This window comes from Crotalus tigris, unplaced genomic scaffold (assembly GCF_016545835.1).
Source record: "Crotalus tigris isolate CLP2741 ecotype Arizona unplaced genomic scaffold, ASM1654583v1 scf7180000017691.523996, whole genome shotgun sequence".
In the NCBI taxonomy this organism is placed as follows: Eukaryota; Metazoa; Chordata; class Lepidosauria; order Squamata; family Viperidae; genus Crotalus; species Crotalus tigris.
In genome coordinates, this window is record NW_024096570.1 from 404,137 (window position 1) to 476,225 (window position 72,089).

The 72,089-nt window shown below is 40.7% G+C and overlaps 1 protein-coding gene across 6 annotated transcripts; it reads left to right on the forward strand.

Moving 5' to 3' along the window:
* The first annotated feature begins 5,681 nt into the window (after positions 1-5,681).
* On the forward strand, positions 5,682-50,420 carry SLC36A4 (solute carrier family 36 member 4). 6 transcript variants are annotated; one of them, XM_039338134.1, is made up of 12 exons: positions 5,682-5,780; positions 15,405-15,548; positions 20,030-20,144; positions 20,410-20,500; positions 20,910-20,998; positions 23,271-23,366; positions 26,385-26,469; positions 35,112-35,339; positions 36,957-37,055; positions 40,946-41,115; positions 41,320-41,489; positions 48,382-50,420. In XM_039338134.1, exons 3-12 carry the CDS (start codon positions 20,041-20,043, stop codon positions 48,687-48,689), a joined length of 1,440 nt encoding a protein of 479 aa, XP_039194068.1. In that variant the 5' UTR covers positions 5,682-5,780; positions 15,405-15,548; positions 20,030-20,040; the 3' UTR covers positions 48,690-50,420. The 6 variants fall into 6 exon arrangements, with proteins under 6 accessions (XP_039194068.1, XP_039194067.1, XP_039194069.1 ...); XM_039338135.1 differs by having other exon boundaries at positions 5,729-5,780; positions 15,462-15,548; XM_039338133.1 differs by lacking the exon at positions 15,405-15,548 and having other exon boundaries at positions 5,689-5,780.
* Positions 50,421-72,089: the final 21,669 nt, after the last annotated feature.

Consider the following 72,089-nt stretch of genomic DNA (forward strand, 5'->3'; position numbering starts at 1 on the left):
CTAGAAGACCTCTGAGGTCCCTTCCAACTCTGTTATTCTGTTACTCTCTAAGACAGTGGTTCTCAACCTTTTTAATGCCGCGACCCCCAACCGGTCGTAAGTCGAGGACTACTCAACCGGTCGTAAGTCGAGGACTACTCAACTGGTGCAGCACCGTTTGCAGAATGGGACTTTTGGCGGGCTCAGCAGGGCAGAGACAGCCTGGACAATTCCTATTGGCTTTTGAAAGCCAATAGAATTAGACTCTATTCAAGAGAGTCTATTCTATTGGCTTTCAAAAGCCAATAGAATAAAAGGGAGTAGCACAGCTAAGGAAAAGGGAGGGAAAATGGCGGACTGCATTGTTTAGCAACCCCCGTGAAATGGTCGTTCGACCCCAAATGGGGTCCCGACCCACAGGTTGAGAACCGCTGATCTAAGATATATGTAACTTGTGTTTGCTATATACACCATCTTTGTCCACCCAATTGTTTCTTTAATGGTGTAGAACAGAGTTCTCTGGTATCTGCTTTCTGTTTCTGTTCTGCTGCTATAGATAAGTACAAATCAGGGGTAGGCAACCTTGGCTCTTTTATGACTCATGGACTTCAACTCCCAGAATTCCTGAGCCAGCATGGCACAGCTTGGAAACCTCTCCCTTTCCCCTCAGCATGGCTGGCTCAGGAATTCTGGGAGTTGAAGTCCACAAGTCATAAAAGAGCCAAGGTTGCCTACCCTGGTACAAATAGTTCTCAACTTACAACAGTTCATTTAGTGACTGTTCAAATTTACAACGGCACTGAAAAAAGTGACTTAGGACCATTTTTCACACTTACAATGGTTGCAGCGTCCCCAGGGTCATGTGATCAAAATTCAAATGCTTGGCAACTGACTCATAATTACGACAGCTACAGTGTCCAGAGGTCATGTGATCACCTTTTGCGAACTTCTGACCAGCAAAGTCAATGGGGGAAGCCAGATCCACTTAACAACCATGTCACTAACTTAACAACTGGAGTAATTCACTTAACAACTGCTGCAAGAAAGGTTGTAAAATGGGGCAAAGCTCCCTTAACAAATCAAATAGATAAGATGTGTATCCTGAACATTAGATCTTGTGATGTATTGTGATAAAGGGAACTGGGGTTATTTAAAACTTGGAAATTATAAATATTAAATGTTAAATTTAAATATTAACGGGAAACTAAAAATTGGGAAAAACTAATTAGGACATTGATTGTCTATAAAGATTGAATGTTAAAGTAACTAGGATATGTATAAACTAAAAATTATTGATAAATGTAAGTTTGTTATTTTTAGTTAATCGACATAATAAGAATGGAATTAATTTAAATATCAGACAGTAAATACTAAGGGGAAAAGAGAGAAAATATTTAACGTAATAGTTTGAGATCTGTACCAAAGATACTTGTATGTTATTGAATTATCGATTAACTCAGCTGCCACGTTGCTTTTTAAATATTTAAATGCAAAACTAGAAAATCAATAAAAATTTTTTTTTAAAAAATAAGAAAGGTTGTAAAATGGGGCAAAGCTCCCTTAACAAATGTCTCACTTTAGCAACAGAAATTTTGGGCTCCGTTGTAGTTGTAAGTTCGAGGTTTACCTGTATTGGCATCTCCCCATTATGTGCGAAAAGAATGTCAAAGCAGCTTGAGTCTTTCCTGGAGCTGATACGGGATTCTTACCATCAATTTTCAAAAACGGTTAATGAAACTTAAAAGCAAGCCGTTGTATTATTACCTGCCACAGATGTTGATGCGAATAGAAGGGCAAAGGCTGATATTTGAGAAAACCAATTTGTTTGCTTTGAGAACACAAGGAACTCTGTGTGTGTATATAGACTATGGCAGGATTTAATGGACAGGAAGTGCAAATAATGACATTGCCTCTGGCTTTGAAGATTAGCTCCTGCCTTAGAAACGTCACTTATTTAACGTTACACTCACTTTTCTTTCTTTAATTCCCTGCCTTTTCTCACCTTGTCTTCATCCACTTTTGTTCATTTATTTTTAGATCCACCCGAATGAGAGTGAAAAGGGATACTGAAAACTCTTAATGTCTGAAGTTTTGCAGTCTATTTCTTTGGTTGTTTTTTTTAACTTCTTTTCCTAATTCTAACCTAGATATCTCTATGTCACTATAGGTTCCTCTTGTTTTAGAAAGAGAGGGGAGCAGGGACATCTGTGGGAAGGTCAAAAATAGTCAGGATGGCAGCTGCAACCACAATGTTGAAGCCTCACCTCTTTTTATGTCCATTCAATGTACTTTTAAAAAGGGGTGGAGCTTCGGTACAGGTAGTCCTTGACTTACGACCACAATTGAGCCCAAAATTCTGTTGCTAAGTGAGATGTTTGCTAAGTGACTTTTGCCCCAATTTACGACCTTTCTTGTCACCATTGATAAATGATTCCCTGCAGTGGTTAAGTTAGGGAACGGTTGTTAAGTGAACCTTGCTTCCCCGTTGACTTTGCTTGTCAAATGGTTGTAAAAGGTGATGACACGACCCTGGGACTCTGCAACCATCATAAAGATGAGTCAGTTGTCAAGCATCTGAATTCTGAACACATGACCAAATGCCGCAATGATTGTAAGTGTGAAAAACGGCCATAAATCACTTTTTTTCAGTGATTTCAGTGATTTTCAGTGATTCATTTTAGTTGCACATGACCCTGAACCTCTTGAAGATAAGAGGCTTTCTCCACCCATCTTTTACTCTCAAACACTCTATGTGGGAAGGCAGTCATGGAAACAGCCCACGGCTATCCAGGATGAAGTTCTTGGTTGACAATATTTAAGTATTATGCTGAACCACCTTCTAACTAAGCCAACTATGTTTCAGTCTAGCAGTCTGCAAACACTCAGTCCATATAATTAAGTTATTTGTTGTTGTTAGTTGAGAAGTCATGTCCAACCCATCGCGACCCCATGGACAACGTTCCTCCAGGTCTTCCTATCCTCTACCATCTTCCGGAGTCCATTTAAGCTCACGCCTACTGCTTCAGTGACTCCATCCAGCCACCTCATTCTCTATCGTCCCCTTCTTCTATTGCCCTCAATCTTTCCCAGCATTAGGCTCTTCTCCAGTGAGTCCTTCCTTCTCATTAGGTGGCCAAAAATTAAGTTATAGTTCAATATATAATGGGAATCTAGGAAATAAGGTAGTGCTTGACTTACAACTATTCTTTTAGGGGGTTTTCGAAGTTACAATGGCACTGAAAAAAGTGTTTTCACACTTAGAACCATTGCAGCATCCCCATGTCATGTGATCAAAATTCAGACCCTTGGCAACTGACACATATTTTTGACCTTTATACTGTCCCAGGGTCATGTGGTCACCTTTTGTGAACTTCTGACAAGCAAAGTCAATTGGGAAGCCAGATCCACTCAACAACTGTGTTACTAACTTAACAACTGCAGTGATTCACTTAACCAACCATGGTAATAAAATTGCAAAATGGGGCAAAACTCACTTAACGGCTGTCTCGCTTAGCAATGGAAATTTTTGGCTCAATTGTGGTCTTAATTAGAGGATTACCTATAGAGTTGGATAAACCGCAGTTCACCTCTGCCCACAATTCGGTGCCTTCTATAAATACAAGTTTTGAAATTTAGCCTCAGCTAGAATAGCTGTAGACTTAACCGTTCTACTGGCTTTTCTTATTCTTGTTTGACTGGTAACACAGCATTGTGTACACATTTAACTGTAATCCTTTCATTAACTTTGTAAGGAACATAGAACATAGAAGAATAGGGCTGGAAGGGGCCTTGGAGGTCATAGAATAACAGAGTTGGAAGGGACCTTGGAGGTCATCTAGTCCAACCCACTGCTGAAGCAGGAGACCCTATATTATTTCAGACAAATAGTTGTCCAATCTTTTCTTGAAAACCTCCAATGATGAAGCACCCACAACATCTGGAGGCAAGCAGTTTCACTGGCTAATTGTTCTCACTGTCAGGAAATTCCTCCTTATTTTGAGTATGGATCTCAGAATATAGTATAACAGGGTTGGAAGGGACCTTGGAGGTCTTCTAGTCCATCCCCCCTCTTCTAGTCCAACCTCCTGCCCTTAGCAGGCGATCCTAAACCATCCTGTAATCTTGGCCCCAGATTACAGGAGTGAGGAATAAGTGTGAGAAATATGGCTTTCTAAAATCCATGGCCAGGATCCTTCTTAGATGTGCTCCATTCCCATAATTCCTACTTAACACGGGCATTATGGAAGTTGGAATCTGGAGGTCATTAGCTAGAGAAATCTGGTGTATTCATATTTGAGGAGATAATTGGTGTTTTGCTAATCTACAATTTGGTTTTTTCCTTTGGTAGGCTAAGGAATTTCAGAGTTAAATGCTAAATAAAGTAATACTCCAGTGATAAGATCCTTCCCTGACACTCTAGTCTTCTGCATATAAGAATGTTAATAGTAGTAGTAGTAGTAGTAGTAGTAGTAGTAGTAGTAGTAGTAGTAGTAAGAAGGGACCTTGGAGGTCATCTAGTCCAACCCCCTGCTCAGGCAGGAAACCCTACACCATTGCGGACAAATGGCTTCTTAAAAACTTCCAGTGTTGGAGCATACACCGCTTCTGGAGGCAGGTTGTTCCACTGTTTAATTGTTCTAACTGTCAGGAAGTTTCTCCTGAGTTTTAGGTTGCTTCTCTCCTTGATTAATTTCCATCCGTTGCTTCTTGTCCTGCCTTCAGGCGCTTTGGAGAATAGCTTCACTCCCTCTTCTTTGTGGCAGCAACTGAGATATTAGAACACTATCATGTCCCCCCTCGTTCTCCTCTTCCAGCAACCGTTCCTTATATGTTTTAGCCTTAATATGGGTTTTACCTTGGCACAATCAATATTTTAATTATCTTGTCTGTTGTTTGGATGGACAGTGTATAAAGAATTTGTAGGCCAGTATTTAAGCCATTCAACATAGCTTATAAATTGACAAGAATTGAGCTAGACTATGAGTTTTTTTCTTCTTCTTGTATTGTGAAGAAGGGAAGGTATATAATTCTCTGTGCGCCTCTCTGCTGACTTAGTTTGTAGGCAGGAAAGGGGAAACATGTTTTGACATTTGAAAGGATTTTGGAGGAGACATTAGGATGTGAGTTTAAATTATATGGGAGAACAACATTGGTAGAAATGGGTATCTGGGTGTGTGGTCTTCCAATCCACTTGAGTTTTAGATTTTTCCTCAAAGAGAAAACTCAGAAGTTGGTTATCATTTTGTACTAAACCAGTATTCACTGAACTGTAGTTTACTAAAGAATAAATTTGCACAGAATGGAAAACCGTAACAAACTAAGGTGGCTAAGTTTGCACATCCTACTATTCCCCAGCCAATTACATTATAATTTGTTTGAATCTGTCTTAAAAAATGTAATTTTTTGTCTTTATGAAGAATACAATTGTCTTTATGTACGATACAAATTTCCCAATCTCTCTGCTGTCCTCTAGCGGTGGACTCGATTTAGCAGTCTCCCCCAAAGAAGACATTCCTCAGCATGGGGCTCCCAGATCTGCTGGAAGTCCCATGATCCTCCCCCATTTGAAAGGCTCCAGATGGGATGATAGCCACCTCCTCTGCCCTTCTAGCACTTAGCATATCTATGATATCGTAGGCGTGTGCTACTGTACAGTACTGTTCAACTAGCAGCAAGTGTCGGGCAGCCTTGAATCGCGCAGGCGCGGTTGTTCGTTTGGCGCTCGGGTTCCACATTGGCGGAAGGGAGAGGAAGGTACCATAGAGACGGCGAGATGGGGACGCCGGCCAGAGAAGAATTAGGTATCGTACTTGGCAAACGGATTCTCGCGAGTTGGGGGAGGCTGGGGGTGGAGGTGGGGCTGGGGCGGTGGGTCCTGAAGAAAAACGAGGAGGGCTTTATTTTTTTTATTTCATTTTTAGTCCCGTGTCGAGGTTTTGGGGTTCACCATCGAGATTATTGCAGCCCAGGGTTTTGCAAAAAGCATCGTGGGGACGAATCAGGCTTGCAAAGACGATTTGCATAACCGTCTTTGCAAAGCGCGCCCGGTGCAAAGCGAGGATCGCTTTCAGACGAGGCGCAGGTCATCGTGCAGTCATTTGAATGATGCAGTCTTGGTTCTTTGACCGACTGCGTCGATCCTCCTCTATCTTTTATGCGCCGGGAGGCAATCCCAGAGGAGAATGAAAGCGATGGCTATCATTTCTCCCTTTCCTTAGTTTTTCGTCTTCTTCTAGCTGAGCCTAAACTAAGGATATTTCGTGGGCAAAACATCTCCTGAAAACTAGGGAGAATGTCCCAATAGAGGTTTTTTGTTGGGAGGGTGGACGGACAAAAGATCGTGTGAACAGTGTCGTTAGAAACAGTTTGTGGTACTCTTCTGCCCCTCCCTCAACAGTGGATTTTGTTTCGGTTATTTATTTTTTTATTTTATTGGTTCATGAAGGACTCGGTGGAAAAATACAGGCATTAATGGAAAGATGTCATCTCCCAGAGGTTTGGAAAATTTTGTAAAAGAGGCAGCTGAAAAGTAAATCCTTTCCTTAGTGGCCCATCCTCAAAGTCCAGCTGTGTTGTGTTTTTTGATAGTACTAAAACCTCCTTTCTTCAATAACAGTTGTCTGGGTAGATGCTTGAAAAGGCAAAGTTTACTCAGCTGAGTTGAGCAGGACTCCTTGCGGCTTCATGGGCTTCATGAACTAATAGTTTTTGGGGTTTTTTGGCATCAAGGCAGATACTGTTTGCTATTGCTTCCTAACTATTCAGCCTGTGCCTCCTTTATTTTTCCATTTCAAAGCATTTATGTCCTTGCTTGCAACAGAGAATAGGGCTGCTCCCTCTTCAAGTTGCCAAGATAGGGAAACTCTGACCTAGATGCTTATCAGTTGCTTATCAGATGTGTGAGTTATACCAGACTGGAGAATTTGGCTTTCACTTTAGAGGTCAAAATTCAGATTAACTTCACATTGGATCTATATCTAACAGGATGAAATTCAGGGATGACAGTGTGACAGTTCCTATACCCGAATCAATAGAATCAAACACATTAGTACTTGTTTGAGAGTGTTGGGATGGTGCATGTGAGAAGAATCTGGAAACACTAGTAATCCACCAACTGGATCACTACTGCAGAATCCTGTGATCAAGCATTGGCAAAAGTAACAGAAACACAATGCATAATACTGTAATTGTTCCATTGTTCTCTGTGCTGATTGGTCCATTTTCACAGAGTACAGGTAGTCCTTGATATACGACCACAATTGAGCCCAACATTTTGATTACTAAGTGAGACAGTTTTAAGTGAGTTTTGCCCCATTTTATGACCTTGTTACATGAATGGCTGCAGTGGTTAGTAACATGGTTGTTAAGTGAATCTGGCTTCCCCATTGACGTTGCTTGTCAGAAGGTTGCAACAGGTGATTACATGACCCTGGAACCCTCATAAATAGGAATCAGTTGCCAAGCGTCTGAATTTTGGTCATGTGACCATGGAAGGGCTGCAGCTGTTGTAAGTGTGAAAAACAGTTGTAAGTCACTTTTTCAGTGCCTTTGTAACTTTGAATGGTCACTAAATGAACTATGGTAAGTCAAGAACTACCAGTATTGGGTTCTTTAAATGAAATATGGAGAAGCTGGGATGACAATTGGAAAGAACCCGGAATACAGATCCTACATTGTTCAATGAGGTGAACATTTTTCACTTGCAAAAGAGAAGCCTTAGGGCACGGGTGTCAAACTCGATTGCATCACATGACATATTGTGACATATCAGGTTTTTTGCCTTTGTGGAGTTGGGGTGGGCGTGGCCTGTGTGTGCTGCACCGCCCCCCCCCAGTTTGACACCTCTGCCTTAGGGGCAAAATGGCAGCAGATTACCAATATCTCCAAAACTGGCAGGGGAATTCTGGGAATTGAAGTCCACATGTCTTAAAGTTGTCAAGGTCGAGAAACCTTGCTCTAGGTCAGTGGTTCTCAACCTATGGGTCGGGACCCCATTTGGGGTCGAACGACTATTTCATGGGGGTCGCCAAACAAGGCTGTCCGCCATTTTTTTCCCCCTTTTCTTTGGCCACGCCCCTGGCACCCAGTGATGTATAAGTGGTTGGGGGTCACCACAACATGGGGAACTGTATTATGGGGTCGCAGCATTAGAAAGGTTGAGAACCACTGCTCTAGGTCATTTATTAAGATGTGAAATAGCATTGGATTGAGGTGGAATCAGGATAAATCCGTGGTTCCCTCCAGATTAATGCAGAACCATTTATAAGCTCCATTTGGCTGTAGTTCAGCCAGTTCAAATCCAGCAGGCTTTAACATCTTCAAGTCCATATTTATCTGTCTTGTCCACTGTCGTATCATAGAAGGCCTTGTTAAATACATTAATGAGATCAAATTACACTTACATCTACAAAATTCCCTTGGTCTACTAAAATAGGCATTCTGTCGTGGAAAGATAAGTTAGTCTGACATGATTTATTTTTGGCAGATCCAATCTACTTCCTTGTATTGGCTTGTTTCTAAACAATTACATGGCTGAATTTTAATTACTAACAAGTTAAGCATAAATTATTTACTTGAAAAGCACTGTAATTACAAGCATCACTGCAATTTAAAGAAGAAAAATCTGCAGCTGGAAATTTCTTGTCACTTTTTCAACAAATATAAATATGCAGTTAGTAAAATTCATCTATTATAGGCTATCAAGTCAGCATCAACCCTTAAAATCCACATAGATGAAATTAGTAAATCAACAATTGTTAATTCTTCCCAAACATGCCAAGATCATAAACCAGTTTTAAAGTAAGGGTTATTAACATACAGATCCTGATTTATGATCACAAGTTCAGATGCTTTATGAAAATGTCTATTCTTAATTTGCTGCCTGCTAATGTGAGCAAAGGAGCAGAATAGGAATAAGTTGGATATGCATACTGATTGCTAGTTCACATTGACCAACAGTGTTTCATATTATTTTGGTTTGCACGTCATTTTGTTCGTTTTCATCCACTTCATTATATAATTTAGGCAACATTTGACAATCCTGATTGCTTCTTTGGAGCTGGATGCTTACAAAAAGCAGAAGAGCAGTAGATACTCAACCACAACGATAGCATCTCACTCAAAGCCTCCGAATGAAAGTCCCCAATCATTTCATGTAGCTGCTGAACAGCATGGGGAATAGTATGGCACAGGTAGTCCTTGATTTATGAACACAGTTGGGACCAGAATTTCCATTTCTGAGCAAGGAGCTTATTTCCCCTACTGGTTGTTAAGTGAGTCACACCCAATTTTACTACCTGTTTTGCCATGTTAAGCAAATCATCACAGTTGTTAATCAAATAACGGGGTATTTGAGTGATTTCACCTTCCCCAATTGACTTTGCTTGTCAGAAGCTGGCTGGGAAGGTACCAAGTGGGGATTGCATCACCCCAGGACACTACAATTTTTGTAAATACAAGGTAGTTGCCAAGTGCCCACATTTTTTTCAGCTGAGTGTGAGGAGTCTGCAACGCTCCTTAAGTGCAAGGACCAAGTTATAATATAAGTCATCTTTTTCAATGCCTTTATAACTTTGAACTGTCACCTAATGAATATCTATCTATGCAGTGGAAGTCAATAGCCTTTAGTTACCACCAACAATAATAGCAAACTTCGTGTGAAGTGCAGAACTGGAAATCATCTATTTCAGGGGTCTCCAACCCCCAGTCCGTGGACCAGTCCTGGGCCGCGGCATGCTAGCAACTGGTCCACACAAACAAAGCCCCATCCGCGGGATGCAGGCAATACACAAAACCACGAATCTTCCGGTCTGCAGAAAAACCTCTCTCCATGGAACCGGTCCCTGGTGCCCAAAAGGTTGGGGACCTCTGATCTATTTGATCAAGTAGTCACTGTTGATTTCTGCAATTATCAGATGCTTCTTTCCAGAATCTGTCTCTAGAAGCAGTGTTCAATTTCTGTTAGGTATGTAAAGTTAAACTCACATGTTTCGATGACTAAGGATCAGCACCTTATCACTGGTTTAGTAACTGCATTTACTTGTTGAACTGGTTGGGGAATTTCTATAAATTACACAGCCAAATATATGTAATCTTCCATCCTTCAAGATTTTTCCACTGCTATCTCTGTGGTCATCCTTCTCTACTGGAAATTTTATCTGTTTTGGTTTTTCATGCCTTTGTGTGATTGCTAACAATATACACTCCTAATTATATTTTCTCAACAGTGTTATTTCCTCAGCTGCTCACACCAAGCCCCGCAGCAACTCTTTGTTTTTTTTCTTAAGCACAGCTTTTTCCCATCCCATAGGAGTGAACCAACATGGGAGACCTCTTTCATAAGAAGACGTACGTCCCCCTTTTATGAAAGAAATAAAAATAGCAAACCAGTCTTTTCAGAGGTGGTCCAAGGATTTGTTTTTATTTTTTGAACAAAATAACCCAGAATGGGAAGTTGTTTGTGGAATTTTAGTGGTGGATAAATCACTTCCGATTTATTTCTGGAAAAGCTTTGGGCCATTCATTGAACAGTGAAAATTGTCTTGATCCATAACCCCACCCCCCACCCTGAAACTTAATTTTGAATTTGGACCTGGATCTATATGGAAGGAGACTATTTTGGTTTTAGCTCAGATAAAATATTTTTAGTGTTTTCTCGAAGATATATTTAGAAAAGAGGTTACTCGCCCACCCTCAGAAAAAAATATAATTAAACTATTGGTTTTACTTATTTGCAGAATAAGAATCTTAATGGTTGAAACCACTATGATGCAGAAAGTTTGGCTTGTTTCCCCTGCTAAAAATTTATACAATTTTCTTTTCTGCTTTCCTGATTCCCCTCCGTTTGAAATGAAAAGTTGTTCCTAAAACTTTATTGAGTAAAATCTAATGAATACACTTGGTCAATTAAGTTTTGCAACTATTATTTGAAATCTATATTTGCATTGATTTTACATTTTGGAATGTTTTATCTTTCAATAATACGAGTGTGCCTTTTTTGGGTTGAGTAGGTATAAAAAAATACTAGAGGAAAATACATTTCTGTGCTAGGGAAAGAACATGTTGCATATCTGCTTTGGGGAAAGACAGGTGCTTGAAAAGGAAAAAAAATAGAAGTAAAATGGATCTGAAGAAAATCTATCTGGGTGTCTAAAAGATAGGATTAAAAATTCAAGATGGCAATCACAACTGTGATTGAAGCTATGCTTGTTCTTTTGCACAAAACGCTTGAGTTTATTTTAATTATAATCTGCAGAGACTCCTTTCATGTACATAGTAAATACTCAGACAATATCAGGCTCCAAAAACCAAGAAAGTCACATAGTGATTCCCCCAAGCAGAATTCTTTATTGTTCCCTCACTTACAGATAGATCCTTGCCTAATTAAAGCAGACTATCACCCTCATAAAACATATGCTGTGGAAACTATTAGGGAGGAGTTGTCTTCACCCTCTTTCTCTCACACAAACTATCTGAGCTGAGTTGTTTCTTGCTTCTCTGGAATGCACTGCCTCCATCCTGGGAGTCGAGATTGCATTCAATCACAGACAAATAGATAGGTAAGTTTTCAGTTTTATATAGAAGAACCACGTGACTCTAATCAAGATGAATAGAAGCATATTTTTCATATTGGTAACAGCAAAATCATGAAATGTGTTTGCTCATACCTTACCCTGCTCTTGGCCTATTGCAGGGGTGTCAAACTCAATTTCATTGAGGGCATTGCGGTTGCCCTCGGGGGGGCTGGGTAGGGTGGCCAGCGTGGGTACGGCCTACTGGGTGGGTGTGGATGGAGTGGGTGTGGCCTACTAGGTGGGCGTGGCCAGCTCTACATCATTCGTGTCAAGGGTCCCTGTGGAGGTCTGGGCAGGAGTGGGACAGATCTGAAGGTCTTTGGCAGAAGGGGGTGGAATCGAGGCAAGCGCCAAGGCATAGTCCATTTCTTCATTCCTCACAAAGGGTGACACCTCCCCAGCATGCACCCAGGGGGTGGGGCCAATGTGGCAGGGTCTGGTTCCTCACTGTTTCTAGATGGCCTTGTGGAGCTAAGACTGAATGCGTTTCAGCATAGATGGCCACTACAAAATTGTACAGTGGCTCCCAGTCGGCCTGGGCCAGGGCCAAGGCAGCAGGGGCCATTCCCTCACTGTTTCCAGAATGGCTTCACGGGCCACATGAAACCACTTCACGGGCCGCATCCGGCCCCCAGGCCTTGTGTTTGACATGTCTGGCCTATTGTGTTAAACCATAGTTTGCTTTATAGCAATGGTCCCCAACCTTTTGGGTTTGGTAGACCGGGGAGTGGGGGGAGGAAAGAGGAAATATTCTTTGTGAGTGGCAGGCTGCTTGCACAAATGGAGCTTTGCATGCAAGCGCCTGCTGCTTGCTCAAGTGAAGCTGCATATGCCTGTTCTCACCCAACATTTTTGCAGCCCGGTTCTGAATTGGTCATGCCCTGTAGTGGGCTACGGCCCAGGCGTTGGGATCCCTTTGTGCTTTATGCATGGTTTAAATAGGTCACGGGGGTTGGGTTGGGAGAGCATTAAATTGTTACTGTGCATAATCACTGGTTTCACACTGCTAAGCAAAAATTTTAAAAAGCATGCCACCAGAGATTAACCGATTGGATGGATTTTGTAGCAATTCTCGAAGCCTTTCATGAAGTAGTTTTCTTGACTCTTGAAATTTAAGTAAACAATGTGACCACAACAGACTGAAAAAAAGGGTTCTTTTGGAAGTTGAAGGAATCTCATCCAATATAGATAATTGTATATAGTTAAGCAGATAGACATTTGATGTCTCAGCTTGGCTTGTCCTACTTTGCTTGAGTTTTTAACAGTGGGACGGCTATGAGCATGCTAAGCATTTAAATCACATTGCCAGATTTGAACAGTGAGATTTGTTTGTTTTCAAGTTAAAAAAAAAACTTAAATAGATGATTTGTTAAAGATCTCCTGGGTTTAAAAAATAAAGTTTTCTTCAAGCCAAGGTTGATTCTTGGTGATTTCTTGGCATTTCCAGGCAGCATTCTTGACAACAGTGTCCAAGTGTTTAATGACTGTGGTCTTGACAACACATTTCCTGACATTAGTGTGGAAGTGGTTTCCATTTGCACTCTTTCAGGATGCTTTTTCAACTTTTGTGTCTGAAATTCTGGGTGTCCTTAGTATCTCATCCAAGTTCAATCTTTCTTAGCTTTTTGAGATCAGCCAAGGTCAGATAGATGCTATCTGTATTATGTCCTCAAGATTAATGCGTCTATTTTACCTTAAATCTCCTCCCTCATGAGTGTCCAGGGAGAGGAAGACAAATAAAGCTTGGACTGATGTTATGAGCCAAGTGACATGATTTCTACATTTGCACTAGACATCAAAAAGTAAATACGCAGTCATGGAATTTTCTTAATGGTGTCACCACAGTGCATGTTGACATTTGACTGCCTTAGTTGAATTCTTCTCCTGCTTCCCAGCACGAAGAAAATCAAGACAGTTCAAGTTAAACTTGAAAGGTGGGATATAAATCCATGAAGGAATCATCATTTTACAACTCCTACCTGGAAAACAATGTGTTCACCTATCATTTATAATAATAAAGTATATAGATTTATATAACAGATATTATAATTCACACCACAGCTAAAAGTGTTCATCAGAAAGCAGGCAGTTCCTCATCTATTTTTATATGCTCTTTCATCTAATATAAAGCTGTCAGATGAAAGGAGCTGAAAAAGTGAACCAGTTTAAGTTAATCGGAACCCTTTTATTAAAGATTGCTTTGATAAGTTAGTAATTTAAGATAAAGATCACTTGGAAGACTGGTGATGTTTCTAAATAGAAGTACTGTATTATATTGGTTTGTGCAATTCCACTGTGTCTGCGAATAGTTAAAATATGTTCAATTGATGGGCCTGAATCAATTTACATACAGTGTTGCGGAGGTTGGTTTTAGCCACTGTATTAAAATAGGGATCACATGGCTGTGGCTGTTGAATTTTTTGACACCCTTTGTGGAGATATCTGGTCCAGCTGTGCAGCTAGAGAGATGAGAAGGTTTTTTTTTCTTTTTAATGACTCAGTTTTAGAGATTACCAGTTTTCAGTACTGGCCTGTCTTCAGAATTTACAATTAAATTATTACTCTCACAAGTGACTTTCTGCTCTGACACCCAGGCTATGTATTTTTGTTTTTATGTCCCTTTTTTAGGTTTTAAGTTGGATGGCACTGTCTTATTATGTTGCCACAAGAACAACAAGAAATTGGTCAAATTTAAGTTTTCAGAGACCCCCCCCCCACAGAAACACATTGCCATGAGACTTTTTTAATCTTTTAAAGAAGTTCAGGTAACTTTCCACATAACATGAGTAAACTAAGGATTCATTTGAGCAGGGATCTTCAAATTTGGCCCTTTTATGATTTGTGGACTTCAACTCCCAGAATTCCTCACACTGGCTGAGGAATTCTGGGAGTTGAACTCCACAAGTCATAAAAGGGCCAAGTTTGAGGACCCCTGCTTTTGAGTTTCTGAATCTCAGCAGCTTGTAATTGTGTTGAGCAGAGTAGTCAAATATTCTCCCAAATTGTTAGTTTTCTTAAATGTGATTTATTAAACCACAATTAGATGCCTTTGCACAATACATTGAGTCACAAATCATGGTTTATATTCAGGGTCCCACATAATTGTCTAAGCCAGTGTTTTAAGATTTGATAGAATTCCAGGGAATTCCGAGAGTTGAAATGCTGAAGGTTGAAAAACACTGGTTTAAGCCATCCCAAAGGGGCTTTTTCCAAAAGGCAACGGGAGTTTCTTAGTTTTTTTTCTTTGAAAATGTTTTGCTTCTCATCCAAGATACTTCTTCAGAACTGAAGAAACTTCTTGGGTGAGAAGCGAAACATTTTCAAAAGAAAAAAAATAAGAAAGTCCAGTTGCCTTTTGGAAAAAGCATCTTTGGGACAATCATGACCTGGCTCAGGGGTTCCCAACCCCCAGGCTGCGGCCCTTTCAGAACCGGGCTGCAGAAGTGGCGGGTGATTGCATGCACAACTTGACTTGTGCACACAGCGCACGGGTGAGTGTGCCCGCCATTTGTGCAAATGGAGCTACACGCACATCCACACTCGCTTGCTGTTCACGTGGAACTATTTCCTCGCTCCTCCCCCCACTGCTGGTCCACAAAGCTGGACAGGTTAGAGCCTGCTGACCTGGATGAATGAGAATAGAGTAGGCAACCTTGGCCCTTTTATGACTCGTGGACTTCAACTCCCAGAATTCCAAGGTTGCCTACCCCTTCCATAGTGGTTTTAGCCAAACACACAGAAATTCTACATTGTGGCTTAGCTTATGGAATGAATCCAGGGATGGGATGAATCACCCCACTATATCTTGCTGTACGCCACCACTTGAGTATATCCGTTTTTTGTATTTTACAGGCTTGGTCTTCTGGAGCAGAGCAGCTCAGTTGCCAACCAATAAAACTCTCCTTTCAGGATTGTGGCCAGTAACCTGAAGATTCCATCAAGCTCCACCCCCTTGTCTGCCATGTTCCATCAAGCCCCGCCCCCTGTCTAGAGTGGGTGAGGACTTTTTGCATTCAGAGCTGGTAACCATAGAAGCAGGCCCTGTATGACCAGTTCCTATTGTAGGGCTCTGGGTTCTCCTTATGGCGAGGAGACCTTATGTCCACGCTCTCCTTATGTCCACGTGACCTTCAGAGGTGCTGAACAGAAATACTCAACCCAGCCTTTGTGATAAGTGTAGATAGGTAGCCATGAAATTAACTCATCCAAGGATGGTGTGGGGCGAGGAAAACAGGGAGGTCAACTTCTGTATGCTATATTAATTTAAATTTTGGGGAGTTAATCTGGGAAAATAGAGATCTGAAGGAGACATTGGCACCAGCATCCATAGGGGGTTTAAAAGAGAGGGTCACGTGATCAAAATTCAGACCCTTGGCAACTGGCTCATATGACAGTTGCAGTGTCCTAAGGTCATGTGATCCCCTTTTGTGACCTTACAAATTCATTGGGGAAGCCAGGTTCTTTTAGCAGCTGGTGTTACTAACTGAACAATTAAAGCGGTTCACTTAACAACTGAGGCAAGAAAGGTCATAAAATGGGGCAAAACTCACTTAATAAATGTCTCTCTTAACAATGGAAATTTTGGGCTCAATTGTAGATGTAAGTCGAGGACTTTCTATAGTGTGAAACTCTGCTTTGGATGGAAACGGTGTTTTGAACATAGAGGTTTCATTCTTGAAACCTCTTTCCTACTCAAGTGGTTTACATTCTCAAAGTGAGATGTTTCAGATTCCACTCATAATCTTTTGCACATTGCTAATTAGGAGCGTCTACCAATCTTTTCATTTAGGATGATTTTCTTTCTTAATTCTAAACCAGTGGTTCTCAACCTTTCTAATGCCGCGACCCCATAATACAGTTCCCCATGTTGTGGTGACCCCCAACCACTTATACATCACTGGGTGCCAGGGGCGTGGCCAAAGAAAAGGGGGAAAAAATGGTGGACAGCCTTGTTTGGCGACCCCCGTGAAATGGTCGTTCGACCCCAAATGGGGTCCCGACCCACAGGTTGAGAACCACTGTTCTAAACAATCAAATATCTGAAAGAAATACAAAATAAGGTTCTTATATAAAGGCCCCAGGTTCCTCAAGGTTATAGTCATTACTTTGTGAGGTTAAGAAGTTGGGCAACAACTCAAGCTTTTTAAAATAAGTTTTTTAATCAAGATTTTTTGCAGAGTGAAAGAAAAAGAACTAAAAGCTAATAGTAAAAATAATGAATTAAAAGAGAAACAAACAAGGCAAAACAAAAAGCTTTTTTTTAACAAAAAAGCTAGATGCTAACTGGGATATAGATGCACAAATATGAACATTTTATACATCACTTTTCAATATTTCTGTCCAAGATTACAAAGCTAATGGGGATTTTTTAAAAATAAAATTACATGGAAATGTCCATAAGCTATTAAGAATTGAATCTCACTTGAGGGAGACTTTACTTTTTTAAATGGGCATTATCTCCAAAGAAGTTAATATATATAAAAGTATATACTAAATCTCTCCCCAACAGATTCTAAAAATGTGACAAGCGACCATTTTATTTTAGTGAACTGTTTTGCTTATAGATTGTCCTTGAGGTAAATTGTTGATAATTACTGAAACAGATTCAGAGCAGATATCCTGCCATAAAGCAGTCTAACCAGATCCATCAGTAGATTCCTATTCTTTAAAAATTGTGAAGAATATGGGAAAATATTTATATTTTTTTAAACCTGCAACTATATAGGTCACGATTATTTATGTTGAAGCCCTGAATACAGGTAGTCCTCATCTTACGATCACAATTGAGCCCAAAATGTCTGCTGCTGAGGCAGTTGTTAAGTGAATTTTGCCCCATTTTACGACCTTTCTTGTCACAGTTGTTAAGTGAATCAGTGTAGCTGTGAAGTTAGTGACATGGTTGCTAAGTGAATCAAGATTCCCCACTGATTTTGCTTGTCAGGATGTAGCAGAGGGGGACATTGCAACTGTCAGAAACATGAGTCAGTTGCGAAGTGTTTGATTTTTAATCATGTGACCATGGGGACGCTGCAATGGTTGTAAGTGTGAAAAACAGTCGTATGTCACTTTTTTCAGTGCCATTGTAACTTCGAACGGTCACTAAACGAACCGTTGTAAGTCAAGGACTACATGTCGTTGCAGGCAGATAGTGAGGCTATCATTCCATTCATCTAATATGAATTAATATTTAGAATGCCACGTTTGCATGGTCAGGAGATCCACAGAATGATGGAGTATTGTCTTGCCACAGTGCAAACTCTGGCCCTGGGACATGTATGTGTTGTGGCAAAGCACATACTAGGAAAGGGGTGGGGCTTGCAACATATGGACATGCTACTTTTGTTACTTTGACCCTCCTTCTCCCTTAGATGATGCTGTTTCTGGAGTTTTTTTATCCCCTAAGAATACAGCTAGTCCTCGCTTAATGGCTGCTCTGCTTAGCAACCATTTGAAATTATGACAGTGCCGGAAAGATGAAAGTTGTGCTCATTCCTTGCACTTAACATGTCACATGATCAACTTTTGGGCGCTTTGCATCTGGTGGGGTTTCATGAAGATCTTGGCTTCCCACGTTCCCACCATTTTTGCACTTCACAGCTGGCTTCCCACAAGCAAACGGAGAAACTGGCAGTAAAATCACAAGTTGCAGTCACGCGATGTCTTTCTTAATGACTGCAGGTGACTTGCTTAATAACCGCAGCAGACATGAGGTCTTAAGTCCAACATCATTATGTGATATCTCACTTTTTGACTATGTTTAGTGATGCAATTGCCGGTCCCAGTTGTAGTCACTAAGCAAGGACTACCTGTATGAATTAAAAGCATATATAATATTTTTGTTTGGGGGGAAAAAGTTTTGCTTTTAATTGCTTCTGATGTGATTATATTGCTTGGAATGCTTGTATTTCTCTTGCATTAATAAATTATCTTCTGTATCTGGTTTTGGAGGGAATCTTTGATTTTAAAAAATACACATATATAATCCATGGATGTTTCTCCCTCTTTCCTATACCATAAGTGAAGATGCCTAAAGAGGTGGAGACAGGCTCATATAATTGATTTCCCACCCCTTTCCCGCTACTTGGATCTTTGTAAAGAATTACCATCTGCAAAATAAGTTTAAAAGTAAAGTGATTCTGCATTTTCATCAGTTACATGCTTCTTTTTGAATGGCAGCAGCTATGTTATGGAATAAGCTTGCTGGAAATGAGAAAAGGAGCTAATTTGGAGGGTTCGGGTGGATGATGGCATCCTCAGGATTGATTGTGATTATTGATTTTTTGGTATTATTGATTGTGCTATTTTTTAGTTGCGGCTGCTTCAATTCATATGCTTTGTTTTGTGTTGCTGTTCTATAAACTGCTGAGAATCTGTTTTGATTATACTGGGTGTAAAATAATTAATACAGATAGTCCTTGATTTATGCCCATTATGGTCCTAAGTCATGAAGCGGGTCACCCACGTGAATGACCCAATTTTGCTACCTTTTTTGCAGTGGTTATTAAGTGAACACCACAGTTGTTAAATGAACCCATTGTTCACTTTTTGCTGAAAACCGGAAGTAAATGGTAGTTTTCAGCCAAAATGCTGTAAATTGTAATCATGTGACAAATGATCTGTAAATGTCTGTAAATGTGGATGGATTGCCCAGTGCCTAAATGTGGTCATGTGACCAGGAGGAGGGATTGGCCATCAGAACTCCAGAACCAGGTTATAAATACCCCTGGGAAAGTCCGTCATAACTTTGAACAGTTGTTAAGCAGCCAGTTGTAAGTCAAGGACTCTCTGTATTTCCCGGATGTGCAAATCCTGACAAATAATTCTGGCTAAATCTTTCCTTATGGCTAATTTGGTATAATGGGTAAGGGCACCAGGCTAAAACTGGGACACTGTGAGTTCTAGTTCTGCCTTAGGCACAAAGCCAGTTAGGTGATCTTCAACCAGTCAGTCTGTCTCAGCCCTAGGAATCAGGCAATGGCAAACCATTTCTGAAAATATTGCCAAGAAAACTGTGGGAGTCATTTTCCCACAGTTCCCTGGAATCAAGGCTGATTCAAAGGATAAACAACCCATCCCCAAGCCTAAACTGTATTCCTCCATAAGGAATTATATTACTATTCCTTAAACTACCTTTTAACATTTAGGGAATCTCAATCACTTGGATTCTGGTTGTAAATCCTGCAAATGCTAGAAATTTCCCACTTCATCTGTTCCTCTATGAACCGAAATCAACTGCTTCGTTGGCTTTAGGGGAACATAAAGAGGAAACTCTGCAGCACTCCTACAAAAGGAATTAAACTTGATTAGGAAACAGCACTTCAAAGCAGAGTTAACCAGGGAAGTGCGTGGACTTTATAACATTAGAATGATTTTATAATGATGACTTATATTAATGTTCTAATAAGAAAACCTATGGAGATCTGAAGATATTCTTAGGTACCATATTCAGTAATTCTGAATGTTGTGTTTCAAAGTAGACCTGGAAGTAATGAAGCCTTTAATAGAAGATCAAAGTTCAGACGATGAATATGAGAATGAAACAGATTTACTGCCAGCAGAGAAGAAATATCAGCTTGATCAGGAGGGCATTACGTATGTACTCTATTCCCACATATTTACAATAACCTCTCAGCCCTTTCCAGACTTTAATAAGACTAGACTAGTGTTTCCCAACCTTGACAATTTTAAGGCATGTGAACTTCAACTCCCAGAATTCCACAGCCAGCAATGCTGGCTGTGGAATTCTGGGAGTTGAAGTCCACATGCCTTAAAGTTGTCAAGTTTGGGAAACACTGGACTAGACGATTCACATACACACACCCCTGCACTGATATTTTGTTTTTCTTTCCATTTTCAGATTTGTTCAGACGCTCACTCACATCCTTAAAGGAAACATTGGCACGGGTCTTCTGGGCCTCCCTCTTGCAATAAAAAATGCAGGCATTCTGGTAAGTGTTAGGCAGGTCCTAGCTATGGAGGAGAATAAGCTGTTGAGAGTTGGCTGCTGAGGCCTGCCACAAAATGGCTGGGTTCGCACAACCCATGAGGCTACTTGAGAAATGAATGAGTGGGAGATTCAGCATACTGTGAGAACCCAACCAGGATCTCTCTATATTCTGTGAACCAGGCTATTATGTGAAATCAGAATACCAGTTTATTTGTTTCACGGAGGGTAGACCATTATGTGTTTTTAGGAGTCTAGCAGAGATGACAAAAGCATTGAGAGTCGGATATTCTTCCTGATACTCCGCAAATTTTTCAGGAGACCGTGATCTGTTTTCTGCTCATCCCTGCAGAAAGGGGAGGCATATTACTCTTTGTAAATTGGTTACTATCTTTGTTCCTTCTTCCATGCAGCTTGGACCAATCAGTCTTCTCTTCATTGGAATTGTGTCAATCCACTGCATGCACATTTTGGTACGATGCAGCCATTATCTATCTGTCAGGTTAGTATGTAGCTTTTTGTTGATGTCACTTCTGCCCTGGAAATCAGCCTGCCAAATATTATCAGCCTGTATTTCTATGCAGGACATCAAGGTTTAGGGCAGGGGTAGGCAACCTTGGTTCTTTTATGACCCGTGGACTTCAACTCCCAGAATTCCTGAGTTAGCATGGATCAGCTTGAAAACCTCTCCCTTTCCCCTCAGCATGGCTGGCTCAGGAATTCTGGGAGTTGAAGTCCACGAGTCATAAAAGAGCCAAGGTTGCCTACCCCTGGTTAGGAATAGACTCTTTCTTTGCATCCACTATGGAAAAAAAAATAAGCTATTAGCAGGTTAGATTTCTGGGTTTGTTTTGTTTTATATTGTTTTGCTCTCTTCTGTACTATGTGGATTAATGGAGTCGAGGTGCCCGCCATATTTCTGTGCTGGCTGTAGGAGAGGAAACATTTGTCCCTCTGGGATTTGCTCATACAGAAGCCAAGCAGGTTGGCAGAAGGAGTTCAGATGTCCCCTTCCCTCCAGTCTGTTCACTTACTTGCATGGAATTCCTGATCACCACGTGTTTGATTGCCTTGGTAAATATGAATATTATACCCTTTACATTTTTCTGGATTTGTTTTTTCTTTTTCTATCAAACTGTGTCTACTCTCAGAAAGACACTTGCATTTTTTTAACACTTTAATAATGACTTAACTTTACCCAGCTTCCACCTCTCTCTTTCTGCTAATGATACCTGTTTATATAACTCCATCCATTGCATGGAGATCTGGATGGGGAGAAACAGACTTAGACTGAATTCTACCAGGTAATTATGGATGCAGAAGCTAGTTGAGTTCATAGTCTCAATTCCTGGCAAATAGATGGGGAGGAAATGGAGGTAGTGACAGATTTTATCTTCCTGGGCTCCAAGATCACCACAGATGGGGACTGCAGCCAAGAAATTAAAAGACGCTTGCTCCTGGGGAGGAAAGCTATGGCAAATCTAGACAGCATACTAAAAAACAGAGACATCACCCTGCCAACAAAAGTACATATAGTCAAGGCCATGGTTTTCCCAGTTGCAATGTATGGCTGTGAAAGTTGGACCATAAGAAAGGCTGAGCGCCAAAGAATTGAGGCCTTTGAACTATGGTGCTGGAGAAGACTCCTGCGAGTCCCCTGGACTGCAAGGCGATCAAATCGGTTAGTCCTGGAGGAGATCAACCCCGACTGCTCTTTAGAAGGCCAGATCTTGAAGTGAAACTCAAGTACTTTGGCCATCTAATGAGAAGGAAGGACTCAGTGGAGAAGAGCCTAATGCTGGGAAAGATTGAGGGCAATAGAAGAAGGGGACGACAGAGAATGAGGTGGCTGGATGGAGTCCCTGAAGCAGCAGGCGTGAGCTTAAATGGACTCCAGAAGATGGTAGAGGACAAGAAGGCCTGGAGGAACGTTGTCCATGGGGTCACGATGGGTCGGACATGACTTCGCAACTAACAACAACAACATAGATAGATAGATAGATAGACAGACAGACAGACAGACAGACAGATCTATCTATCTGTCTATCTGTCATCTAAACACATTTTTGAATTGTCCATCTCCCTCAAAGAGGGAGCAATTATTCTGGAGGGCATAGTTCTTCCCCAAGTAGAGCTGACCTACAACCTAGGGCAGTGTTTCTCAACCTTGACAATTTTAAGGCATGTGGACTTCAACTCCCAGAATTCCACAGCCAGCAATGCTGGCTGTGGAATTCTGGGAGTTGAAGTCCACATGCCTTAAAATTGTCAAGATTGAGAAATACTGACCTAGGGGTCCTTCTGCCCTTAAGGCTCTTACAAAACAGCAATTGGAAGCCACAGCCAAGAGACCCTTTGTGTAATTTCATCTTGTGTGCCAGTACCAGGCATCCTTGGATCAAGAAGGTAGCTCATACCTTCTAACGTTGCATCTGGATTACTGAAACTTGGTAAACAAGGGGCAGCCCTTGAAGACTATCTGCAACCTATTTCTGGGACTATCTGTTCTGCCTTGATTAAGGTCTGGGAGGGGTCTTGCTGGGGAATGCTCTGTTCAGAGACTTTCTCAGGGATGCCCCCTTACCTCTCTTGATATCGTTATTCCTGAGTAGCCAGACTTCTCCCACTTAACTACATTTTTGTTCTTAACCTTTTTATATTAATCCTGTGAGCTGCTCAGAGTCTCTGAAAAATTGCAGCAGCGGACAAACAGCTCAATCTTTTCTTTTTTTTTCAGTTGGAGGAGAAATAATTACTTTTTTTGTTCTTGATAGATTAAAAATACCTTTCTTAGGGTATAGTGACACCGTTAGCCGTGCCATGGAAACGTGTCCCTTTCACTTACTACAGAAAAGATCATCTTGGGGAAGGTAAGAACTGTTTTTGCATGGTCTCAATTATTTTTTAATGCAGAGAATGATGCAGCCTTCTGGTTCCACAATAACAGAGCACAGATTTTTTTAGGTATAACGTTAGAAAAATGTGATAAGGAAAATATATATTTAATGTTGCACATATTAACAGTACTAAGTATTGTGTTTGATCAGTGCTGGATTTCAAAATATGGGATGTAGTTTATCGATGGCCAGAAAAACAGGGTAGAGATCAGGAGTTTAATGTGTATTATTAAGTAAGGCAAATGGACTCAGATGACATGTTGTTTACTAAGCACTTATGGTTTGTAAAAATGGAAAACTAATAAAACATTTTTTAAAAAAATAACAGAGCAGAGTGGGTGGGTCTGACCAGAAAATCCCCCAGGTCTCATTCTGAAAAGGAAAATCATGGCTATATTGCCATGATCAGGATGATCTATTATGCCCTCTCAAGAGTCCTGAGGGCTGCAGTTCTTACACAACTGGACAATCTCATGTTGGGAATTTAGACCATATATATTCTCCTTTCCCCATCCCTGTTCTGCAGCTTTTCTCTGTTACCACGTAACCTCTCTGCAGCCCTTGAGGCTAGACAGGCGGTATAAAAAAAAATGTCATCTGAAAACAGTTGCTGTGTTCTTTTTTTATGTACATTTTTTTTATTTTCAATTTTTCATTACATTCATAAAGAGTACTTCAGATAAAGAATAGAATAAGTTTATACACACAACTTTCGGTATTGCTTACCCATTTCCCCCCAAACCGCATCCACCCTCTTACTTCTTCTCTCACTTCCCTCTTTCCCTCTTCTTCAACCAGCTGTGTTCTGATTGTGTAGTTTATTCAGCCAAGTGTGACCTATTGCTGTATATAAACTCAATCAGTAAGTTATAGATTCAAACTGATTCAGAACCAGCAGAAATGATGTGCCCCTTAGCAGCATTGCTAGCCAGATATATTTAATCTGCCTTAATCATCAAATGATGTATTTTGGGAACGTGAGGGAAAGGAAAGACCAGACATTATTTGGCTTTAGAATAGAATAGAGCTGGAAGGGACCTTGCAGTTCTTCTAGTCCAGCCCCCTGCTCAAGCAGGAGGACCTATACCATCTCAGACAGATGATTGTCCAGTCTCTTCTTAAAAACCTCCAGTGATGGAGTGTCCACAATTTCTGAAAGCTAGCTGTTCCACTGGTTAATTGTCCCCATGGTTAGGAACTTTCTCCTTAATTCTAGGTTGCTTCTCTCTTTGGTCACTTTCCAACCATTGTTTCTTGTCCTGCCCTCTGGTGCTTCGGTGAATAAGGTGACCCCCCTCTTCTTTGTGGCAGCCTCTCAAATACTGGAATACTGCTATCATGTCACCCCTATTTCTTCTTTTCTTTACACTAGCCAAACCCAAGTCCTGCAGCCATTCTTCATATGTTTTAGTCTCCAGGCTTTGGATGATTTTAGTTACTTTACTCTGAACTTTTTCCAAGGGTTCAACATCTTTTTTGTAGTATGGTGACCAAAATTGGTTGCAGTATTTCAGGTGTGGCCTCACTAGGGTTTTATAAAGTGGTACTAATACTTTGTGTGATCTTGATTCTATGCCTCTGTTTATACAACCCAGGATTGTATTAGCTTTTTTGTCTGCTGCTGCTCATTGCTGGCTCATAGTCACTAGGACTCCAAGGTCCCTCGCACAGTTGCTGTTTTTGAGCCAGGTCTTGCCTAATCTGTACTTATATCTTTGATTCTTCCTGCCTAAATGTAAAACTTTGCTTTTCTGCTTGTAGTTTAAGTTTGTTGATTAAGAAAACATGAATCTTGACACTTCTGTACTCATAGTTCACAAATCAAAAATTGCATATCATGGCGAGCCAAAATTAAGTAGATTATATGCATGGTGGCTTAGCATAGAGTGGGCAATTGGCAATCCATGTTCAGCATCCCAGTGCTCCATTGCCTCTCCTGAGAATTTTGCCAAGGATGAAGAATAGTTAAATCATTTCAACCCTGCAGAATTTTGGCTCTGTCCACCCTAGTGAAATTATGATGCCATCTCTCAATCCCATCCTCCATTCAACAGCTCTTGAGTAAGGTTTTTTTTTTTTTAAGTGTAATCCTCAGTTGCAAGAAAGTGCTATTCTGGTTTAGGCAAGATGTGAACAAATAATTCTAGTTCTGATACCCTGTTGAATGTCTAAGTTCAAGATGGCTTATAACCTGTTTACCAAAAAAAAGAGATACAGGTAGTCCTTGCCTTACAGCCAATCACAGGACTATTCAAAGTTAAGATGGACTTATTTGGAGGTTATTTAATGACCTGGATTTGAAGTTCAGGTGACTGATACATTTTATGACCATGATAGGCAGGATCTGTTATAGTTGTAAGTGGAGGACTACCAGTATATCCCTATCTGGAAAAAAAATGTTCGGAAGATCACTGCTAATAATTTTGAGAGAGGGTTAATCATAACTAGCAGGTTATACTGAACATTCAACAAATCCTGGTTATTTGCTTGTCAAGATTCCAAAAGTCCATGTGTATCTTAAAGAGAATATAATTGAAAAAGACCATTATATACAGTACCTCCATATTCCTCTTTTTTTTCATCTAGTAGGATATATCTAAAATCTGAGAAAAAAGCAATTGCATTTTTTCTACATAAAGGAATAAATAAGTTAAAAATGTTCTGAAAACAGCCCAATGTGATTAGCAGCAGAAAATCAAAATGCCAATTAAAATACTACCATTTCAATTTGGTTAGAATAGCTTGCACGAGTCTGCTAATCCAATTCAGGGTGAAACAAGGCCATCTAAACAAGAGTATTAACTGATCCACTGGAGATATAAACCTGCAGATGCCATTAAAACAAATTAGTAAGCAGTTGTCCCACCGAATTATCTTTTCAGTGCACCCCTTCTTCTGATGCATTTGATGTATTTTCATGATCATAGCTTTACTGCATTGCAAGCCACAACTAACTTAAAAACTTATTTTTCCTCTCATTATGTTTCGTAGATATGTCGTTGACTTCTTCCTTGTGGTTACCCAGTTGGGCTTTTGTAGTGTTTATTTTGTATTCTTAGCTGAAAATATGAAACAAGTAAGTACAATAAATATTGTTTGGATGTGTGTTACGTTATTGTCTCCTTTACTCTTTTGCTATGACAGACATGTTTTCTCTGTTTAAATCAGTGGTTCTCAACCTTTTTAATGCCGTGACCCCCCAACCGGTCATAAGTCAAGGACTACTCAACCGGTCGTAAGTCGAGGACTACTCAACTGGTGCAGCACCATTTGCAGAATGGGACTGTTGGCGGGCTCAGCAGGGCAGAGGCAGCCTGGACAATTCCTATTGGCTTTTGAAAGCCAATAGAATTAGACTCTATTCAAGAGAGTCTATTCTATTGGCTTTCAAAAGCCAATAGAATAAAAGGGAGTAGAACAGCTAAGGAAAAGGGGAAAAAAATGGCGGACTGCGTTGTTTGGCGACCCCCGTGAAATGGTCGTTCGACCCCAAATGGGGTCCCGACCCACAGGTTGAGAACCGCTGGTTTAAATCCTGTGTGCATCTCATCTGTGGTTCTTTTTCATAAGACTGGACTACCGCGGTCTTCTCTAAATGTCTTTGACTGCTCTTCAAAAGCTTCTTGCTTCCCTAGAAAGGACTAGCCCAAATTTCTAAAAGATGCCCCATGGTTCTAATGGTTTTCTTATTTCTTGGGTGCCGAAAAAACCATACTTAGAATAGAATCGAGCTGGAAGGGGCCTTGGAGGTCTTCTAGTCCAGCCCCCTGCTCAAGCAGAACTTATACCATTTCAGACAAGTGACTGTCTAGCCTCTTTTTAAAAACCTCCAGTGATGGAGCATCCACAACTTCTGAAGGCAAGCTGTTCCACTGGTTAATTGTCTTCACTGTTGGGAAAATTTCTCCTTAATTCCAGGTTGCTTTTCTCCTAGATTAATTTCCTTCCATTGTTTCTTGTCTTGCCCTCTGGTGCTTTGGAGAATAACGTGACCCCTTCTTATTTGTGGCAGCCCTTCAAATATGTACTTGAAGTACTTATGTGCATTTCTGGGCGTCCCATTTTCCAAAGGACACTGACAGAAGAGGTTCAGAAGAGGTAACAAAAAACAATTCAGGGACTTGGGGACATGGCCTATGAGGACATGCTGGAAGAATTTTGGAAAGTTTAATTTGAAAAGGAGTTGAGGGCAGACATGATAGCTGTGCTTAGGTAGATAAAGAGAAGCTGTGGACAAGCTAGCCAAGTTCTCCATAGTCACAGAAACCGGGACCAGAAATAATGAGCGCATGCTGCAGCTGCTTTGATTGTGTTTAAATATAAGAAAAAACTTTATGGGGACTTGAAGGAGACTATATGTGTCCCGGGATAAAGTTGCAGGATCCAGTCTAGGTTGGTCACCAGGACCAAAGGTTTATTAGTCTTCCAAGCTTTCAGATTCGTGCTGGAGCCCATCCTCAGGGAACTTGTCTCTAGCAGAATGTGTGCTTTGGACACTATTCTGTATGTGGTACTTATATGGTGCCTGGTTGTGTGTGTGGATTTATTGGGGTGTTTATTGGGGTGTGATGGCCAGCTATTAAGTCATTGGCGTAACAATTTCTGGGAGATAGTCAGCTTACAGAGGTTGTGGGTTCTTGATCTGTAGGAGTATTTTAGTAGAGTCTGAACAGCTCATGGATTGTATAATTGGAGTGTGCACTGTGGAGTGTTGTACCAGATCAGTGTTTCTCAATCTTGGAACCTTAAGATGCGTGGACTCCAATTCCCAGAATTCTCCTAGCCAAGATTAAAAAAACACTGGACCATATGATACTTGTAGTTCCTCCAACTCTGCATATTTAGGATAAGGCTGGTGGTTGCTGGCTTTCATTTGTAAAGCTGTGTTGGATATGTTCAATGCTTTGTGTTATTTCTAAACAACAGTAAAGGTGAGATACAAATAAATAAACATAAACATAAAATAAACATAAATATTAAGCCGGCCAGATGATTGAAAGTCACGTGGCCTCTAAATCGTATACATAAATACCTAAACTGAATTTTGAAAAAACAAAAATCCAGTGTGGCTGCATCAAAACTGGGATGTTTTGTTGCCAAGGGTTAGCAGTGTGGTCTTAAAACGTGAGAATTTCCCACTTGGTTCGATAAAAATCTGAATTGAATTGGGAATCCGATCTAGATAATCATTTTCAACTGTAGGGGGAGCCCAAGGGATTCTATTCTTTCAGCTGCTGTTGTAATTCTATTTCCTCAGTGGTAAAAAAACTGCATCTTCACCCCTCAAAAAAGCACCTGCATGTAAGTCACAGAAAATTAGTCTGGATAACCAGTTATTGATCATGATCAATCTCTTTTATATCAACATTCATAGATCTTACTCAGAACCAATAAAGCTAGCATTCTTTGGAGGGATCCTTTTGTGCTGTTTGGCACTCCTTTGTGATTTTGTCATGTTCGCTTCGCATATCTTGCTACAGCAGTTTCCAGATTTACGTTTTCCTGGAGGGTGGCAAGCTGGGGAAAGCAGGTTTACTTTTCTCACACATAACATACAAATAAAACAGTAAACTGATTAGATTAGCATAGACCACGAAGCCTGGTTCACACATTAGATCAGTGCTTCTCAATTATTTTCTGTCATGCCCCCCCTAGGAAGAAGAAAACATTTCGCGCCCCCCCCCCCGCGCGACTGTACAATTTTTTTTCTGTACAGAGGACCGATTTCCGGGTCTAAAAGTTACACGGGCGGGTTTGGCCAATCAGGATAGAGCATCATGTCTATCCAATCGGGTCCTTTGCATGTGTCACATGCGTTGGCGGTCATGTTGTCCTCCGCGTCGGGCTGCTACTATCAATATGACAGTATTTGCCGAGGTCAAACGAGCCCCCCTTTACGGAGCCTCGCGCCCCCCCTGGGGGGCGCGCTCCACTATTTGAGAAGCACTGCATTAGACTGTGCTATATTCTTGTTTTAATTGTATTGGAAGATTCATTCAGTCTTGTCTTGGATTTTCTTTCGTGTTGGCTTCCAGTCTCTATTGTTTGCCTGATCACTGAGAAATGGCCAGTTTTGCTATGAATGCCTCCTGCTTGATTCTTTTACTCTTCTGATCTTGAGTCCTATTTTAACATGCTAGTAAAAAAAAAGGTTTGTTTGTTGTTTGCTTATTTATTTATTAATTTCTAAATGTATGTGGCACCTGATTCCTGGTGATTCTGGCAATTTACAAATTGTTTAAAAAAAACACATTAAAACACCATTGAAATATCAGTAGAGTGGGGCTGTTCAAATCTTGAGGAAAACCTCAAACTTGGCAGAAACTTTTTTTCTACAATTATTATTTTTCCTTTCCTGAGTTACCGGACTGTCATAATGAAATAGTGCACTGGTGAATTAATTTTTTTAGTATAAAAAAATCTGCTCGGTGAAAGAGTAGATAGTCTGGAATGTCATAGCCATAGTGACTATAGGTCTTTTACTTACTTACTTACTTACTTATTTAAAAACTCACTTTTGTGTCTTTATTTTGGCCATTTAACTTTTACCATACAAATGTTGCTACTAAATCTTTGTTTGTACATTGTTCATAAACAGAAATAAGTACCGCTTTTTGGCAAAACTGTCACAAAATGCAGTCTAATGACCCTGGGACACCGCAAAGGGTGATAAATGTGGCTGTGTTGTCAGAAGTGCCCAAAGTATGGTCATATGACCACAGAAGAGGACTGACCATAGAAACATTGGATAAGATCATAAGTAGCCCCAAGATAGGTTCATCGGAACTTTGAACGGTCACTAAGTGGCCAGACATAAGTCAAGAACTACAGGTCAGCCTTAATCAAGGAGTCTTCAAACTTGGCCCTTTTATGACTTGTGGACTTCAACTCCCAGAATTCCTCAGCCAGGCACACTGGCTGAGGAATTCTGGGAGTTGAAGTTCACAAGTCATAAAAGGGCCAGGTTTGAAGACCCCTGGTCTTAATGAACATGGATCAATACAGTTCCACTTTTCCCATTTTGTGTGGGGGGAGGATATAAATTCTATGGAAATCTTTTCTGATAATTAAGTGAAATATTGTTATGGGAATGACAGAAGAAAACCCAAAGTGTACTGTAATACGGCTTGCCTTGCTGGCATGTTGGCTTTTACCCTGACTGTCTGTTAGGTCTAATAATGCAAAAGCCTGGCTAATAATGTTTACTATTCCATTGTAATGAAAAATAGTGGGACCCCCCAAAGAGTATTAATAGCATGTAGTGCCTACCAAATGACACCAGATGTTTATGTAATAAAATATTTCCCACGCTCAAATAGTTGTTTAGATTACTTCAGGTAATTATTAGGAAGGCCCCGTGGAGCAACCTATTATCCCTGTGGTTTAATAGGGAATAGATTGAATGGTCTAAAATGTTTTTTATTTGTGGGGTGATTAACACTGGACAAAACTGCAGAAGACTTTGAATTGGATATCTTATTCCAAGCAGCTATCTCTGTTCCTACAGACTAGTGTTACTGCTACTACTACTACTACTACTACTACTACTACTACTACTACTACTACTAATAATAATAATAATAATAATAATAATAATAATAAAATTGGAAGGGACTTTGGAGATGATCTAGTCCAACCCCTGCTCAGGTAGGAAACCCTATACCATTTTTCTAGATTGGAGGGCTCTCTTAAAGGAAATTGCAATTCGAAGCCAACCCCCCCTCCCCATTTTTTTAATGAAATGAAAGACAGCTTACAGTCTTCATACTTCTTCCTATGTGAATCTTGAATCTTTTTATGGGAGAATCGAAATACGACTGAAACTCTCCTGTTCGTTTGTTTGTTTGTTTCAAACGCTGCTTCCTAGCACAAAAACATTTGAATCAAATTCTGTCACTTGAGATTTGCCCCAGATTTCTTTTAGCTTTTATCTGACCATTAATTTCATTGCAGCTCTTCCGCCTGTTCTTCAAGGTTATTCCTTCTTCTCATTGCAGTGAGGAAGAAGAGGAAGGGGGATTTCCAAAGGGATAAAAATCAAGATCACGTAAAGTGTTTATACCACTTTACAGTGCCTTGGTAAGGCCACACTTGGAATACTCCATCCAGTTTTGGTCACCGCGATGTAAAAAAAGATGTTGAGACTCTAGAAAGAGGGCAGAGAAGAGCAACAAAGATGCTCAGGGAACTGGAGGCTAAAACATATAAAGAACGGTTGCTGGAATTGGGTATGTCTAGTTTATGAAGAGAAGGACTAGTGGGGACATGACAGCAGTGTTCCAATATCTCCGGGGTTGCCACAAAGAGGGAGTTAACCTATTCTCCAAAACACCTGAAGGCAGGACAAGAAGCAATGGATGGAAACTAATCAAGGAGAGAAGCAACTTGGAATTAAGAAGAAACTTCCTAACAGTGAGAATACTTAACCAATGGAACAGCTTACCTTCAGAAGTTGTGGGTGCTCCATCACCGGAGGTTTTTAAGAAAAGATTGGATAGCATAGAAATGGTATAGAATCTCCTGCTTGAGCAGGGGGTTGGACTAGATAACTTCCAAGGTCCCTTCCAAGTCTGTTATTCTGTTATTCTAATTGTACATTCTCTGAGAGAAGCAATCCAGAACTAAATTTCCTGACACTTAGAACAATTAATCAGTGGAACAGCCTGCCTCCAGAAGCTGTGAATGCTCCAACGTTGGAAGTCTTTAAGAAGAGACTGGACAGCCATTTGTCTGAAATGGTATAGGGTTTCCTGCCTGAGCAGGGGGTTGGACTAGATGACCTCCAAGGTCTCTTCCAACTTTATTGTTATCGTTATTGTTGTTATTATTATTGACTTCTCCCACCAAGAAGAATATAGGAAAATGGAAGCTAGCTCTTTCCTTCCAGTGGTGCATTAGGAATAAGGAAAATTAAAACAGTATGTAGGTAGTCCTTGACTTACAACCACTTGTTTAGTGACCATTCAAACCTACAATGGCACTGAAAAAAAGGGACTTATGATTGGTTTTCACACTTACGACGGTTGCAGCATCCCAATTTGGGCGCTTGGCCACCGGCCTGCCTTTATGACCGTTGCACTGTCCTGGGATCACGTGATCACCATTTGTAACCTTCCCAGCCAACCTCCAACAGGCCAAGTGAATCAACCGCATGACTCACTGAACGACTGTGGCCAAAAGGGTTGTAAAATGGGGGAAGGCAGATTTCGTTTAACAACTGCATGATTTATTTAACAACTGTCTTGCTTAGCCTACCATCAAACCTCCCTCTCCTTTCTCTACACCAGGGGTAGGCAACCTTGGCTCTTTTATGACTCGTGGACTTCAACTCCCAGAATTCCTGAGCCAGCCATGCTGAGGGGAAAGGGAGAGGTTTCCAAGCTGAGCCATGCTGGCTCAGGAATTCTGGGAGTTGAAGTCCACGAGTCATAAAAGAGCCAAGGTTGCCTACCCCTGCTCTACACCATTTGCACAGACAAAAGGGAAAGTAGATTTTGACAGATGGCTGAACCCAGAGTTTTGCAAACAAACGAGGTAGGAGGTGGCCTTCCTTTGCCTGTGAAAAACCCATTGGCTTGTGTATGCAAAGAGAGAGCAAGGCTTCTCATATTGGCTACATTGGGACTTTGGGGTCAACTAGCTGGAGCCTGAAACCCCAAACCAGACCAATCCTAGTCAAAGCAGGATTAATAGGAAGGCAGTAACTATACCAGGGGTAGGCAACTTTGGCTCTTTTATGACTCGTGGACTTCAACTCCCAGAATTCCTGAGCCAGCATAGCTGGCTGAGGACTTCTGGGAGTTGAAGTCCACGAGTCATAAAAGAGCCAAGGTTGCCTACCCCTGCACTATACCAATTCTTTCTTTAAAAAAAAAAAATACAAGTTGGAAGAGCCTTTTGGGTCAAACTGATGTTTGCCAACGCTTGTTGAAAAAGTATAAGTTGATGCAATTACACAAGAGGAAAACCTTTCTTTACATTCTGTTGGAGAAGACAATTACAGCCGGGGTGTGGAGGAATGTAGTCTGGAGTCCCAAGAGAGACAGGTTACTTCTCAGAGGACAAAGAGGCAGTGGAGCTTGAAAAGTCTGGTAGGCAGGAAGAGAGCTAAGATGAACCCCTCTATAGCAGTTCACAAAGTATTATAATTATGCGGATAGTTGCTTAAGTCCATCAAGATTCGGTCTGTAGGTGAACAATAATAAACAACTCATAAGTAACCCCACGTGTTGTTCTTGGTTCTTGGGGCCTGACACAGACTGTGTAGTTGGGAGTAATGGCAGAGTTTATTTTCTAGCAGCTATAGCAAGGTTTTTTGTGTAAGCCCATAACATGCTGTCACAATTTAAAGAATCATAGAATTGTGGAGTTGGGAAGGACCACACGGATCATCTAGTGCAACTCTGTGAAGTGTGCAGGTAAACTCTCTAAACCAGGGGTGTCAAACTCACCGCATCATGTGACGCATCTGGCCTGCGTGCCGGCAGTTTGACACCCCTGCTCTAAACAATCCTCTAGGTCAGGGCTTTTCAACTAGTGGTATGGGTACCACCTGTGGTACATTGGCACCTGGCAGGTGGTACACGACCATCCTAGAAAAGTGGTAGCAGGGGAGGGGAATGAGCTGAACCAGTGGTAGCATCACACAAGCCTGAGCGAGAGACGGCTGGAGTTGCAGGGCTGTCAGGGTTCAGTGGAAGTGCCAGGATCAGCGGTTCGGGACTGTCAGGGCTCAGCAGAAGCGCCAGGATCAGCGCCAGGCTCCAGCTGGAGCTCGGCACTGATCCTGGCGCTTCTGCTGAACCCAGAAGAAGCTCCGATCAGCTGGAATGTTGCAGCATCTCCAGGGTCTTGTGATTTACATTTGGATGCTTGGCAACCGATTCATATTTATGATGGTCACAGTGTCCCAGGGTCAAGTGAAGTGACCAAAACCTGCTACAACCACCCAGCAGATGGGGGGAATAAAAAACACACACCCCCACCCCACCTCCGCTGCCAATCTTCAACAGAAATGCTCACAACAATGAAAACCTCGGACAGGAGGAAGAGCACCGCCGGGTGGGCAGGCAGGTGTCTTGCTCGGCTGTGGCTTGGGGGGCACTTTTTTCAGTGCCATTGTAACTTCAAACAGTCAGTAAGCGAACTGTTGTAAGTCGAGGACTACCTGTACTTCATCACTTTTTTCCTTTTTTGGGTGGGGTCATCAAGTTTTTGACATCTTGCTAGGCGACTGGTGGTACTCGGATATTGCCATATCCTTAAAGTGGTACAATGGGTGAAAAGGTTGAAAAGCCCTGCACTAGGTTTGCTGTCTTCTGAACTACTTCTTAGGTTTTATATAGAGGCAGTCCTCGTTTAGTAGCCACAATTAGGACTTGCAGCTCTGTTGCTAAGTGCTGTGGTTGCTAAGCAAAATGGGACCGTGTTGATCTTACAACCTCACTTCCCCTTCGGTCGTTAAGTCATGTGACCATGACTTTTATTTCCATTTTTTTCTATTCATTCATTCTCTTGATTACGCTTCCTGCAAGTCAGTTGGGAAGCTCATCAGTGGCGAGATGATGATAAATGTGAGCATGGCTGCAAGGCTGTTTTTTAAACACTGTCGCTTTGAAGGGTCGTTAAATGAGTCAGTCGTAAAACGAGGACTGCCTGTAGTTCTCCCAATGCTAAATGTGCTCAACTCTCTCTCTCTCTGTGCTTAATTTATGGCAGGTTTGCGAAGGATATGCTCAAACTAAACCATATGCTATGAACGCCACAGGGACCCCTGCCCCTCCAGACAGAAAGACCACCGATTTGAGAGTATACATGCTGTGCTTCCTTCCACCTGTAATCCTCTTGGTTTTCATTCGCGATCTGAAGCATCTCTCTGTGTTCTCGTTCCTTGCAAATTTAGCTATGGCTGTCAGCTTGATCGTTATTTATCACTACGTTATAGAGGTGAGTAGGAAGTACCATATATTCCGGCGTATAAGGCGACTGGGCGTATAAGACGACCCCCAACTTTTGAGAAGATTTTCAGGGTTTAGAAAGTCATCTTATATGCCAGAAAATACAGTACAATATTGAATTTCTGTTTATAGATGAGCACAATAGGAGCTCCTTTGCTGCTAGAAAGCTTTGTCCTGTTAAGTGCTTATTTGTAAAAAAATAGGGCTGGCCACTAGAGGGCAGATTGGTTTTAAATTCAGAGAACAGCTACCAGTATATACCTGCGTATAAGACGACCCCTGACTTTTGAGAAGATTTTCAGGCTTTAGAAAGTCGTCTTATACACCGGAAAATACGGTATTTCTCCACTGTTTCATTTTTCAGTGTCACATTTGGTTGGGTTCTGCCCCACAGACCCCGATCCTTTCTAATGTGAATTTGGTCCTGTATTTCTGTACCTTCACACAAGCACCAGAGGGTGGTTGAAACTATCTCACTGGAGAAGAAAACAAGGGACAAACAACTCCCGTACAGGGAGTCCTCAATTTACGACCACAATGGAGCCCAACATTTATGTTTCTAAGTGAGACATTTATTAATTACGGTTGTTAAGGGAATCACTGCAGTTATTAAATTAGTAACACGGTTGTGAAGTGAATCTGGCTTCCCCTTTGACTTTGCTTGTCAGAAGGCCGCAAAAGGGGATCACGTGACCCCGGGACACTGCAACGGTCATAAATGTGAGTTAGTTCCCAAACATTTGAATTTTGATCATATGACCCTGGGGATGCTATCATGATCGTAAGTATGAAAATCGGTCGAAAGTCACTTTTATCAGTGCTGTTGTAACTTTGAAAATGTCACTAAAGGACCTGTTCTAAGTTGAGGACTACCTGCATGGAGTTTTTAAAATGATTTGAGCCTTTCTGATTTAGTGGCTGCAACAGCAGTCTTTTTTCCCCCAAAGAAAACACGACTCTGATCTTGAAATCATCAGGGATTGAGCTAAGCTTGAGGCCTTAAGATCATATCTCATCCTACCACTGATGTGTCAAAGTTCCAACTCATGAACCCAACCAAGCAAAGATCTTTGAGACATTTCGATCTCTTAATGTAAAATTGTATTGAGTACATCACTTCGGCACTAATGGAAGCAAAATCAGCTCTGGCATATAGTAAAAGCATTGAATTCTCCCTCCTCCCTCTGGGTCAGGTCGCGTTGCCCAATGAAGTAGAAAAATGTTGTTATGAGAAATCATCTCTAGGTCTAGCCAGACGCCTGGTGTAATGTCCTTGATTCTCACAGTCTGGCTTCTTAATCTTTGAAGTCTGCATTCCAAATCTCTTCCCTCCCCCCAAGTTCATTGGCAAGCTGAGAAGCAATATTTGTCGCACCAGCAGAAACGTGCTTCGAAACTTGACATGATGACTGCATAGAACGATACTTCGCTTTTAACAATTGTAAGAAGTGAGATATGCTACTAATATCTTCCACTGGATCTGATTTTGGTCATGTCAGTAGGCATTAGTTGGCCTACCTTTGCTTCTGTGAAAAAAACTGCTGCTCTTGAAAATATTGTAAACTTCAGAATAGATATATACTCCCTCTTTACTTTCTCTCCCCAGGGTTTAGCTGCACCTCAAAAACTGATTCTGGTGGCTAGTTGGAGCAAGTATCCCCTTTTCTTTGGCACAGCTATCTTTGCATTTGAAGGAATAGGTGTGGTGAGTATTTTACGTTAAGAGTTAAGAACCTGCCTAAAATATCCTCTCAAATCCAAATACCTTTTCTCTTCCCTTTATTCCTCTACTATGTAATACAAATGCATTCTATAAACATGCGATTGCCGGTTTTAGGGCTATCTTGAGAAAACTGATTGTGAAGTCATGAAGAATGGAAAAAAGTTGAACTGGGTGATGTTATGCATAAAGGTTGTTGTGGGAGAGAGTGAACAGAAGAAGGTGCATTAATGTCACACCAGCCTAGATTATCTGTCCAAGGCCTGCAAGCAATAGCCCCTGCAGAAGCTTGGTGCTTTCATTAGAAGGCAGCTGTGAGGTCCAAGGAACCAACAACAACACGAGTTACTTCAGAGTAATTTCTTTATTATTGCTACAGACAGAAATCTTGTCAAACTAAGGCACTTATCTGCATCACTACATTCTCGACCAACGGCCAAAATTAAGCCCAACATTTCTGCTGCTAAGTGAGCCAGTTGTTAAGTGAGTTTTGGCCCATTTCACGACCTTTCTTGCCACAGTTGTTCAGTGAATTCCTGCAGTGGTTGACTTAGTAACAACCATTGTTAAGTGAATCTGGTTTTCCCATTGACTTAGCACAGGGGTCTTCAAACTTGGCAACTTTAGGACTTGTGGACTTCAACTCCCAGAATTCCTCAGCCAGCCAGGGCTGGCTGAGGAATTCTGGGAGTTGAAGTCCACAAGTCTCAAAGTTGCCAAGTTTGAAGACCCCTGACTTAGCATGTCAGAAGGTTGCAAAAGATGATCACTTGATCCCGGGACATTACAACCATGATGAATCAGTTGCCAGGCATCTGAATTTTGATCATGTGATCAAGGGGATGCTGCAACAGTCGTAAGGGTGAAAAATTTGGGGCTCAGTTGTGATTGTAAGTCAAGGACTACCTATACTCAAGGGGTGTTGATGAGAAATGGTAAAAAAATAGTTCAAGATGGTGGCCGCGGCAATAAGATCAAAGGTCTACTTGTTGGTGTATATCACAAGAACGAGTGGTTAGAGCTCGTTGCAATCTCAGCAACGTGCAGCCAAGTATGTGAGTTTGGTTATAGATCCCTCTTCTAATGAGTAGCAAAATCAACATGAACTGCCTTAAGCAGTAGATGATGATCCAACATGGCAAAATTGCTGCTATTTATATGTAGAACCTTCCTGGTTCGCTTGATTGCGTTTATTTTTAATTTCATTTACTGTAAATTTCCAAAGTTGTTTGAGCTAGGCAACAGTAAATATTTGCGGAAGCAAATTGATGAAATAAAGAGAAGTTTCACCCAGTTGCAGAAATCATATACAACACTTTAGCTCCTGCTTATGCAAATTTCGCTTCAGGGACACAGGAGGTAGAATTGAAAGGGCACGTCAAATTGGTAATCTTTGATTTGATGCTTACTCAGAGGGATAGACTTTCAGCTCTGTGGCCTTTTAGGTTCACTTTGCGACATTTTTTTCTCTTTCTTATTTGGACAACATTCCTATTGTTCCTTAAACAAGTGGGCAACATTTTAATGGCTGGAGGCTATTTCATGGCTGAATTTGGCCTACAAAATGGATAAAGACAAATCCTATGTGTGATACACAGTTGTCCTTTGTGTCCCTATAATAATAATAATAAAGTTGGAGGGGACCTTGGAGGCCATCTAGTCCAACCCCCTGCTCAGGCATATACCATTTTGGACAAATGGCTGTCCAGTCTCTTCTTAAAAACTTCCAGTGTTGGCGCATTCACTGCTTCTGGAGGCAGGTTGTTCCACTGGTTAATTGTTCTCACTGTCAGGAAGTTTCTCCTTAGTTCTAGGTTGCTTCTCTCCTTGATTAGTTTCCATCTGTTGCTTCTTGTCCTGCCTTCAGGTGCTTTGGAGAATAGCTTGACTCCCTCTTCTTTGTGGCAACTCCTGAGATATTGGAACTCTGCTATCATGTCCCCCCTCGTCTTTCTCTTCATTAAACTAGACATATCCAATTCCAGCAACTGTTCCTTATATGTTTTAGCCTTCAGTCCCCTAATCATCTTTGTTGCTCTTCTCTACACTCTTTCTAGAGTCTCAACATCTTTTTTACATCGTGATGACCAAAACTGGATGCAGTATTCCAAGTATGGCCTTACCAAGGCATTGTAAAGTATTATTAATACTTCACGTGATCTTGATTCTATCCCTCTGTTAACGCAACCCAGCACTGTGTTGGCTTTTTTGGCAGCTGCAGCACACTGCTGGCTCATATTTAAGTGATTGTCCACTAGGACTCCAAGATCCCTCTCACAGTTGCCCCTATTGACTTTGCTCGTTGAAAGCTGGATGTCTTTGGATTTGGGCAAGCCATGATCAGTGGGTTGCAATTAAACTATAGGTCCAAGCCCTCAATATAGCACTGATACTATAATCAATTGGCTCTTATGTCTAGGATACTTTGGAAGCAAAGGTAAAAGGTAAAGGTTTCCCTGTCCAGTCATGTCTGACTCTAGGGCAGGGCTTTTCAATCTTTTCACCCATTGTACCACTTTTAGGATATGGCAATATCCGAGTACCACCAGTCGCCTAGCAAGGTGTCAAAAACTTGATGACCAAAAAAAAAAAAAAAAAAAAAGGAAAAAAGTGATGAAGTACAGGTAGTCCTCGACTTACAACAGTTCACTTAGTGACTGTTCGAAGTTACAATGGCACTGAAAAAAAGTGCCCCCCCAAGCCACAGCCTGCCCAGCCAGCGGTGCTCTTCCTCCTGTCCGAGGTTTTCATTGTTGTGAGCATTTCTGTTGAGGATTGGCAGTGGAGGTGGGGTGGGGGGGTATTTGGTTTTTATTCCCCCCGTCTGCTGGATGGTTGCAGCAGGTTTTGGTCACTTCACATGACCCTTGGACACTGTGACCATCATAAATATGAATCGGTTGCCAAGCATCTGAATGTAAATCACAAGACCCTGGAGATGCTGCAACATTCCAGCTGATCTGTGCTTCTTCTGGCTCAGCAGAAGCGCCAGGATCAGCACCGAGTTCCAGCTGGAGCCTGGCACTGATCCTGGCGCTTCCACTGGGCCTTGATAGCCCTGAAGAAGCGCCGATCAGCTGAAAAGCAGCACTGATCCTGGCACTTCCGCTGAGCCCTGACAGTCCTGCAGCTCCAGCAGCTCAGGCTTGTGCAATGCTGCCACCAGTTCAGCTCATTCCCCTCCCCTGCTACCACTTTTCTAGGATGGTCACGTACCACCTGCCAGGTGCCAATGTACCACAGGTGGTACCCGTACCACTGGTTGAAAAGCCTTGCTCTAGGGCATGGTCCTCATCTTTGCTTCTTGGCCAAGGGAGCCATTGTTGTCTGAAGATGCTTCCATGGTCATGTGGCCAGCATGACTATATAGCAAGGCACACAGAACACTGTTATCTTCCCAGCGAAGGGGTACCTATTTATCCACTCACATTTGCATGCTTTCAAACTTCTAGGTGGGCAGGAGCTGGAGCAAGGACAGAAGCTCACCCTGTTGCATGGTGCTCAGGTCTCAACCCTGGGCTGTCAGCTTTCCAGCCAACAAGCTCATTGTCTTTAACCACTGAGCCGTTGAGCCCATCTCCTTTGGAAATAGCTTACATAATTCTCATACACTCAGTTGTATTATGGTTGCACTTTTTCCAAGTTTCCAGTTGCTGAGTGCCCCCCAAAATATCTATTTTTAATCATTCAAATTTTCAGGAAGAAACTATTCAGACATGAAACTCCTCTTTGAGTGTTTCAATAGCGAGACACACGGCATATAAATTTAATAAATAAATAAAATTAAAATGTCTTATCCTCCTCTTAACATATCTGTACATATCTTATGTACATATCTGTACATATCTGTATATATCTTAACATATCTTTTTCAGGTGCTCCCCATTCAGAATAGGATGAAAGAAGTTAACCGCTTCCCAGTGGCACTCAACGTTGGCATGGGAATTGTGATGACCTTGTATATTTCATTAGCCATCCTGGGATATGTACGCTTTGGAGACGAAATCAAAGCCAGCATTACTCTCAACCTGCCACAAGATCAATGGTCAGTCAAAGCATGTTAATAATAATAATAATAATAATAATAATAATAATAATAATAATAATAATATTTTGGCTTTGTGTGCATCCCTATTTTGAACCGAGGGAGCCAATTATTTGACAGTTCACCAAATACAATTTGCAGTGGTTCCTTTGCTTTGTTGCAGACTGTCGTCGTAATTCAGAGGTTTTGTTCAACTATTCACAGGTTGTACCAAATGGTCAAGATCCTTTATTCCTTTGGGATTTTTGTGACCTACTCGATTCAGTTCTACGTTCCAGCTGAGATTATCATTCCTATTGTAGCAACCAGAGTGCAGCAGAAACTGAAGCTGATCTGTGAGTTGGTAGTGAGAATGCTTCTGGTCTGCTCAACCTGTAAGTACAAAGGGTGTGACGGGCAGAAAGAAAGAAAAAAACCCTATTAAACTTAAAGCTCAAATCTTCTCCCTTTCTCTGTATGCATTAATACATCTAACAAATCAGCTATGTCTTCTTGAGTTTGTGTTATCTACCTGTCTCTTATAGGCTGGGACATTTTCATTACAGATAGTCTTCGACTTATGAGACCCAAATTTCTGTTGCTAAGCGAAACATTTGCTAAGTGAGTTTTATCCCATTTTATCATCTTTCTTGCTACAATTGTTAAGTGAATGGCTGCCGTTATTAAATTAGTAATATGGTTGTTAAAGCACAAAAGAATTGAGGCCTTTGAACTATGGTGCTGGAGAAGACTCCTGCAAGTCCCCTGGACTGCAAGGCGATCAAACCGGTCAGTCCTAGAGGAGATTGATCCTGACTGCTCTTTAGAAGGCCAGATCTTGAAGTTGAAACTCAAGTACTTTGGCCACCTAATGAGAAGGAAGGACTCACTGGAGAAGGGCCTAATGCTGGGAAAGATTGAGTGTAATACAGTGTTTCTCAACCTTGACAATTTTAAGGCATGTGGACTTCAACTCCCAGAATTCCACAGCCAGCATTGCTGGCTGAGGAATTCTGGGAGTTGAAGTCCACATGCCTTAAAATTGTCAAGGTTGAGAAACACTGGTGTAATAGAAGAACGGGACGACAGAGAATGAGGTGGCTGGATGGAGTCACTGAAGCAGTAGGCGTGAGCTTAAATGGACTCCAGAAGATGGTAGAGGACAGGAAGTCCTGGAGGAACGTTGTCCATGGGGTCATGATGGGTTGGACACGACTTCGCAACTAACAACAACAATGGTTGTTAAGTGAAACGGGCTTCCCTGTTGACTTTGCCTCAGAAGGCCCCAAAAGTTGATCACATGACCCTGGGACACTGCGACCGTCATAAATATGAGTCAGTTGCCAAGTGTTTGAATTTTGATCATGTCACGGTGGGGATGCTGCTATGGTCATAAGTGTGAAAAACAGTCATAAGTCACATTTTTCAGTTTCGTTGTAACTTCAAATAGTCACTAAAAACTGCTGTAAGTCAAGGACTACCTCTATATCCTTGCCTACATTTTCCCCTTCAGTTTGACATTTGTAGCATCTCCATTCTGAGGGCCTGTAGGAAAGTCCAGGTATAATTGCTTTTTTTTTAAAAAAAAACCCAACAGGAATTATTTGTGCCACATTATTTGGCCAATAGTTCCTAAATTATTATCTGCAAACTGGTGAATCGTTGTACATTTGCTGATAAATGTAAAAGGACCTTTGGGGAGTGAAGGAGTTATTGTTATGCTTATTGTTTTATGATAATTTGGAGTTTTTTATTGGTCTTTTATGTTTTCACCATATTTTTATCCTTCATAGTGTAAACTTCCAGGAGTTATTCTTTGAGGGCAATAGTGATGTTATTGTGGAAGTGGTTTGCCATTCTCCAACAGGACTATTTTTTAATTTCTTAATATAGATCAGTGGTGGCGAACCTATGGCACGCGTGCCAGAGGCGGTACTCGGAGCCCTCTCTTTGGGCACGCACACCATGCCCCGGAGATGGCAACCATCTTCTTCAACCAGCTGCCATGCGCTTGCTGGCCTCTGTGTACGGGGACCGATGATGTCAGACAACAGCCGCCCCGCCCCTGCCTTGCCTTGCCCTGCGACATGGCATCCCTGCCCTCCCTCGCCTCACCCCGCAGAACCAGCCTCCTGCCCATTGCTCCACCCGCCAGAGACCCCTGGATCTCCCCCAACCCTGCCCGGCCCCCACAGGTGTTCCTCCCCAGGAGCAACATCGAGCTAGCCATGTCCACCCTGGCCATGTCCACCCGTCTGCCATGACCAGTGTAGCCACGCCCACTTGGTGGGCCACACCCACCCAGTGGCCACGCCCACCTGGCACCCGGCAATACATAAGTGGGTTTTGCGTTGAAGTTTGGGCACTCGGTCTCTAAAAGGTTCGCCATCACTGATACAGATCATAACCTTTCCTGCTGATTTCTAATCTAAAACACTAACTCTATAATTCCCCTTATCTTTTTGACATAAGCCAGCATCAGTTGGATGGTGCTACCTGCTGTAGACCAGTAACTATAATGTTACGTAAACTATATTCTGATGTTATTTATCTGTTTTTTTTAAAGTCTCACAGCTTGAAAATCTTCATAACTCAGATAGACCTCAATTTACAACCTTTTGTTTAATGACTGTTCCAAGTTACAATGGCACTGAAAAAAGTGATTTATAACCATTTTTCACACTTATGATTGTTGCAGCATCCTCATGGTCACATCATTAAAATTTGGTTGCTTAAAACTTGGAAATTATAAATATTAAATGTTAAATTTAAATATTAACGGGAAACTAAAAATTGGGAAGAACTAATTAGGACATTGATTGTCTATAAAGACTGAATGTTAAAATAACCAGGATATGCATCAGCTAAAAATTATTGATAAATGTAAGAATGTTATTTTTAATTAATTGATATAATAAGAATTATATTCGTTTCAACATGGGACAGTAAATACTAAGAGGGAAAGAGAGGAAGTATTTAATGTGGTAGTTTGAGACTTGTACTAAAGATACTTGTATGTCATTGAATGATCGATTAACTCAGCCGCCACATTGCTTTTGAAATACTTAAACGTAAAATTAGAAAATCAATAAAACATTATAAAAAAAATAATAAAATTCGGACGTTTGGCAATTGGCTCGTATTTATGACAGTTGCAGGTGTCCCTGGGTCATGTGATCCCCTTTTGCCACCTTCGGACAAGCAAAGTCAATGGGGGAAGCCAGATTCACTTAACAACTGTCTTACTAACTTAGCAACTGCAGTGGCTCACTTAACAACTGTGGCAAGAAAGGTCATAAAATGGGGCCAAACTCACTTAACAACTGCCTTGCTTAGCAGAATAAATTTTGGGCTGGTAATGGTGATGGTAAGTCGAAGACTACCTGCAGCTTTCATTTTGCAAAATAAAAACATTTTACTTAAATCATGCAATACAACCCCCTGCTTTCCAAGCAAGGCTTGGAAATACTGCATCTAGCTCAAGGGTAGGCAACCTTGGCTCTTTTATGACTCGTGGACTTCAACTCCCAGAATTCCTGAGCCAGCCATGCTGAGGGGAAAGGGAGAAGTTTCCAAGCTCAGCCATGCTGGCTCAGGAATTCTGGGAGTTGAAGTCCACGAGTCATAAAAGAGCCAAGGTTGCCTATCGCTGATCTAGCTGAATGGGATTAAAATATCTTAGAATTAGGAGATGGCTATTCATGAGAGGCTTATGAGATTTATTCAACTTTCTTATTAAAAGGCTGGTTGTTTGGTTGTATTCCCCACCTCCATCAACCCTATCAAGAAACTGATTATTGCCTTACCCCTAAACTGTTCTTATAAAAAGGTTTCTGTGGGTTGATATTTCTCTCTACTCTTCCCCAGGGTCTGTTGCCCCTTTAGTTTGAATTCACAACCTCTCTAAGCCATTAATATTTATCATTTGATCATCCAAAAGGACAGATTGATGGCAATGTCCATTATCAGGAACATCAGCTATTATTTGTGTCAAACGTTTTAACAACCAAAGAGGTACTCAGTGACATTAACCTGAGGTAATGTTAATGTTGCTCTTGAGAAAATAACAGCTGAAGAATAGAGCGATCAATTCAATTCTCTGGGAAAAAAAAATAGATATATTGGGGAGAGAAGATAAAACGATTTCTCCTTGTCAGCTTGGGATTTTAGCAAAACCCAAGTGGTATGTAGTTACGTAGTTTATAAAGAGGAAAGAAAAATAAAATAATCCACAATATTGAGAAATTCTCTTTAAATGGTGTGTCTTTTTCTCCTATAAAGTTAGAGTTGGAGGAATATTCCATCTTCCTTCTGCCGATGCAAATAATTATTGCCATCTCTATCATGGTTGCTGTCCAACCATGACCGAACTATAATTTCTAAAATTCTGGGCCCCATGTGCTGGGAAATCTGGGAGTATAGTCCCAAATCTAACAAATAATGGAGGAAACTTGCTTTAATGTTGTTTGTTTAGGAAATAGATTAAAATATTAGTCTAAAGCAGGGGTTCCCAACCAGGGGTGCAAGACGATATTCCAGGGAGTGCAAAAAGTTGAGTTTTCAAAATTATAGTGTATGTGCATAATTCATTACCATTATTTCAAACTTTTGTAAGGGGTGCGAGAATATATCAGAAGCGTTCTAGGGGGGCGGGGTATAGAAAAGGTCGGGAGCTGCTGCTATAAAGTATGCTACCTTGTTTCCCACTGTGTTTTACGAAAAGTCTGATGTTAAAGCTATCATGTGTCTAGATCAGGGGTCTGCAACCTTAAACACTCAAAGAGCCACTTGGACCCGTTTCCCAGAGAAAACAAAACACTGGGAGCCACAAAACTTGTGTGAGCACACGCACACATGCAAGGGGTGGGGAGCTTGTTTGAAGAATTTAATTAAAAAGAAATAGAGGCTGCTGTCATGAGTTCTCTCCCTCCCTCCCTCCCTCCCTCCCTCCCTCCCTCCCTCCCTCCCTCTCTTTCTCTTTCCTCTCTCTCTTTCCTCTCCCCCTCTTTCTCTTTCTCTCTTTCTTTCCTCTCCCCCTCTCTCTTTCTCTTTCTCTCTTTCTTTCCTCTCCCTCTCTCTCTTTCTCTTTCCTCTTTCTCTCTTTCCTCTCCCTCTCTTTCTCTCTCTCTCTCTTCCTCTTTTTCTCCCTCTCTCTCCCCCTTTCTCTCTTTCTCTCTCTTTCCTCTCCTTCTCTCTCTCTTTCTCTCCCCCCTCCCTCTCTCTGATCATCTGCTCACCTGGCAAGATGGTTTTAGGCTCTTCCCCAACAAGCTGACACACATTCTTATTGGTCTGGCTCTCTCTTGCCCTTCCTGCTTCCTGCAGAGATGCCGCAAAGAGAGGAGCCCCGCCTAATAAGTTTATCAGCTCATCAGAGAATGTGAGGCCATTCTCTTTTACACACACACACACACACACAGAGAGAGAGAGAGAGAGAGAGAGAGAGAGAGAGAGAGAGAGAGAGAGAGAGAAGGGAAGTGCAAGTGCCTCTCTCTGTCTCTCTCTCTCTCTCTGCAAATGGCGGAGGAGGCTGGGAGCTACAGGAGAAGGCTGACCCGTGGTTTAGGTGCTTCAACTGCATTCAGTAGATTGGAGCTACCTTTAATTGTGAGTCCTTGAAGCTTTTGTTGTGTTGGCCTATTGATTTAACATTTTGTCTCATCTTCGATGGGCAAAGGTAAGTATCTCACAGCTTAAATGAAGTTTGAATAACTTGAAAAAGGAGCATGATCAAATTTAATAGTTCAGAATTTTGAATGCCTATACTTAATTCTACTGTTCACCCCAGCCTTTAATGTTTCTGGGGTTCCAACAGCATCGAAAGTGCTACAATTGTTAAGTGAATGGCTGCCGTTATTAAATTACTAATATGGTTGTTAAAGTACAAAAGAATTGAGGCCTTTGAACTATGGTGCTGGAGAAGACTCCTGCGAGTCCCCTGGACTGCAAGGTGATCAAACCGGTCAGTCCTAGAAGAGATCAACCCTGACTGCTCTTTAGAAGGCCAGATCCTGAAGTTGAAACTCAAATACTTTGGCCACCTAATGAGAAGGAAGGACTCACTGGAGAAGAGCCTCATGCTGGGAAAGATTGAGGGCAATAGAAGAAGGGGACGACAGAGAATGAGATGGCTGGATGGAGTCACTGAAGCAGTAGGTGTGAACTTAAATGGACTCCAGAAGATGGTAGAGGACAGGAAGGCCTGGAGGAACGCTGTCCATGGGGTCACGATGGGTCAGACACGACTTCGCAATTAACAACAACAACAAATGAACTGTTGTAAATTGAGGACTACCTGTAATGCTTTGATTCCTTTTCTTATTAGGATTAGTTCTAGAATACGATTGTTTAATTTTTAAAGTTAGGGAACTACAACTTCCAGGTCAGCAGGGTGAAGAGGTCCAGGAAGATTGCATTAAATGTTTTTGCCTTCGGTGCCTGGCATATTCCTCTGCTACTTAAGATTTGGCATGGTCTCACTTTCCTTTGTAGAGATTAATTTGGTTTTAGCTATTGAAGGGAGAGGTGTGTCCACCTCTAAACACGAAATTGGCTCTTCTCTTTCAGATCTTCAAATATCTCCAGCCTGGGATGTCAAAACGCATTCAAGAGATGCCTATTTCTCTTATTTCTTCCTTTTCACAAATTTGTATTAGTTTATCAAAATAAAAAATGCAAAAATGCAAAGAAAAATGAGAATCGTAGGAAAATAGGGAAGGGGAAGAGGAAGAGAAAAAAGCGTAGGGAAAAAGGAAAAAAAGAATAACAGAATAACAGAGTTGGAAGGGACCTTGGAGGTCTTCTAGTCCAACCCCCTGCTCAAGCAGGAGTCCCTATACCAGCATCGACTTCTGACTCTTTTTGTTGCAGGAGAATAAGCTTATAACGTACAACCTCAATTTTTTTACTTTTACATAATAATATATACTAGCTGTTTCTATAAGAACAATTAGCAAAATTCAAAACCAAAGTTTCAATTTTTTTTCCACCTCAGGCACCAAGTCCAAAAGCTGGTTTTCAAGCAGAAATAAAATGAGTATATAACATTATTTAAATTCTGTTTGATTTTAAATATAATTAATTCTTTTCTTTAATCCAGGCAGTCAATGTAATCATCTCTGCTAACCCCACCAATTTTTGCAGCCGTTCGTCTATGGTGGGAATCATGGTAGCCTTCCATTTTTGTATATAGAGTGTTCTTATTGCTGTCACAGATACCATATTTCCTAAGCAATAATGAATTTTCCCTTCTGGACTCTCTCTTTCTTTCTCTCTCTCTTTTTCCAGGTGCTATAGCAATATCCATCCCTCGTCTAGACATCGTGATCTCGCTCGTTGGAGCCGTAAGCAGTAGCACTTTGGCTTTGATCATGCCCCCGTTGATTGAAATCCTCACCTTTTACAAGGAGAAGCTAAGTGTATGGGTGATCTTCAAAGACATTTCCATAGCCTCCCTTGGCGTGATCGGTTTCATAGCTGGCACATATGTAAGTGTTAAAGAGATTATCTGCCCCACAACTTTGTTTTTTGAGAATGGTACGGTTGGTTCAGCAACCTTCTTCAACGCTTCCCACTTGGCCAAGGATGCCAATTAATGTCAGAAGATTGTGGGCCTGTTGAATTTCGTAATAGATGCGTGTTTGCAAACCAAAGAGATTCCAGATGGACAGGTTTTAAAAGAGAAAATGGTTGGAAGAGGGATTTCCCCCCCCCTCACCCCCCAATGAAATCTGCTCCTTTGGAGGATACAACTTATTCAAGATTTTTCTTCTCTTCCGTTCAAGCATCATGGACTGCTGTGTATTTATTTGCAGAAGGGACCAGAAATCAAAAACACTTCTTGATATCATGTTTGGACATCTCACATTGAGAGAATAATCCCTTCCAACTTCTTTATTTAAAGTTAAGCCAGTCTTTTGAGATCCTCTCCGCGTAACTTCGGAGATTAACAAGGTTTATGCAAAAATCTGGATATCGTCTCTCTCTCTCTGTGTGTGTGTGTGTATTGTGTAAATCTTTTATGTTTTGAATTTTATGTATCTACTTGGTATACAAGTAGAAAAGCTTTCCAGTGGATTCTATTCCCCAAGTAGACAAGGATTTGAGCCCATTCCATCACTGCAGTTTTTCCTCCGTGAGATTAGACCTGATGTCCCTGAATTAACAGCCTCCATGGTTTATCTTGGTAGAGTAAGATAAACTCATCATATTAGTAATTTCTCCTAATGTCTGCAAAGAAATATGTCTTCAGACTTAGGTCTCGGTTATGCAGATGGTTTACATGATGTGAAGGAACAAGAATGATGCAGTTTTGGAGAGGCAAAAAAATAGCTTGGCTCTTGGTAACAGAGTCAAGCCACAATTGTGGATTATCAAAGGACAGTTCCCCCCCAGCATGCATAAGAGTAATATTACAGTTCCACAGAAAGCTGTATTTTTCTATTTATTTCTAACTACATAGAGCACTTCTATATTTGTATGTAAGCACTGTTTGGTTGCAAATGAGATATATCTGTAGAATTTTACTTTCTATGGAAATCATACGTATGTATCCTTTATGCTTTAAACTGTTTTTTTTAAAGAATACAAGTTTTGATAATATGAAGGTGCCATAAAAACTCCTGTTCATAGTAAACCAGTTGAAAACAATTAAACTTAATAATAGCCATGATTTGATCTTAGAAATTTCAAGGAGTATATTCTAAAAATGACGAAGTCTGGTCTTAACAGTTTGAATCCATTCATGTCTTGGGGCGACCTATTCTTTCTAAACCTTTCTCACTCTCAATTTGCTAAAGACCTGAATAAGAAGAAAAGGACTATATCTTCTGTTTTGCTTGCTTTTGGCCATAATAGTATACCCTGAAATTGTCATAGGCTGTTATTGTCTTTGTTCCCATGAAATTTCATAATCCAAAGCGAGCAGAAGAGCAGATACACACAATCTTATGATGTGAAAGATTCAATAAAATAGGAAGTCTTCCTCTGCATTATGCATTGATAGGCTGTTTTGGAGTCTGTATTACAGACCTTTTGTGTTTTTCGTTCATCTGTACACAGTATTCATACATCATACGGCATTAACATACAAGATATGTCATACAACTTCACCTTATCCTGCCTGGGATTTATATTCTTTGCTAAAGTCTTTGATTCCTTCTTGAACCTCTTTCTCTGAGGCATTCCACCTTTGGAAGACCTAGCTGGAGGCAGGGAGAAGGGGAGGAAGAAAGCAACACAATTCTTTTCCTAAAAGTTGTGGAAAGGATTGTTGCCATGTTATTCTTCGCTTTGGTTGCTGAATTTTGTGCATTCAAGGCCTCCAGTTTTTCTGGACTGCAAAAAAACAACGGGAGCTGTGCTAACTCTGTAGTTTTAACCAATGACTCTGCAGTCCTTAAAGTAAAAAGCATAACTTTCAAGTTATGTTTTCTTGATCTGTTATCCATATTCTTTTTCCTGATTGGTCTGTGAACTTGAGGTTACTTTTTACTAGACATCAGAATTTTGGAGTATACAAATTTCACTGCACCAAACGAGTTAAAAAATGTATATTGCTATAACAGTGATGCTTATAGCTGAAAACATGATCAGCGGCCAGTATTTTTAAGCCTGACTGCTTTAGTCATGTAAAAGGAGGATGAGCTCCAATTTTCAAGCAAGACCTTTCAAGCAAGCATCTCTAGACACCCTCTGAACCAGGGCTTCTCAACCTTGAGAACTTGAAGAAGTGTGGACTTCAGTTCCCAGAATTCCCCAGCCAGTCATTGCTTGGCTAGGGAATTCTGGGAGTTGAAGTCCACACATCTTCAAGCCGCCAAGGTTGAGAAACACTGCTCTGACGGTACATTTCAACTATTTACTGCAAGTAAATAGGTGTGGAGCCGTATTCTTAACCCCAATATCTGACTGAGCGGGCGTATCTTCAGATTGAAGGTACTGCTACAATTGCATCTGCATTGGCTCTCAGCCTAAACAGTTGTAAAAGAATAATTTTAATCTATTCGTCTTACTTGCAGAGAATGCCAATTCTGGTTTCTCTCCCCCTTTTGGTTTTGCCGGTGCATTTACAAGATTCAGAACTGCTTTGGGTGCATTTACAAGATTCAGAACTGCCAGACACACCCAAAAGGTCCATGCTTTGTCTCTTGAACTGTGCTGGGAATCTTCGCCAATATGCCGAAGGATGACACTCGGTGATACTATAATCTGTAGCCCACCCAAATGACAAGGCAGACAGAATACATTTGTAAAGTATTTGTAAAGTCTATGATGTGCTTTTTGTAAGAGCAACAGAAGCACTGTTTTTCCCAAAGTGGATGCAGATTTTCCACATCAATGCCATTGGGTGGCCATTGTCCTGAAGAGTATGTAACTTCATTCAACCCTACCATCATGTTCAGCTACCCTTATCTGGCCTTCCTAGCAACTATCCAAGTTTGTTGCTATGTTTTCCCCTGGGTACAAAGGTATTTTCCTTGTTTCTTCCCCAATTGCTGTAATTGATGGGACCAGATGTTTCACATGTCCCTCAACAGTAGATTGTTTTTTCCCCTACTGTGTAGGAACTTGTTACTTCAAGGTGGCTGATTCAGCACATTGTACCAATAGAATGCCTTCACTTCAGCAGCACTTACTCAAGGGGTTGGAATAGAGTTGTGGCACTAGGTATTTTTGTTTCTATTATGAAAAAAAAAGAAAAAAAATTAAGGAAGCAAATTCACTAGGACAGGGGTAGGCAACCCAAAACACTCAAAGAGCCACTTGGACCCCTTTCCCACCAAAAACAAAACACCGGGAGCCGCAAAACCCTTTTGATATCTAAAATGAAGATAACACTGCATATATCCTTTTTTACCTTTATTATAGGTGTGTGTGTGTGTGTGTGTGTGTGTGTGTATACACACACAACACACACACACACACACACACACATTAAAAATAAAAGTAAAAATATGACTCTTGGGAATATCCATACTATTAAAACAATGATCACCAAGAGAATGCTTTAAGAGAATAAAATTACATACACACAGTTAAAAAAAGGATATATGCAGTGTTATCTTCATTTTAGATGTCAAAAGGGTCTCTCTCTCTCTCTGTCTCCCTCCCTCCCTCTCTATCTGCCCTTGGTCTACCACTCCTCTTTCCCCCCCACACAGACTCTCTCTCTCCCTCCCTCTCTCTCTCTCCCTCCCTCTCTCTTTCTCTCTTTCTCCCCCTCTCCTATCTGCTGCTCACCTGGCAAGCTTCAAGCTGTTGTCCAACAAGCTCAAGGGTAGAAAACCTCGTCTCTTTTATGACTCATGGACTTCAATTCCCAGAATTCCTGAGTCAGCCACACACAGAGAGAGAGAGAGAGAGAGAGAGAGAGAGAGAGAGAGAAGCAGGGAAGCACAATTGCCTCTCTCTGTCTCTGTCTCTCTCTGCAAAGGCAGAGGAGGCTGGGAGCCACAGGGGAAGGCTCAAAGAGCCGCATGTGGCTATGGAGCCGCAGGTTGCCGACCTGTGCACTAGGACAAAGGCGTACTCAGGATCCTAATCTAAGCAGTGGCACTGTAGGAAACTAAGTTCCAAAGAGTGTTTGCCAAAGGTCTTAAAAATTTTTTTAAAGCACAATAATAATGCAATGTGTCGGTTTTGAAGATAGAGAGCAATACAATGGAAAGCTCCAGTGAAGAACAGCTGGAGACAATGAAAGACTGCAGAGTTTAAAACAATGCCCTTTTAAAGAGGCAATCAACAACAAATCGAAGGAAAGGAATTCCCGTGGATGTTTAAGTTTATGGAACAAAAACACTGCTCTGACAGTACATTTCAACTATTTACTGTAAGTAAATAAGTGTAGAACCGTATTCTTAACCCCAATATCTGACTGAGCAGGCGTATCTTCAGATTGAAGGTACTGCTACAATTGCATCTGCATTGGCTCTCAGCCTAAACAGTTGTAAAAGAATAATTTAACCTATTCGTCTTATGGATGTTTATGGATGTTTGTATGCATTACCTGAATTTATATTGAAGTGGATTTTATTGTGGGCAGCTTTAATGCAATGTACACATGGGCTGCATTAAAAAGTGTGCCACTTAACTCATTACTAACTTTCCATAGGGACTGGCTCCATGTAAAAATCTCCCTGTGTTCATTCCATGCCTTCAGTTTCCTATGGAATTTTTAACTTAATAAAAATATTGCAATATAATTACTCTGCATTTTTCTTCCAAAATTCTTCAACATATCGTTTTAGTGGCTTTTCATCCCTGGCGGGGTGCAGTGGGCAGGGGTGATGGGGAGATATTGGTAGTTAGATCGATAAGCTGGTCTAAACTTCACTGCTTGTGCATGCCTCTTTTCAACCTCTTATCTACCTATTGGGAAATAACTTAATCAGAGCAGGTTTTCTGCTGTGAAAGTGGTGTGTGGCTGAATAGAAAAAAAAAATACCAAGCTTTGTGTTGTTCTCCAAGTGTTTTTATTTTTCCTCCTAAAACTATACAGAACCAAGTGCCAGATGGGCTAAGTTGAAATATATGTAGATGGGATAAATTCCACTCCTGCTTAAAACAGGGGTTCTTGTTTTATGATGCACCTAAAATAATGAATGAACTGGTGTGATTCCCACAGTGACTAAAACTGTCAGACTACAGGTAGTCCTTGACTTACAATCACAACTGAGCCCAACATTTCTGTTGCTAAAGTGAAACATTCGTTAAGGTACCTTACTCAATAGTAGTAACTGTGAGAGGGACCTCGGAGTCCTAGTGGACAATCACTTAAATATGAGCCAGCCATGTGCTGCAGCTGCCAAAAAAGCCAACACGGTGCTAGGCTGCATTAACAGAGGGATAGAATCAAGATCACGTGAAGTATTAATACCACTTTACAATGCCTTGGTAAGGCCACACTTGGAATACTGCATCCAGTTTTGGTCATCGCGATGTAAAAAAGATGTTGAGACTCTAGAAAGAGTCCATAGAAGAGCAACAAAGATGATTAGGGGACTGGAGACTAAAATATATAAGAACTGTTGCTGGAATTGGAAATGTCTAGTAGTTTAATGAAGAGAAGGACTGGGGGGGGGACACATGATAGCAGTGTTCCAATATCTCAGGGGCTGCCACAAAGAAGAGGGAATCAAGGTATTCTCCAAAGCACCTGAAGGCAGGACAAGAAGCAACAGATGGAAACTAATCAAGGAGAGAAGCAACCTAGAACTGAGGAGAAACTTCCTGACAATTAGGCAATTAACCAGTGGAACAACCTGCCTCCAGAAGCGGTGAATGCTCCAACACTGGAAGTTTTTAAGAAGAAACTGGGCAGCCATTTGTCTGAAATGGTGTAGGGTTTCCTGCCTGAGCAGGGGTTGGACTCGATGACCTCCAAGGTCCCTTCCAACTTTATTATTATTATTAAGTGGCCTTTGCCCTATTTTACAACCTTCCTTGACACAGTTGTTAAGTGAATGGCTGCAGTTGTTAAATTAGTAACAGGGCTGTTAGGTTAAATCTGGCTTCCCCATTGACTTTGCTTATTATGTTGATCAGAAATCTAATAATTCCTGTGATAGCTTTGAGGGAACATACGGGCAGATGGCACCGTTACCTCAGCAGGCCTTCAAGGTCATGGGAAGTCCCCAGGGAAAAACACCCAATGTCCCTGAGGAACCATCCAAGACCATACGGGTGTACCCAGTTATTTCTGTATTTCTTTATCTTATTTATAGAGTGCCAGCATGTCTATGTATTTGCCTCATTGTCTGTCCAGGGTTCCCTTCTGAGTGAAGGGATTGGTCTTTATTTAACTGAATAAACGTGTAAAAGCTTATCAGGCAAATATCAGGACTCTGTCCTTATTTCACTAAGCCACACCTGAGACAGAAGGTCGCAAACGATGAGCCTCTGACCTCAGGACACTGCAGCCATCATAAATACATGCCAGTTGCCAAACATTGCCAAGATTATTACATAGAACATACAATAGAATCATGTTGGAAGGGACCTTGGAGGTCTTCTAGTGTCCAACCCACTGTTCAAGGCAGGAGATCTTATATTATTCCAGTCAAATGGTTGTCCAGTCTATTTTTGAAAGCCTTCAAGTGATGCATCACTCGCGACTCTGGGAGACAAGTTATTCCACTGAATAATTGTTGTCATTGTCAGAAAATGTCTCCTTACTTCTAGGTTGGATCTCTCTTTAACAAGCTTCCACCCATTATTTCTTGACCTGTCCTCTTGACCTGTGTTTTGGTTGATCCCTTCTCTGTGACAGCCCCTCCAACAGAGGTAGTAGTAGGAAGACAATTATCATGTCCCTCCTAATTCTTCTCTTCAATAGGTTAGACATACCTAGGTCCCTCAGCCCTTCCTCATACAGTTTAACCTCCTGACCCTTTAACATCTTACCAATGAATTGCCAATGAATGCAGTCCTGATGAAATAAGAATTGTTGTTCTATAAAGAACCAAGTTAGATAAGTTTCTCTGATTCATCCAGCTGAATCATGAAGTGATAATCATGTTTATGGCAAAGTGAAAAATTGCAGTGAAAATGGAGATGTTGGTAAGTTCAATAAGTTCAAATATATACAAGTTCAATACTTGTCCTTTTCTAAACATATACTGGTACTTCGAGTCTGTCTTGCATAATACAGTTTTTGCCTCCCCCATAAGATGTAGTTGCTGGTGGGCTCCTTCCATAATGGAAAATTGAAATAAATCTGTGATTATAGGCTCAAGATCCAGATGGAGCTTGACAGACTTGAACATTGGGCCCTATCTAACAAAATAAAATTCAACATAGAGAAAAGTAAAGTCTTACACTTAGAAAAACCAAAAGTACACGTACAGATTAGGGGAAACCTGGCTTAATAGCAGTAACTATGAGAGTGATCTTGGAGTCCTAATAAGAACGGTTACAAGAATTGGGCATGGCTAGTCTAGTGAAGAGAAGGACCAGGGGTGACATGATAGCAGTGTTCTAATTATTTGAGGAGTTGTCACAGAAAAGGATAACCTATTTTCCAAAGTACTCAAAGGCCAGTCAAGAAACAATGGATGGAAATTGATCAAGGAGAGATTTAACTTAGAAATAAGGAGAAATTCTAGTTGTTTTTGAAATATACATTTTTTTTCTTTCTCTCTCTTAAAATGAAAGTCCTTGGTTTAAAAAAAGGCCACTTTTGCCTCGCAGTTCACTTTCCCTCTTTAATCCTTTTGAAAAGCAATCAATGACCAGCCAACTAAACTTAAAGAGAGACACGATTAAGCTGTTCATAATCTGCCTATCTAATAATGGGCTTTCAGTTGGAATGATCATGGTTGGTTTTCATTGTTAAATCAGCAGGAATTTGACATTCCTCCGAAGATGGATCACAGCAATGACACATTTCAGAACCAGATATACCTGGGCTGGATCACAATTTTCTTTGTCTCTCGATCAACCAAATATATGATACAAGTAGTCCTCAATTTAAAGCCATTCATTGAATGACCATTCAAAGTTGCAACAGCATTGAAAAATGTGACTTATGATCGTTTTTCATACTTACAACTGTTACAGCATCCCCGTGGCTACGCAATCAAAATTCAAATGTTTTGCAACTGATTCATATTTATGACAATGGCAGGGTTCTCAGGATCATGTCATCACCTTTTGTGATCTTCTGACAAGCAAAGTCAGTGGGGAAACTACATTTGTTTAACAACTGTGTTACTAACTTAACAACTGCAGCGATTCACTTAATAACTGTGGCAAGAAAGGTCATAAAATGGGGCAAAACTCATGTAACAATTGTCTTGCTCAGTGATAGAAATTTTGGGCTCAGTTGTGGACATAAATCAAGGATAACAATAACAACAACAATAATAATACAAATCAAACACACACACACACAAACTGTTATTAATAGAATAGAAGGCTTAAGATGAATGAATTAATTTATTCTAAAGTCAAAGGCCTAAAAGAGCTGTGGTGGCGCAATGGTTAGAATGCAGTATTGCAGGCTAGTTCTGCCCACTGCCAGGAGTTCGATCCTGACCTGCTCAAGGTAAACTCAGTCTTCCATCCTTCCGAGGTCAGTAAAATGAGGATCCAGATTGTTTGGGGCAAGATGCTGACTCTGTAAACTGCTTAGAGAGGGCTGTAAAAGCACTGTGAAGCAGTATATAAGTTTAAATGCTATTGCTATTTTGTGGGGAAAAAAGAGACAAAGGGCTAAACAAAGTGATGCCTTTGTCCATTTGCAAGGCTGAAGCACCATTGTTTGGTGTAGAACAAAAATTTTGAATTCAAAATGTTCCAGGTATCCATCCCTGGTATTTTCTGTTTGCCTGAAATTCAGGGTGTCCACAAAGTAGAGAAGGAACAAGGAAAAGAAGTGACAAAAGGAATATTCTAATGTGATGCAAATCCGAAGCTTGGCTTAAATACACATAAGGCAGTGTTTCCCAAACTTGACAATTTTAAGGCATGTGGACTTCAACTCCCAGAATTCCACAGCCAGCAATGCTGGCTGTGGAATTCTGGGAGTTGAAGTCCACATGCCTTAAAATTGTCAAGTTTGGGAAACACTGACATAAAGGATGGAATTTGTGCTGTCATGTCCCAGGGCCCATTTCATCATTTTGCTTGCTGTGGGTGCCTCTGCTTTAAATATAGACTGTTTTGGAAAACTTGGATGCCACTACAGTCAAGGAAAACAATAATTAGCTATTCCTGTAAAAGAAGCAGTCTTTTTTTGCATTATCAAGAGGGTAAAACATTATTGCTATGTGATTTCTTAAATGAAGAGATGCAAGACACACAAAAGGGGGTTGTTTTTATGTATTATGCTGGCAGTTGAGCAAAGAATATTTAATGTGCGATGCTCTCTCTTCTGATGTATTGATTTAGATCCAGCCTGTGCATCTGCCTGCATATTCTGTGCATAGAATATGAAATGTTCATTTATTTGAAACAACGCCTTTCTCAATAGGTGGTTAAGAAAAAGCTTCAATCTGGGCTAGCGGTACCCTAAGACAGTGGTCCCCAACCTTTTGGGCACCAGGGACTGGTTCCTTGGAGAAAGGTTTTTCTGTGAACCAAAGGGGATGTGGTTTTATGTGTCACCTACTGTACATCCAGCGGATGGGGCTTTGCAGATTTACATGGACCGTTTGCTGGCATGCCACAGCCCGGTGCCAGTCCATGGACCAGGGGTTGGGGACCCCTGCCCTAAGAAATACCAAGCTTTTGTAAGGGGCCTCACTACTACATTCTGCATACAGGTAGTCCTCAATTTATGATCATTTCACTCGCCTCCCTTTGTCTCTTATTCACACTGCTGCTTTCTTATTCCCTTGTTCCTACTCAGATTTCTTGATTCTCATTGGCTATCGACTTGTCATCATTTTAATCCATATGGCTGTTATTGTCAAATTCTTTTTTTTTTCAGAATATTTATATTTTTGGCACTTTATCCAGAACGAATGGAAAATATTACAAATGAAATGCATCTGCCTTTTCTCTTTAGGTAGATCCATCTGTCTGGATAAACTTCTGGTGATGTAACAATTTGTCTTCATTTGAATTGCTTTCTGTCAACTGCCAAAAACAACAATAAATGGCAGACTTTGCGAAAGGGAAAAAGGAGGCCAATATGTTGTTTTACAGAAATGACTCTATAAGCTTAACTATTTTGTCTGCTCTGTAAAATTGTGGAATGGAATCATGAATAACAGAATAACAGAGTTGGAAGGGACTTTGGAGGTCTTCTAGTCTAACTCTCTGCTCAAGCAGCAGACCCTACCATTTCGGACAAATGGCTGTCCAATCTCTTCTCTTCCAGTGTTGGAGCACCCACAACTTCTGGAGGCAGGTTGTTCCACTGGTTAATTGTTCTAACTGTCAGGAAATTACTTCTTGGTTCTAGGCTGATTCTCTCCTTGATTAATTTCCATCCATTGTTTCTTGTCCTGCCTTTGGGTGCTTTGGAGAATAGGTTGACTCCCTCTTCGTTGTGGCAGCTATCACTAGAACATTAAATTTTCCTTCCTGATCAGTGGTCAGTTCTGTATTTAAGAGGTAAAATAAATCACATCATTGATACAACTGTAGTCTATTCTGTCATGCATCCTGAGAACCTCAGCCTGAGTTTGGACATGACTGCCTCATGACAGTGACTTCTTCGGCTTCTGATCTCTTAAAACCTTATAGCTTGAGATCTCATTGCTTCAAACTATATGGCTGCTGATTTACTGCTGGTTTCCCACTTTCTACACAGCTCTTTTGTAGGGTCATTAAAACTCTGCAATCATTAAGGGGAATCTTGTTGATAGCCTTGTGAGAGATCCTTGGGGCTTTCTGAGCTTGGCTGCTTTCTTGCAGACATTTCATCACCAAACTAGGGAACATTATCAGTTCTAGTGGTTGTTTTCTTGCAGACGTTTCGCTACCCAAACTAGATAACACCATCTGGACTAGAGTTAGTGCCAAGCATCTGAATTTTGATCATGTGACCATGGGGATGCTGCAACAGTCTTAAGTGAAAAATAGTCAGTGCCATTGTAACTTCAAATGGTCACTAAACAAACTGTTATAAGTTGAGGACTACCAGTACACAGAATTAAGCCTCTTGAAGGACACATGACCATTCCAGGAAGTTCTGCAAAGTAGGAGCAACCTCAGGAGAGATCTGTTCTGCTGGGATCATGTGGGATTCTTGCTGTTTAGACAGAAGAGCTAAGAGGCATTGCCACATCATATACTATATAATTGGTAAAACTCTTTGCTTCCATGAAACAGGCCAGGATGTCTGTAGGAAGATAAATACCTACACATAATTCTGGACATAACTCCATGAGAGTGGAAATCTGCATTAGGAAAAACCTCAAAGTAAAACTAATGTGCATGTCTCTAATTTGGATGAGACAAAGCTCCCCCACTCTTCAGAGTGAGGACCACAACATAAAAATAAACTGTAGGTCTGTGCCTAGTTTATCTTCATTTTCTTTTCAAAATTGTAGCCACTAAGGGTTTGATTTGGATTAATTTATCTCATCCCTGCAAAATAGCACATTTTTCCCACTGGAAAACCCTCCAGATGGTGGTGGGGGGGGGAAAGGAGCATTTTGTGTGGGAAGGTTTGGTGAAAATTTGACATCAGCCAGACGGCGCATCTGCGTGAGACAGAGCAAAAGCAGATTGAATTAGCATGATTCCTAAAGAATCAAATCAAATTAAATTAAGAAGCAGTTTATCGTATAATTAAGAATCTCAGACACCCCGTGCAGCATGGAGTTTAATCTGTCTCTATTATACTTCAGTAAGTCAAACTGCAACAGAATGATTAACGAAAACAAAGTGGCTGTATTTCTTGCATCTTACCGTGAAATTGCTGGGTAATATTGAAGAAAATAAAAAAGAATGTGGATAGGATCTCAATTGTTGAGGATCAGGAACATCATTACCTGCATATTCCTGCCTCTCTCGTGGCAGGGTCATCGTCTGGATTCTGTATCTGAGTTTTCTGGAGTGTGAGAGAACTTCGGGGACTGTGAGTGTAAACATTGTGTGAGGAATAAAAATTCAACTCCAAGAGTGTTGGAAAACAAAGCAAGTTTTACAAAAGCTTTTCCAAAAGCTGGTAGAACTCTTGGTAATGGCAAATCCCAGAGTCCACACCTGAATCAATTTTTGCATAGGTTTTTATACCCTGTCCCGTCGCCACATCCTTTCAAAGTGAGCCCAGTTACAATTACCCAGCCACCATTACAATTACCAAACCATCCAATTATCAAAAATCCCCCTTTGTTCCTGTCTTATCTTTTCTGTGGCATGATTTGTAACATCCTATTAACTAAGGGTATAGCCTTATCTACAAGGTGAACTGTTACCCAAACTGGATAATTGCAATTATAAAAGATTTATGTCTTCCCTTGTTTATCTATAAGAGTGCCTACTTTTCATCTAAAAGCTATGTGTGTAACAGAGTTCATGCTTCAGTTAAAAATGGCTGCACTTTGGTTCATAGTTATACTTTAAAATACTAACTCTAGACAGTTTTTATAAAGAATAAACCTTATATAAATGGATAATATATTATTTATAAGCTACATGCTATTTTACAATAGTGTGCACCATTCTAAAAGTATACTTTGAGTCAGTGTATATAGTTTCTCTCTATTCCTCCAGCTTACTACATCTCCTTTCCTAAAAATACCTTAGCTAAGTGCCTCTATATGCCTATTCCTTTAGCAGAAATGGAAAATTAAAACATGTACATTTCTTGTGTACCTCACAATTGTAAAAAGGTAAAGGTTTCTCTGTCCGGTCATGTCTAACTCTAAGGTTTGGCGCTCAGCTCCATTTCTTGGCCAAGCAAGCCAGCATTGTCCGAAAACATTTTCTGTGGTCATGTGGCCAGCATGACTATACATCAAAGGTGCACAAAATACCTTTCTCACCGAAGTAGTACCTATTAATCTACTAACTAATGTACTTTAATCTAAGTCAGGGGTCCCCAACCTCTGGTCTGTGGATTAGTACCGGGCTGTGGCATGCCAGCAACCGGGCCACACAAACAAGTGAAGCCCCATCCACGGGATGCAGTCAGCACATGAAACTACGCTCCCTCCGGTCCGCAGAAAAACCTCACCCCACAGAACCGGTCCCTGGTGCCCAAAAGGTTGGGGGCCACTGATCTAAACCAGTGGTTCTTAACCTGGGTGATATTGGCCCCCCAGGGGGCGATTTCATTTTTCAGGGGCACAATGGAACGAAAAGGGGTGACACGGGGGTGAAGGAATGAAAAGGGGGCGATATGGGGGCGATGGAGCGAGAAGTTTTGGGGACACTTTTGAGACTTTTTCGTATAGTGAATCGCTGCATATCTGTCGTACAAAAATATCAGATCACTCGCTATTAGTGGATTGAATTGTGTTTTCAAATGTTCCTCCAGCTAGCTTCAGTATAGAATGCCGTACAAATGTGAATACGCATCGCTTATCTTCATGCGCATTGCGCAGCAGCCTCTACCCATACAGTGGCGCGCCGTTGGCCAGAATGGGCAGTGATGGAGGGGGGAGCGCTTCTTTCGAAACATCACATGCTGAGTGGCTGTCTCCTGTGACGTCAGCTGTAATGTCAACGTAACTGTTGAAACTAGGTTTATCGACGTCCACGTGTGTTTTTCTAGTGTTCCAGTGGAGTTGAAAATTTAATTTCATTAAATTTTAATTAAAACTTTCATTTTGAAGACCTCTCAACATGGCCGAGAAGAGGAAGTGTTGCCAATATTCGACGGAATACCTAAAATCTCCTTCCAACGTACAGCTTCCGTTTTGTCTTCTTTGTGAGAAAACATTTTCAAATGAAGCGATGAAGACTTCCCGTCTGAAAGACCATTTGGTAAGAATTCATTTGGATAAAGCCGATAAACCGGCACCATTTTTCCAATCCTTAAAGGCCAAGTTTGAGGGTCGTAGCACGGTTGGGAAATTATTTGGAAAATCGTCACTCAACGCCAACAAGGGGTACATTTGTTCCTATAAAGTATCTTTGTTGATAGCAAAATGTGGCAAACTTCACACTATCAGAGAAACGCTGATTTTACCAGCAGTGAAACAGATTGTTGCCACCATGTTGGGGCCCAGCGCAAGCACTATCACGCAATCGATTCTTTTGACCAACGGCACCGTATCAAACGAATTGATGAAATGGCTGCTGATATGGAAGAAAGGCTTATTGACACCTTGAAAAATACAGAATTTGTGATGCAGATTGACGAGTCAACGATGCGTGAAAATGAAGCCTTGTTATTGGCTTATGTCCGTTTCATCTTAGTTCCTGCATTGCGGTTTGTTTTTATGCCCTTTTTATATTTCTTTTTGCGTCTTAAATTTCACTTGTAATTCAATCATTAAATGTTACTGTTTTTCTTTTCGGGCATTTCACTTTCTTGCAGTTGAATTTTGTTTTCAGTGGTCATTACATTTAAGTGTCTTGAATAAATAAGATAATAATGAAATACATGTATCACAAAGTTTGGGAATAAGGTGACAGGTGGCACCAAAATTTTTCACACAGTTGAGATATGGGAAAAAGACTGGAAATAAATTATTTGCATCGATATGTCCTGATGACAATTTTAAGGAAAACAAAAAAAGTGTTTGTATAAATTGAAGAATTATTTCCTATGTTGTGATTGAGAGGTTATGTTGGGGGAGGGGGGCGATGACAACTGCACAATCACCCAGGGCTAATTCCCTGCTTGATCCCTCCTCCCTGTCTGGCTGGATGTTTCCCAACATAAACAGACATTCGATACCCTTCAAGCACATGATGGCTGAATCCACCTCTCCTATATTTACTAGTAGGAAAAAAGTCTAGAGTTTCAAAAACTTTCAAAATTTCATTTTGGTTGCTATGGACCCAATGGATATCAGGAGTAAATAACAGGTGAGATGCAGGCAAATAGTTTTCATTAGAGTTGTAAATTTTGCTATTTACCCTACATGCCTTACTTGCCTAAGGAGAAAACTCTGGAATCATTTTTTTTTTCCCTATTCCAAAAGCAGATGCAAGATCCCCAATCTGGCTCAGGACTGCATTGCATAACAAAAGATTAAAGACTCTGGAAAATCTCTGAACATTTCTGGCATCTGTTATTTCTCATTAAAAACCATTCATGCAACCACTAATTGATTTAATACTACCCGTTTGAGCCCAGGGCCTTTTTTTTGCCTCCTCCATGTTTAAACAAATTTGCACAATTGCTAATTGCTAATCCATTTTGGCCCAGCATTTTAGATTCATAGATACTAGCAGTGGTAATCTCCAAAGTGCGGTTTCCATGATGTGTTTTTGATTTAACTGAATTAATTAATTACTTCATCATTTTTGTAGGCTGGTCTCTCTCATTCCTTGTGTTAACAGAACACACTGGCCCATTTATAGACTTAATGTCTGCATTTGCCCAACATGCTATGCTTGGTGAATAGATAAAGCTGAGGCTTCAGATGGTCTTCCTGGAATGTATTCCATCACTTTTAATGCAACCTAACGTTAAGTATGGAGCAAGAATTGAAGGCATCCAAAACTTCCTTTTCTTTCTTTCTTTATTTATTTGTTTCTTTTATTTAAACATTAAAAATCATGTATTATTAATCAACAGTTGAGCTTACCTCACCCCGCCCCCCCGTTGCCTTCAGCATCTTTGAAAGAGCTTCAGAGATTGTTCATTGCTCATCTATTTCAATCTAAAATTTCTGACTTCTAGCAGAGATGCCTCAGTTGTAGTTTTCATGATATGTTCGAATTGAATTAAGTATTTGTATTTGCCAGCTTATCCCAGTTTCTCCTTTTTAGACCTAATTTTGAACCAACATAAGCCTTCTTCAAGAGCCATAGGATGCCAGGTTTTGTTAATAGCAAGTTGTCTACTGACATTAGCCCAGAGAATCTTGAATATGTCTGGAACTTCAATCCAGGGCTTTTTTTGTCATAGAACGCCCAGAATGGAGTTCTGACACCTTTTTTGATGGAATCTTGTAGGGTAGGCAAGGCAGATTGTATAACATGTGTGAGTTCCGGCATCTTTTTTTTTTTTTTTTTTTTTTTACAAAAAAAGCACTGCTTCAATTCATTCTAGTTAGAGTAGTGAGATGAAGTAGTGATACAGAAGGAACGATAATATAGTAGCAGTGACACAAGAAGCAATACTCTTCAGTCCTTTCCCTTCCCTTAATTCCAAAAGAGAGTTTGCAAGACTGAGAACTGCATTGGTTCAAGAAGAGTTTTCAACACACAAGATGAAGATCAATTGTATCCCCCAGTTACATGTCCTGTCCACCATTTCTCCAACATCAACCAATGATAACATTCATTCTCAGAATGATATCAGAGTGATGTCAAAGAGTGAGGTCCTTCCTGGGCAGGAATGGTGGACTGAAGAATGGAATGGAATGGAATGGAATAGAATACTTTATTGGCCAAGTGTAATTAGACGCACAAGGAATTTGTCTCCAGTGCAGAAGCTCTCAATGTACATGCAAAGCAACAGACTAATAATAATCATAATAATGATACCAATAAGAGAGGGTAATAGGGAAGATGAGAAAGATAATCATAATACTGCAGCCATACAACATGGGTAAATATACTTAGAAATAATACTGTGAAAATTATGTGTTCAGCAGAATGATTGCATGAGGGAAATAACTGTGTCTAGTTATTTTGGCATGCAATGCTCTATAGGGTCATAGGAGTTGAAACAGTTTATGCCCAGGATGTGAGGGGTCTATAGATATTTTCTCAGCCCTCCTTCTGACCTGTGCAATATACTGTACAGGTCCTCAATGGAAGGCAGGTTGGTTGTAATTGTTTTTTTTTCTTCAATTCTAACTATCCGTTGGAGTCCTTGAAGATGTCAAGATGTCTCTGTGAAAGTAAAGCCAATGAATACAGTAAAGAGTGAAGAGTTGGTAATAGACCTCCAAGGCAGAAATAGAATGTTATTAGTAGTAATTGCCCAACAGTTGCAGGATAACACTTCCCTTTCACTAGAGGTTTTCAAGAAAAATCTAGTGAATCCACTTCTCACCTGAAAGCAGCATACTAGCATTGTCAAAGCAAATTTCATTACAGGGAAATGAAACAAAACGAAAACCAGCAGAGTAATCAGCCAAGGCCAACTGCTGGGTGCAAGAACTGATTCTGGAAAAGTCACCCAGTAAAATTTATTCTGCAGCAAAGTGTTCTGAAGCTTGCAAACCATAATTTCATGCAGGAAACTTGGCAGCTCACTTGTTTTTCACTGCTCTTCACGTAAGTTTTCAATTAGGTCTTATCTTGGACAAAAGGAATCCTTCTTCAAAAGAATACACCATTCAATGAGACATCATATCTCCTCAGTAACTGCTATTTCTGATGTTACTCTATACTTTAGATACACATAAGCTGTCGATTCATAAGAATTTTTGCCTGGAAAGATGAGACTGAAAAATTTAATTCTCTATTAGTCGGAATCTAAACACTTTGCTTCCTTAACTTGCTTTCATAGTCAGGTTTCAATTGTGATACACATGCAAGACAAAAAGGAAAGGGTCCCTGGTAGACCCTACTGAATGCCAAAAGCTACACATCTGACAAACATAAAAAAACCCAGCTCGGATCTGGATCACATGATATGTAACTGCTGTATTCTCAAGGACAATTCCTGTGAGGCCACAAGGATATTTATTGCATAAACTGATACTGCTCCAACATTATAATAGATTTGGCAGTATTGGGCTAAAGGCATTAACCTAATGTCCCTTGTGTCCAGGTATGGCATTAGGCCCAAATCATTATGTTTGTTTGCTGTTGGCTTTCAGTTCCAGATCGCAGCACCAGCGGACCTGTGGTGAGAGCTCTCTCTCCGCCGTCTGGTTTTCTTTCTTCAGAAGACCCTGGAAAGAGTTGAAAGTCACCCTGGAGGGGCGACCACCATTTGGAAGGACTGTTGCTAGATCGCGGAGGGGTGGCAGCCCCTCCGTTTGATCCGAGGCAGCTCCTCAGGACCGAAGAAGAAAAGATTGGCCATTAATGGCCAATCACTAAGTCTCACCAGCCGAAAGCCAAAATTACAGCTAAGCACAATGAAGCACCGTGGAGGATTTGGGTGAGACCCTTCCTTATCTCTCTTTTACCTTAACTACATTCCTATGAAAGCCTCCTGAAACTTCTCTCCTGCTCTTAATACTGTGGTGTTTTCCTACTTTGGAAATTTAAGTTTTGAAAAGAAAAGAATAACTAATCTCAACAACTAAGTAACTGGATTTTTATTTTTTGGATACTTTGGGGTCCCAAAAAGACAAAAAGGAAAGGGTCCCTGGTAGATCATATTGAATGCCACAAGCTCCACATCTGACAAACATAAAACAGCTCGGATCCCGATCACATGATATGTAACTGCTGTATTCTCAAGGACAATTCCTGTGAGGCCACAAGGATAATTTATTGCATAAACTGACACTGTTTCAACATTATAATATATTTGGCAGTGTCTGGCTAAAGGCATTAACTGAATGTCCCTTGTGTCCAGGTATGACATTAGGCCCAAATCATTATGTTTGCTAAATGCATTTTAGGTACAAAATCCAGGAAAGAAAGATGCAACTTTTGGAGTATGGAACATCTCAAATGTGCATTTGTTATACCAAGTTCTGATATCACAACTTGGAATCTGTGTATCTATGAGTGGATTAACAACAACATAGCAACAATGCAGGTTTTAAAGCAGTGCTAAATTCAGGAAGCGTTGCAGAAAAAAAATTCCCAGTTCACAGGGACAAGAATTAAGTAAATAAGCAGTCAGGTTCTCAAGCACACAAATGCAAACTTAATTTTAAAGGCTTGGTGGACAAATTTGTTTGATGCCTAAGGCCAGGAAAAATAGAATGGAATGGCATTCTAAAATTTTTGGTATCACTGCCTAGGAGAGCCTGCCCATTGTGTTCACCCCAAAGCTTTGGCAATGGAAACATCTAAACTTCTCTTCTCTTTTCTTATGTGAAACTGCAGACCAATCTTCCTGAATCTGTTACCCTCCATACATGCTAGACCAGGGGTAGGCAACCTTGGCTCTTTTATGACTCATGGACCTCAACTCCCAGAATTCCTGAGCCAGCCATGCTGAGGGGAAAGGGAGAGGTTTCCAAGCCGAGTTGAAGTCCACAAGTCACAAAAGAGTCAAGGTTGCCTACCCCTGTGCTAGACAAAAACTGCCATCATTTCCAAGGAAAACAACTCCAGTTCCCATAATTCTCACCTTCTTTCTACTGTGCTGGGAAAAAAGAGTTTTCCTGAGACTGACCGCCTTTCCCTATCCTTTTCTCCAATGGGACCAACAGAAGATGGAATGGAAGAAAGCAATGTATGGGGATGCCCGTTCATATTGGAAAATTGGGTCTTTTATGTGCCCAATTTTCCCAAGGCTGCTTCCTTCTGGAGATACTTTTAGGGTGTGCTCGGGTAAGATGGACTGGGGAAACCTTGCATTCTAAACCATAAATAATCTGGGAATAGGGTAGTTATCCAGGGTGAGTCCGGTTAAAAAAACTTCCTTGTTTTTCATTTATAGTTAAACTTGATTCAAAATTCAAAAGTAATTAAAATGATTAGTGTCCGGCCAGGTATTCTAGGAGACAGAGTTAGACAGTGTTCTTGGTCCTTTCAGCTTTTTGAACATCCCTGTTCAGACAAATGCTGGAGTATTTTGGGTTGACCAGCATGTAACTTCCTACATTGAGTTCTCCAAATTCCTGACTGTGCATGGTTTTAGCTCAAACTCAGGAAAATATGGGCTGAGTTGAAGCCCACACATCTTCAAGTTGCTAAGGTTAAGAAACACTGGCTTAAGGTATGATCAGGGGAAGAATCTTTTGATCCTAAGATATACCGGCTGCTGAATCAAAACCATTTCCCAACAGCTGACCATTTTCAGATTTCAGTTCCTGGTGTCAGTATCAGAGAAAAGATAAAGATAATCTTGGAGTACCATCCATCATTTTGTTCAACAGCATAACTTTGTGAGTTGATGAATGCAGACCTGGAACACGAGTTAAGGGCTGTCTTATTTGGCATGATTAATTTCCCAAACTTTTTTCAAAGTTAATCAAGTAGAATACAAAGAATGTGAAATGGAAACTTGCAACAGGAATCCCATATGCACCATTTTTTTCTCTCAGTTTCCCTGCATCATAGATGCTATTTTTTTTTTTAATAAAGATACATTGGTGATTTTAAAGACATAAGAATTAGGAAAGAATGGATAAGGTGAGGAAATTAACTTATTAAAAAAGGTGATAACATTTTTTTTAACTGAGATTGTTGCTATGGGCATACTTCTTTTATGTTGTATCCTTATTTACTTTCCCTTTATCTCATGAATTGCAGGCTCTGATACCACACTTTTAACAATATCCAAATGTGGTTCTCATTCCCCCAAGGGTCATGAGTTCATCGGCTAACATGATTGCCATGGGACAAGTATAGATGGTGTGTGTGCATGTGCATGTCTATTTTCAGGCCTTTTGTTGTGATGATGAAAGTAAAAAAAAAAGAAATATTTAGGGTTCTTCAAAGCTGCCCAAATGTATTCCAGCTCAATGAAATTGTGACTGAATTACCCCATTGAAGCATATTTGTGAAGCAAACAATAAACTGCTCTGAAGTTGTATATCAAAAGGCTTTATGAGTTCAGTGGTTTTTCTGTAGCTTCTGAGGATTGTTATATGTTTAAATAAATAGCTGGCCAATGAACTTCATGCCTATCAAAATTCTGTAAACCTGCTTTGGACGTCATTCATTTCCACAGCTCTCAAGTAGTTCTGCAAACAGGGTTCAAAGTGAGTCACTCTTATTTCAAGTCTCAGATTCAAGAGTTGTGCACCTGAAACCACTTAACTCCTGCACTCAAAAATAACTTTGAGAAGGGAATGATACATTTGCTACCAACACAATGGAGAGGTCAGATCAGCTTTTGGCACTCTGAACACATGATCAAAACTGATGAGTCCAGGATCTCCTCTTGGATCATTTTTTTTAAAAATTCATAGAATTGGGGCAGGTTTAAGTCTCTTAACCATGGGAGTTGCTGGTCTAAATATTGACTTTTAAAAAAGAACACTGATGTTAAGCCTATGAATGCCATTTTTTTTTCTTCTATGCCAGCCTCTTTATTGCTTAGTACTTCTATGGCTTTATATTTCATTGGGTTAGTGTGAGGCTGCTGCTCTGCCCTATTATCTTATCCAGAGTGTTGCCAGCAAGAAACAATCTTGGTTCAACTCTGCCTGCCGTAAGTGGTCTTTCCTAGGAGGGCCCAAGCTTGCCAACCAGCTATGCTAGCTCTTCTGCACCCACACAAATATTTGGGATCAGAAACAGCATAGTATGTACGATAACAAGTCAATGTTTATTCAGTGTTATGTAGAGGCTGGAACTCCAGAAAAATACTATCGAATAACAATAACTGAGTTGGAAGGGACCTTGGAGGTCTTCTAGTCCAACCCCTTGCTCAAGCAGGAAATCTTATGCCATTTCAGACAAAGGGGTGCCCAATCTCTTCTTAAAAATCTCCAGTGTTGGAGCACCCACAACTTCTGGAGGCAAGTCATTCCACTGGTTAATTGTTCTAACTGTCAAGAAGTTTCTCTCCTTGATTAGTTTCCATCCATTGCTTCTTGTCCTGCCTTTAGGTGCTTTGGAGAAAAGGTTGACCCCCCTCTTCTTTTTGGCAGCCCCTCAAATGTTGGAAGACTGCTATCATGTCACCCCTAGTCCTTCTTTTCATTAAACTAGACATGAAGTTGTAACTTTGAACAGTCACTAAGCAAACTATTGTAAGTTGAAGACTAGCTGGATTCTTTATTTTTTTCTGTAGCTTATCTCAACCTTTCATAACTTGGACATCTCAGAAGACATGAGTTATTTGCCACCATTTCAGTCTTGGTTAAGAAGTGGGTTAGGACAGAAACAACCTTGATTATCTTAATGTGTACATCCAATAACATAAAGGGGAATGTGATATTCTTTGTACTTCTGGATCTCCTAACAGCTTTCAGTATGTCATAGCACTGAATATTTCAGGATTACTGCCTAGGTAGAAGTAGGAGGGTTTTTTTGTTCTTTACTAAGATTCCTTTTTCTTTTTTTCTTAGAAAAAAAAAATCAACAATAGTGTTCATGTTCAGCAGAGTCATTATTATTACTCAGCTGTGCAATCCATTTAGATAACAGCCTGATACACTTGGAGGTAAACTATTGTTTGGGGAGGAAGGAACTTAAAATGATAAAATGCAGAGCCAATTGGATGAATATGGGAATAGAAATAAGCAGAGTAAAAAGGTTTGATAGCATCTTTAATACATTTATTGTAGCATAAGAAAGTATATGTTATGTCAGCAATAAAGGCAAATGTATATTAACATTCAGTAGTCATGCCATCTTTAGCAAGCAATTCTATGAAACACATTAGAGATATTCAGGATCAAGTTTTATATGACATTATGCTTGCTCAACCCAAAACTTCACAAGGGGAGGCATAATTGCTCATTTCACTTTTCAAAATGAAGATGGATTTGCAAAACGACTCCTTTCCTTTGTGTCTTTTATGCTCTTACACCTTCCCAGTTCACCTTTATTTTACAACCGAGGATGTAATTCTATCATGCTCCGTCACCTTTTGTAAAATATTAACGTTCTTGCACGTTATAATTTTACACTGGTAAGGTTTTAAGAGATTCCAGACAGTGCTTCCTTTCTAAAAAGAGACATTGTGAGGTTTAAATCCACCTGCCAATAAACAGAATTGGAAGAATTCCCTTTTAACCATTCATGAATGAGAGTTTTGAAATGTTATTCACCGGGTGAGTCTGACTCACTTAATCATTATATATTTAATATTCAGCCCCTGGAACTGGAAACAGATGTCCCAAGCAAAGCAAGCTGATTAATATTTTGGATGGTGATTGTTATTGAATCTTACTAATTCTGTATTCTGTCAATTATTTTGATTGTTTACTTAATCACAACCAACGATCCCGAGACATTTTAAATAACACTTTCCCGTTTTTATGTTATCCTTACACCAACGCTATCCATTAGGGCAGGGCTAGGCAACCTTGGCTCTTTTATGACTCGTGGACTTCAACTCCCAGAATTCCTGAGCCAGCCATGCTGAGGGGAAAGGGAGAGGTTTCCAAGCTGAGCCATGCTGGCTCATGAATTCTGGGAGTTGAAGTCCACGAGTCATAAAAGAGCCAAGATGGCCTACCCCTGCATTAGGGCAAACTAATGATAGAGTTTTGAAGTTGGACAGAAGTTAGAACCAAGAGCTCTTAAGACCTGTCCTGAAGGTTTAATTGCAGCAATAGATCGATTGTCTCACGAGATCAACTTAATATCTGTTTCTCCTAATGCCACAGTCCTTTGAGGAAGACTTGTCAGACAGACAGTGATTAGGGCAAGATCGTGCT

Bases quoted from the DNA above. Each gene is read 5' to 3' on its own strand.
- SLC36A4 (XM_039338130.1), top strand. From the start codon at position 15,598: ATGACCAGTTCCTATTGTAGGGCTCTGGGTTCTCCTTATGGCGAGGAG. The intron at 20,145-20,409 runs GTATGTACTCTA...TTCCATTTTCAG, and splicing joins CTTGATCAGGAGGGCATTAC to ATTTGTTCAGACGCTCACTC. The intron at 23,367-26,384 runs GTAAGAACTGTT...TATGTTTCGTAG, and splicing joins AAAAGATCATCTTGGGGAAG to ATATGTCGTTGACTTCTTCC.